The sequence below is a fragment of the Varanus komodoensis genome, unplaced genomic scaffold, assembly GCF_004798865.1.
Source record: "Varanus komodoensis strain SLA01 unplaced genomic scaffold, ASM479886v1 scaffold71, whole genome shotgun sequence".
Classification (NCBI taxonomy): domain Eukaryota; kingdom Metazoa; phylum Chordata; class Lepidosauria; order Squamata; family Varanidae; genus Varanus; species Varanus komodoensis.
In genome coordinates, this window is record NW_025336360.1 from 647,112 (window position 1) to 718,279 (window position 71,168).

Genomic DNA, 71,168 nt, shown 5'->3' on the forward strand with positions numbered 1-71,168 from the left:
GTTCAGCCATTGAGCAATATGTGATGAGGAACTTTATCAGAATTCGATCCAAGTATGATAAGAACCCAGCATAAGTATCATCTTATCAGAAATGGAGGCATTGGTCCAGTCTTTTCCAGTGATTCCAGGCTACTCTTAAGATATGAAGAGCAAAATGTATTAACATCTGTGCAAATGTAATAAATGAACCAAGAAGAATAATGGGGAAAGTACATTCCCCTTCTTCACGGCGTGGACCTCATCCTAGAACCAACGGCCTACTCCACCTGCTCTGTGGATGAGTGGCTCCCAGGTCTGGGAGATGAGAAGGCTGCAAGACGCTCTGGATGGGTGATGTTACTCTGAAGGATTTGGTGCATGGTCTGGGGGTATTTCTGTATCTGTCTTCATCACCAGAAGCCCAAGAAAGTGACCTGGAGTACCTTTTATCAGCGTTGGTTGGTGGCGGTCCATGGGTCAGGATAGCTTGGCTCCAGTGCCTGTGGGACAGCTTTGGTGGAATGGCAGATCTTACAGCTGTAGCTTTTGTTAGATATTCAACTGCTATTATCTCTTCAGCATCTCCCACACTTCACTTCTTGGAATCACTTCTTGTGACCAGTCATTCTGATTGCTCTGTAATCAATACCAATCAATGATTGATCAATATTATCAGTGAATACACATGATGTGCAAGGTCCTTCATAAGTCGGAATGGAAAAGGTTACAGAACTGTGCAATTTTGCCTACTCAGTGGGTCCAACTTTAGCATCTCCGCCTGGAGCGTACTTGGATCTCAAGGTATCTCAAGGTGGTGTTGTTGCTAGTTGCAAAGTCGTGTCCAACCCTTCACGACCCCATGGACAACACTCCTCCAGACCTTCCTGTCCTCCCCCATCCCAAGGTATCTTTAGTCAGCAAGAATGCTTTGCTTTGTTGTGTTTATTGGATATTCAAGGATTCTGTTTTATCAGCTCATTTATGTTGTTGGGGGAGCAACAGGGATAATTCTTTTGGTAATCCTATATTTTGGCCTTGCTTGGTTGTTGCCTCCTTTTCAGAGGCAGTTATTATACAGGTAAATACTGATTAAGGTTAATCAAATGCATTCATCCTCCATCCATATTTAGAAATGCTTATTAGCAGTAAATAAACATGGTACACAGGGTCTCTGACAAGACTGGAGCAGTGGGCTGTATTTTCCTTTTTTTGCCATATTGATGGCCCAGTGTCTATTTACTGAAGCAGTCATGTATTTTAGGTTATGCCTCATTCAGAAAAAACAAAACAAAACAAAACTCATGTTCTGTTCATTCATAGCCCCAGCTATGGAATGCACTCCCTAGAGAGGCCTGCCTGGCACCATCATTATATGCTTTTTGGTGCCAGGTCAAGGCCTTTTTATTCAACCAATATTTTAATGTTAATAGATTTGAAGTATTATACTTATTTTAATCTGTTTAATTTATTTTAATAATTAATTTTATTTATGTCAGTCATGGGATATCTAATCTATTATTGTTTGGGATATGTACACTGTATTTATAGATTTTATTGTAAGCCATCCAGAGACAAAAGTGATGGACGGCCTAGAAATTTTCAAAATAAGCAAATAAAATAAAATGTTCCAAGGTTTTGGGCCCCCACGCACATTTTATCTAATGTTGTACTATGTTGGCTAGTTTTTGGAGATGTTATGCAGCTGAAGCTGCCCAGAGGCATCCTGGCTAATGAACTGGTTAGAAAACAAACAAACAAACAAATAAACAAACAAATCTTGTTTGGTTATACATTTTGGCCATAGCCCAATGCTTGTGCCCTTTTCTTGGGAGGGGATGTTATAGATTTGAATATATAATGGATATATTTTATAGGTAAAGGTGAAGGTTTCCCCTTGACGTGAAGTCCAGTCACACCTGACCCTTGGGGGCGGTGCTCATCCCCGTTTCCTGGCCGAGGGAGCCAGCGTTTGTCTGCAGACAGTCTCCGTGGCCATGTGGCCGGCATGACTGAACACCGAGGTGCACAGAAGGCTGTTACCTGCCCACCAAAGTGGTACCTTTTCATCTACTTGCATTGGCATGCTTTCGAACTGCAAGGTTGGCAGGAGCTGGGACGGAGCAACAGGAGCTCACCCAGTTGTGCAGGTTCGAACCGGCGACCTTTCACTCAACCAGCCCAGCAGCTCAGCAGCTTAAACCACTATGCCACCTAAATCCCTGCATATTTTATAGCAGACCACAATTTAATATTAATTGAAGCACCTAGCCTCTTAAAAGATCTACCTGCTTCCTAGAAGTTAAGACATGGTGAATACAAATGGATAGTTTGTGCCTTTTGACAGATGATGTCACAGCCTTGGAAAGATCAATGGCTCCCTGTGATACTCGAGTGGATTGTGGACCTAACAGTGCTTTCAACATTGAACAGGTGGTTTTCAGATGCTACTCATGAATGGATACCTATATGGATATTTTGGTCTGCTTATAAATTTGTGCATAATTCTCAGAGACCAGTGTGGTGTAGTGGTTAAGAGTGTGGGACTGGGACTCAGATGACCTGGGTTCTAGTCCCGACACAGCCATGGAGGCAACTGGGTGACTTTGGGCCAGTCACAGACTCTCAGCCCAGCCTGCCTCACAGGGTTGTTGTTGTGGGGCTAAGATTGAGAGCAGGAGAAGAAAAATCTCGTAAGCCACTCTGAATCCTTTAAAAGAAAAAAGAGGTATATAAATCTAATAATTAATAAATAATTAAATTACTGCTCTGTCTTGCACATACACACATATTAAGATGTAAGCATGAGAATCAATGCAATTAATTTTTTAGAGCTACATTTTTAAACAGTTCCACTTTTTTGTTTTGCTTTGGTTGAAATTTTACAAGACGAGTAATCATAAAACACAGTGGTTCAGGTACTGGTGACCCTGAAGTTGGATTCTTGCAATATGGTATCTGTGAGGCTTCCTTTAAGTTTGGTCCAAATGCTGCAGTTGATGCAAAATGCTTCAGCTCGGTTGCTAAGTGGGGCAAACTATAAAAAACCATCAAACTATTACACCTGTACTGAAGGAAATAAACTAATTCTTATTTGGATTACTTACCTTATGCATTCATTCATTCATTCAATTTTAATTTTAGTTATTCACTTAATTAATTAATTTCTATACTGCCCAGTTAGTCAAAATGACCCTCTGGGTGGTTCACAAAATCAAAATAAACAACAAATACAATATCCATAAACAAAAGAAGAACCATCAAAATCAAAGATAAATACTACACAAATAGCAGCGATACATGCATGAATAAGCCCAGAACAGCTGTGCTCAAATTGGTTCAAGGTCACAGCAGCGATAAAATATAGTAAAATGTAATATGGTCTAAAAGATTAAAATAATTAACAGTTAAGATATTGGCTACAGCTGAGTGTCATCTGCATAGCAATGCCATCTCAGCCCACACCCCTTGATAAGCACCTCAGCAGTTTTGGGTGGCTGTTACATTACCAGAGCTTCAGCTTCTACATCTTTTGCAAAACCAGCAAAGGTTCTTGTGACGTTTTAAGTTTATTTTTGAATGTGAATTGCACCAAAATGGAACTGAAACAAAGGAACAAAAACAGTTGAGAAAATAATAATAATAAATATCCAACTAATAAATCTGATATGCTCTCATTTACGATATTGTTTGGATATTTCTCTATCACTCTTAATTTTGAATCATAAATCAGAGTGTATCGGATATACATAAACTTCAACAGAAGTGCAACCCATTCCATTCAAGACTGGCACCTGTTTGTCATTTGCTTAAATATTGAACATGTCATTAACCCTTCAACGTGTAGCATTATGAGCTTTCATGTTTCTGATGTTGTTGTATTAAGCTGTCAAAAATGAGCAGAAGATCCATTTACACTGACCAAGGGTTGACATCCCCGCGAACATACAAAATCATCAGAGACTGTTGTCCTACAAAGTTTATTTGAAGTATAACCTCCGCCCAAATGTCTATCCAAACTGAGGCAACCACAGGACATCGGTAAACCATATGATCTGTGGTATTATGTCCCCAGCAGCTGACTGACCTTGATAAACCCTTATTAATGAGAAGCTGTGGTATCCAGCAAAGTGGAAAACAAGTTTTTGCTGACGCATAATATGAGATCCGTTGAAGCTTTGGATTAGGGAAGCAGGAGGCCTCTCCAGAATCTGGTCCACATTTGACAGTCGGACGTCTTCTGGTGTTGTTCCCTCACTGAGGACGTGAGCTGAGCACAAAAGAAGCCATGAGTATTTGTCTACACTGCTGGAACTCCTCTTTGCATCAAAATGATGGCACGCAACAGATGTGTGATGTGGGCAGGTGTGCATGTGGAGAGATGCATGCACTTGGTCCCTTCTAACTTCAGCACACCTGGATCTATTGGCTTCTCCGGGCTGAGGTCCCCAAAATCCATCCACTTTGTCATGGCCTTGAGTTGGACTTCCTGGTGAGCACTCCCCGCATTTGCCAGGAATCGAGCTGCACCAGCCGTGCCCCAATCCTGCGCCACATACATGGGTGGTTTGTGCCCACTGAGAACAGCAGGTGATCCTCTGTGTCCACAGGATTCCACTAGGGCCGAGAGGAAGGATGTGAAATGCTACAGGGTTGGCCTCCAGGAAGAGAATCAAGGAGAATCTTTCTTTGATGGACCTTGCACTCCCGTTAAGCAACAGGAATCGTTTTTGCTTCTTTGTTCTCATGAAGTTGCTTAGGGCCGTGTACTTTTATATGGTGTGTTGTTTATGTCTAATCTGGTCTTTTGATCTCTCTCTCGTCCTGTCCCTCCTCTTTCCTTTCCTCTCTCTTTGGTGTGGGGCAGGCGCTCTGGTGGGAGACCATGAAAGTCACAAGGAGAGGTAATTCCTCGAGCGATCCGGTGCCTCCCCTGCTTCCTAAGCAGTCCAAAATTGACAATGCTTTGTCTTCTAAAAGAGTTCAAGTAGGACTGTGCAAGGAACCTGTTTTGTGTGGGAAACCCACCAGAATCCCTGGTTTGGCTTCCCAGACGCTGGTCCACTTTGCAGCAGCCCAGAGTCCAAATTCCTGGCAAGTTTGCGAGGCACTTGCCAGGAGCGGAGCTGTCCAGAAGTGGCATCCAGCTGCACCCGCTACTACCACTGGCAGGGGTGAGTGGGGAGCACAGCTGCCCATTGGGAACAGCAGTGGATGCACCCACTGACCGGCGCCTTTCCCACCGGCTCCATTGCCTCGACCGGCAGCAACCAGGAGGGAAGAAGGTTGGTCTCCAGGAAGGCAGCCAGGGCGCCTGCTTCCCTTTCACATCCTGCAGCAGCTCCTGGCCCAGAGGGATGCTGCTGGCACAGAAGGGGTTCCCCCAGTGTTTATGGACTGCCTTTGGCCAAGGCTTGTTTTTCAGGACCAGGCCAAGAATAAGAGGAAGTCTGCCGATTCTGGAGGGAGGGATTCCCATAGGATTCGTCCCCACTCAAAGTTCAAGTGAGACAGAGGGGCTTCTCTCCCCCAGGTAAGAATATATGCTCAATGTCCACTATGGATGAGGAGTCTTCTCCTAGAACAGAAGATGCTTCTACCACCCCTTCTAAGGATGAGACTGTTACACTGAAGCCCGTTTCCCCTGATTTACCCTTTACAGAACTTTTGGCAAAACAGTGTTTCTTATAGGCAAATGCAACACAAAAAGTTTATGCTCAGTGAGGAGAAATACTGAGGAGTTTAAATAATTTGGATTCCATTCCCAGGAGCGTTACTGTTTCTAGTTCACCTCCAGCACCAGCTGAGAAAGCGGCCTCCCCAACTCATGCCAAAATAGGATGCAATCCTTAACTTCTGCAGCCAGATCAGGTTGCCCTAAATATCACATCCTTTAAGGGAGGTGAGACACACCAGGATTCAGTTCCAATGGCCAAACAATTTATGGCAACTCCTGAGACCATGCACATGGACAGATTTGTCAGGCTGAGAGCAGCTGAACTGTTGGTTTCTTCATCAACTTACGAAGAGTTCCCACTTTTAGTAAATCAGATGTTCCTAAGTTCTTACTGAAAAAATGAGTTCTGCTTAAGAGATAAGGTATCTTCCCTGTGACTTTTTAAAGATCTCTGTCTTAAGTCTCTCCTAACTATCAGTACAGGCACTGGGGTAAGCATGGCAACTGGCAAAAAAATCCCAGTAATACAAAAATTAGAAGCAGTCTTCCCGTCAGGCCTTGAAGATCCGGTAAGTACGCAGTATACTCAACAATCCACCATGAATTTATGGTCTGCTCAACAGGTACATGGCCCCCTACACTGCAATTTATAGGGGTGCAGAGATGGCTTCTGCTGTCATATGATGTATCCTCCTTGTGGTTGGTTCTTTTCATGTGGCCTGCATGGTGGACGATGTCTGCTCACTATCACAGAGTTCTGGTAAGAAGATGGAACCACAGAACCTTCCTCCTTGGGGCTAGATGGCAACAATGTCATGGGAAGTGGCTAATAAGACTGTTTGTAGTGTATTTGGGGTGGGGGTGGAGCCAGTGTTGTAACCCCCCTCATAATCGAACACGCAGCCAGGGCATGGCTCGTCACGGGTAACAAGCATGGTCAGGGTGTCCTGTTCGCGAGAGAACAAGGACAAGGGCAAGAACAAGGATGTGCACGCTACGCCAGGCTGACAACAAAGCAGGCTACGCTCCAGCTTTACCGCAGACGTTACGCCCTTGTACTCTCACTTGCTTGCTTTAGCATGATAAATGTGCAAATGGGGCTTGGTGGCTTTCCCCTATTGTTCGCTGTTATTCAAGCATAGTTGTAAAAGGTATAAAAACTGCTGCCCTCCTTCTGCTCGAGACCGCACTCCAACGAGTGTCTGGTCCCTGCAGGTAATAAATCCCTTCTCTCGAAAATTCCAACTGGTCTCTGGTCTCATCAGTAAAACCGCGGGACACAACAGCCAGGCGGTAGAAGGACTAAAAATTTAGGTGTGGAGTTGGTGTATTTCCTTACCTGGATGCTTGGAAGCTCACGACCAATTCTGAACATAATTGGGAGGGAAAGCAGTGTGCTGGATTGGGAGATATGGGTGCAAGTCCCCACTTGACCACTGGGTGGCTTTTGGCCAGATCTCAACCCTACTTCGTAGGGTTACTGTGAGGATAAAATGGAGCTATGTAAACCATCTTGAGTTCCTCCCAAAAGGAAATAAGACAGGAAGTTAATGCATCATCATCATCATCACAGCAAATTCATAATACTCGAATCCATGCTCATTGCAAAGGAGTTCCAAGATATGAGCTGAGGGATCACACATTTTGATGGTACCTTGATAATTTGTTTTTCCTTGGCTAACTTCACTTATTTCCCTGACATCCTAATTACATTTTTGCCTAAACAGTCAGAAAATATAAACAAGAAGGAACTCAGGGCAAGTGATCTGTGAGCAGACTATTTACTGATGGAACTTCTTCCCACAGAAAGCCTGTTGTGGAGTCCCACCTACTGGATTTCTTTCATTCTTTGGCCTTTGCATTTGTGGTAAGACGAACCCATAAAACCTGGATATTAAACTGTTTTCAACCCAAAATGTCTCCAGCAGCCACTGAAATCAAGGAACTGCAGTGCTATCACTGATCTCTGCTGGGAGAGAGCAGCAGTTTCAATTTTCTTCCGGAAACCACTTCAGTTGTTGGTAATAATGTTTAAAGTCCTAAATAGATTGGGCCCTGGATATCAGAAAGCTCAGCTCCTCCAACCTGGCCACTCCCTAGAATCAGGCAGAGTGACTCACGTTCTACCTGCAGAGACATGCTTAATGGCAATCAAAGATAGGAAGGATCCTGTCATTCATTCTTCGCTGTGCCAGCAATGTTCTTTCTGGGTTTCTTTGACTGGCTGGTAAAGTCATTCATCTTCTGTTAGGCTTTTGCCTGCTAAACCTGATGTTTAAAGCTTGTCTTTATCCAAGTGGGTTGCACTTGCAATTTTTTTTTTACTTACTGCATGACAGAGGTACATTTTTTCATTGTACTGTACTTTTGAATTGTCAGAATCCTCTTTGAGAGGTACAGGGGCACCAGAATGGTATTACCCACAATACAAAGCTCCAGTTGGCTGCGCTCATGACATGCCTACCATGTGCATGTCCAGCCTGTCCTTGAGCACCCGCACCGATGGGGCCCCAACCACCTCCCGGGGAAGCCCACTCCACACCCCTGGGGTCCTAACAATCAGGAAGTGCTTCCTGGCATCCGCCCTGAATCTTGGTTCCCTGAGCTTTGCTCCATTGGAACATTTCCTGCCTCCACTGCAGGGGAAAAAAGGTAATGACCCACCTCTGCGTGGCACCCCCTCACATACCCGTATGTCGCCAACAGCTCCCCTCTGAGTCTCCTCCTCTCAAGGCTGAAAAGACCCAACTCTCCCAGTCTCTCCTCATATGGCTTCCCCTGTAATCTGGCCACCAACCTTGTGGCCCTTCGCCGCACTGATTCCAACCTGGCTACATCCTTCCTGTAACGAGGGCCCCAAAACTGAACACAAGACTCCAGTTGCGGGCACAGCAGAGTCATACAGAGTGGCAGTAATACCTCTCTCGATGTAGAAGCAACACTTCTGGCTATGCAACCAAGGGTGGCGTTTGCCCTCTTGGCCACCGCATCACACTGCTGGCTCATGTTCAGCCTATAGTTGACCAGCACCCCAAGGACCCTTTCACAAGTGCAGCTCTTCAGCCACTTGTCCCCTAGCCTGTACTTATGACACCCATTCCTATGCCCCAAGTGCAAGACCTTGCACTTATCCACATTGACCGCCATCCTGTTGTCTCCTGCCCACTTCCATAGTCTGTCCAGATCCTTTTGGATCTGGAGTACCTGCTCCTCAGTTGTGGCCACTGCTCCAGTTTTAGTGTCGTCTGCGAATTTGATCAGCAGACTGTTCACCCCTTCTTCCATGTCGTTAATGAAAAGATTGGATTGGCCCCAGGACAGAGCCCTGGGGGACCCTGCTTGTCACTGGCCGCCATCCCGATGATTCCTCGCTAATGGTTACCCTCTGCTTTCGGTCAGTCAACCATGCCCTAATCCACCAGACGGTGCTTTGGTGTATCCCAAAACTCCTCAGTTTCTCCACCAGGATCTCCATCATGGGGCACTTTGTCAAAGGCCTTGCTGAAATCCAGGTAAACCACATCCACTGCATCCCCTCCATCCAGCCACTTCACTCCACAGATGCTGGCAAGAGTGGCTCATTCAAATGTTACAAGGGTAATAAACTGGCTTAACATTTGGACAAAGTAAGAGAGTGAGTGAAGAAAAAAACAGGAAATGTTCCCAGGTAATTAGGTCTAAGACAAATGCTCCCCTTTGGCCAGCAGGTGGTGCTTTAGGCCAGCAAAGCTTTAGGCCAGACTGGGGTACCATTATAAGGCAGGTTTGGCAGGGAGGAGGCAGGACTTACCTACGGCCTCTGAAAGCTCTCATGGACCAAGCTGCAGAGATCCATCACTCCAAGTATCACCCCTGGCGGGAAGGTGGAGAGGAACTCCAATGAAAATGGAGCACCTTTCACATTAACCACTCATTAATGGGGATGTCACACAGAGATGGGTAGAGACTTGTTCTCCCCTGCAGAGGAAGGCAGGACGCGCTCGAACGGAGCGAAGCTCAGAGAACCAAGATTCAATTTGGATGCCAGGAAGCACTTCCTGACAGTTAGGACCCCGAGGGTCTGGAATGGGCTTCCACGGGAGGTCGTTGAGGCCCCATTGGTGATGGTGTCCAAGGACAGGCTGGACATGCACATGGTAGGCATGTCGTGAGCGGAGCCGGCTGGAGCTGGGGGTCCGACTAGATGGCCCGGGAGGTCCCTCCTGAGTCACTCTCTTTTTATGTTTCTATGTTTCGATTATTGGTTCCTGGTTATTGATTATTTCATGGAGACCTACGGTGCATTTGGGGATAGAAGGGGGTCTTTAGAGTTGCTCTACCCAGCCCATTGATCAATACCAAGCAATTCCTTGTGACCTCTCGGGAGAGCCTCAGCTACCCAGTGGCATACAAATTGACAAATCCAATAAACCCCAATGGTGTAATCCCTCCCACTTCCCAGCTGATCCACTCAGGTGTGTTTTCCCAGAGGGAGTTTTTCTTTGCTCATCTCCATTGTTGAGGCAGTTCCAACTCAGTGCGTTGTGGTTTAATGCCAGGAGTTGTTTGGTCTGGGTTTGAGCTAATAATGCAGAATATAAGTTTAATAGTAAATAATTAAAATAGGCACAGGGTAAGGGGGGGGCATGGCTTTGTTCTAGCTAAGACAACATGTGGAAACTTGTAGACCTCTTGAAACCCTTTTCTGCAAATGCATTTGTAAGCTGCCTTGAGGTAATCCTATACGTCGGTAAACCAGATATTTGGGTTGCAATCCTGGGAGAAAGTCCACTGAATTCCAATGAGACTTACTTTTGACTAGTCCTGTTCTGTCAAACACACACACACACACACACACACACACACACACACAAGCAGCATGGAGAAGCCTATGTATGAGGAGCAATAACGGTGGACTGAGCTTTGAACACTGAAGACCCCATGTTCACTTCTTGCTAATTGGTTAGATGGACAAATATTCTGGTCTGGGAAGAAGAAGCACATATGCTTTGGAGATAACAGTCTATGGATAATATTTCAGAGACCTGGAGTTTCTTGGATCCACCCTCCCAAATAGGAGCAAGAGTGAAAAAGGCTCCCTTTGAGAATCCTCTGGGGATGCGCAATCAAAAGAGCATTAAGAGGAAATATATGGGACTTGTAGGCTAGGCAGCCCCTGAAGGGACTCCCAAGATGGACGCTGTGCAAGAAGCTTTTAGAACCTGTCAATCACATGCACAGTTTGGAGGAGAGCCGTGGGAATCAGGCTAGGGAATTGCATGGGAGTAAGCATGTTGGGAGAAAACAAAGGGGATTAAGACAACGCAAAGCAAAAAGAAGCTTCAGGCGGGTAAACAGTAAGCATATTGAAGGGTGTACCTCCAACGAAAAACTTTTCAGGACAGGGAAACATGCATTTCTAAGGGGAACAAGGTTTGTACCATGGATTCCTGATCAGAGCAGGACCCCTCTCTTAAGTCCAAAGCGGTTTCGACAGTGCCAGGCTTTAAGCAGTCCTCTTACGGCAAAGCCTTTGCATATTCTGCCCTGATGGTAGATACTCCTACAACTTTGGGAGGAGGACTGAGTGACTGCATCCCTCCACTCCCGTTCCCCGCCTCTGCACAGGTGCAGCACGATGAAACACGCTGGCAGCTCCCTGAGTCACGAACACCTCCGGGTGACCTTGCAGAGGCCCCGAGGGGAGTGCTCCGATGGGTGGCTAGCAGAAAAGAGCCAAGTGGCTGTTAGGGAGACACCTCTGTTGCCACCATCTCCACCGCCTGGAGAAAGGCTGAAAAATCCATTTAGAAGCCAAATAGTGCTGATGTCCAGCTGGTGGGACACTGGGGGGACCCAAAAAACCCAGGAATTCATTTATAAAATACCATGTATGTATTTTTACATGTTCAGACTTCGGCTACTTTCAAAGTACTCTCCGTTGGATGCAATGCACCTAATAAGACTTTTTCCCCCACTGCTCAAAACAGGGTTTGAACTTGTCGATTTTGATGCCTTTTAGTGCTTCTGCCATTTTTTGTTCCACCTCTTCCACATCGCGAAATGTTTCCCTTCGAGGACTTTTTTCATCCAGGGAAACAAAATCAAAGTCTGATGGGGCAAGATTGGGTGGATAGAGAGGGTGGGACGCAAGGGTCATGCCATTCCTGGTCAAACACTGCCAAACACTCGGCTGAACAAAATTTCACCGCCGCGAGTTGTTTGTGTAAATCAGCCGTCATGAAATAGGCAAACACATTGAAAGAGTCTCCAAAAAACCTCGGTGCAGCCAGACGCCGTCTCACACAACCACCCAGCTGGGTACGCTGATGCAGATGGGTCTCTAGAGGACTCGCCTAGTGGGGGAGACCTACATATATTACAAGGTGTCTGCCCTCCAGAAGATGGTTCCTGTCTTTTTTGAGGGGCCCTCATAAACGGAAGAAAGCCAGGCAAAGGTCTCCTGCATCCATCCCTGCTGGTGGGACACTGGTACTCAAGCAACTCCTGAAAGGCAGCAGCAGTCCCGCTGGGATGTGTCCTTAGCTTAGCAGGGGAAAGGCAATGGGCTTGCCAGTAAAGGGTAGTTTGGTGCCTCCCCTTCCCCTGTATGGCTAACCAGATGGTTCAGCTTAGCTGGTTGCTGTGGGCAAGGAGCAGTTGCATATTTAGGGCGACGTCAACAATCTCTTATTATGTGATTTAGAATCTGCTCGGTTATCCATGGAGAGATGCTAAGCAAACATCTTGAGGAAGAGGGAAATCTCTTCCCCAGCACAACATGAACAATGAGACAGCCCGTCCTAATTTGCTGTTGATTTCACATTCCAAAGACCGAAAGGCAACCACACACGCATGCTCTCCCAGGGGATGGTTGAGCCTCTGGGCAGCCAGAAACTTGGAAAGAGAGAAACGAAACTGTGCAGCCTCAGAAGGAGCTCGGTGCATAGGTGAGTTGTTAAGCAGGTGCAATATACTCAAGAAAGTCAGAGGGAAATAACCAACGATTTCTGGGCGGCTTGCAACAACACAAACCTAGACTGGAAATGTTCAAGATACATTCCTGTTCCCAAGAAGGGGGATGCAAGGTGCCCCATTAGCCGGACCGGTGCATTGATGTATCTTGCAAGCAAAATGATGCTCAAGATGTCACAGCATAGAATATTACCCTCTCTGGACAGAGAAATGTCTGATGTTCCAGCTGAATTCCAAAGAGAATGCAGCACAGGTGATCATACTGAAAATATACATTAGCTACTGGAGTATGCGAAAGAATGTCAGAAGATCAGTCCATTGTGGGTCATGAGAAGCTATGAATAGTTCTGAAACATAGCAGTGTGCTTCAGTACTTAATTTTCCCAATCCGTAACCTGTATAATTGACAAGAAGCTGCTGTGAGGGCACAATACCTTGTGAATGCCAACGGAAACGAGTAAGCTATGAATCAGCCTAGAGCAGTGGTGGCAAACCTGTGGCACATGTGCTGCAGCCGGACCGCAGAGCCCTCTCTGTCGGCATGCGAGCCCAGTCGCCCCAGCATCGCCCCAGCAGCCGAGCATCGGACAACAGTGAGCACGGGGACATGTGCATTCTTGGAAAGGAGTAGCGGCTCCAGGCCATGACGTCATGAGCCGCGACTCGTCCGAGCTTTCGCATGGCCGGTCAGTGTGCTGCCAAGGATATATATATATATATATTTGCTCGGACTGGCTGTGGGTTGTTTTTTTCTAAACTAAAACCTCAGTACGCAGATTTTATTGCAGTGTTGGCACTTTGCGATAAATAAGTGGGTTTCAGGTTGCAGTTTAGGCAGTCGGTCTCTAAAAGGTTCATCACCATAGAGCATATCCAAAAACCAATTTGGAATTAAATATGCTTTGCCTCCTCTCTCTGTCTCTCTCTCTGCTCCTCTCCTCCTCCACTCCCACCCATTTCCTCTTCTTCCCTTCTTCCCCTCCTTATTTCAGAAAAAAAATGATATCCAAAACTTCATTTTTTTCACAATTACAAAAAAAAAACCAAACCCCCAAAAAATAAAAATAAAACATTGATAGGTTTTCCATTTGTAGCTGAATTCATTAACTGGATTTTCTTTTTATGACTTATTGGAAGATGTATCCTCTTAATCATTCTGTTTTCATCTCAATTATTATGTAAAACATATATAAAAAGTTCCCCATGTCTCATTAAAAACTTGGGCTGGCCTTCGATTTGCATAGCTGGTGAGTTTTGCCATCACTGCATCATTAGCTGGCTTTTCCCATCTTTGCTGATTGGACTTTCTTCTGGAACCTTCGATTTCTGAATGGGGGTCTGTGGGTGTAATTTCCAAATAGAGAAATATATGGGTATTTGGGCTGCCTGGTGCAGCCTTTGCATAACCGACTTCATTAACAGTAGGGCATCTTTCCAGGTACAAGATAGACAGGGAGATACAGAGAATCTACCTTTTCATTGCAACAGATTGACTTAACTCTTGCATAAGAAAACTGTAGTCCTTTATTCTTGCTTTCTCATTTGGATTCTGGGTTTGATTTTGAATTGCACAATAAAAAGGAGAGGGAAAAAGAACAAGTGCTCTTTCTGCCTGGGGAGAGGAAGGCAAGCCCTCTGTAGCTGCTCCTGTGCAGGCCAACAGATGGGACCAGGCTGGTCTTCTGCGGTTCAGAAACCATCCCTGGGCTGGGCTGTTTTCCGAGCTGCTTTCTTTCACTGTGCTTCGTGCACCAAACGTACAGCCAAATGCCCAGAAGCCAGAAGGCCAAGAATCCCAGAGGCAAGAAAGAACTGCCTGAACTGGATGCCTGGTTGTGAATAAAGGACCAAGGGTGGAAGGAGACTGAGTTCCCACAGCGGACAACCAGATGCCTGTGGGGAGCCCACAAACCGGACCAAATGCTGCCCCATGCATGTTCCCCAGCAACTAGCAGGTGGAGGCCACCTATACTGAAGACCACATCCTTCACAGACCCATGGACTCATAGGGTTGGAAGGGGCCATGAAGGCCGTTGAGTCCACCCCCCCTGCTGTTGCAGGATTCTACATTACACCATCCCACTCAGAGGGCTGTCCAGGTTCTTTCTGAATGTGTGGGAGAGCCCCCCACCTCTCCAGGCAGCTGGTTCCACTGGTGTATTGATCTGGCTGTGAGGAAGCTGTTCCTGATCTCCAGCCTGAAACTGGGTTTCACAACTTGAATTGATTATTGTGAGTCCTACACGCAGGCATCAGCAAAAAGAGATCTTGACTTCCTCTTTGTTACAGCCTTTGAGGTCCTTATAGAGGGATAGCATGTCCTCCCTCATTCTCCTCTTCTCAAGGCTGAACATGCCCAGTTCTCCCAGTCTCTCCTCGCAGGGCAGTGTTTCCAAACCCTGGATCATCTTTGTTGCCCTCCACTGGACCCTTTCTAATTTTTCTGCATCTTTCTTAGATCTTGGTGCCCAGAACTGGACACAGTGCTTCAGATAAGTTATGACTAATGAGGATTATCGCCTTTCTCATTTTGCAATTTAATTCATGCATGTCCATGTGATGGCTGAAGAGCCCACAGTGAAACTCTGTCAAGAAGTCAACTAGAGATCTTGACCTTCCCCTTTGTGACAGCCTTTGAGGTACTTACAGAGGGATCTCATGTTCCCTCCTCAGTCTTCTCTTCTCAAGGCTGAACATGCCCAGTTCCCTCAGTCTCTCCTCATGGGTCCATCTACTGTTACTTTAAAGCTGACCAAGGTGCTTTAGATCTGTGGAAGAAAATGTGGGTCCAGTATAGCACCCCTATTCAAAGGATTGCACCTGCAGGAGGCAATCTTCTGCCCACAGATATAGTCTGGAGCCAAGCCAAGCCAAGCCAAGCCAAGCCAAGCCAAGCCAGTTGAGTGCATGGCAGCCTCTTGCTGGGAAGACCACATGGACAACCTGACAATTGCAGCTGCTATAAGCTGAAATGGGTATGTCAGACTCATCAATAGTGGGGCAATTCTGTGATACGCTGAAGCATCTCTTCGTGAAGGAAATGCACATACAGGTGACAGAAGGTCTCTGGGTGCCTCCATATCGACCCTTAGTCATCCCTCCAATGCAAGTTATTAAAGCTCATCCCATAATGCATCATGATTTAACTATCTTTACGTATTCTCAAGGATACCGCAGGACTATATCGATATTAACTATTCATGGTACATCCACATCTAATGGCCGGAGATCCTATGCATTCCAGTCTCTGAAGTTCCAGCTAAAGTCCCTCCTCAAGTTATCAGCTTATCCGTTTCTTGCTTTTGTTGTTGTCGGTGGTGTTTTGTTGCTATTGTTTTCTTTGGATCCTGCTAACCTCCCAGAGAGCCTTTTGGGCAGCATGAACATGTATTAAGTGAATAAATAATGATACCCCAGAACAAGAAGTGGGGTTCCTAATTGTCAGAGGACTCTCCCTTCCCACAGATGTTAATCAAGGACCCACTCTTCCTGCAAGGGGGAAAGGCATCAAAGCAGCAGCATGAAAGGTGTGCATTGGAGGAGTGTGACTTTTCAGCCGGGGAAGCAGCCGCAAAAGAGCCGAATGCTCTGGGCTGGTTCCTGCAAGCAGCTGCTTCTAATCGCCTCCGCCTACACAGTGGGAAGCACTCATACCTCATATACTTATCCATGGTAGAAACATTCCTCAGTGTGCGGGAGCGAAGTGGCACCTCACCCAGCCCGGATGGTGCTCTTCCTGGCCCTGCTGTCCCAGGCTGTAGGACTCCTGGTCACCAGTCTTTGCCTGCTGCTAGCATGGGCCGTTTATTACCACTTCGCCTCAACAGAAATGCCTTCGGGGATTTGCCAGCCTCTAAAGATCAGAGCCCTGCACATTTTCATGACCATGTCTTTCGGTGTGGTGAGTAATCCTTAAGAGCTGGCTGTACACGAGTTCTGAAGGGAGGTTTGGGGAAATGAATGACTAGGAAAGGGCGTGTGTTTGTGTGCTGTGCACTGAAAATGAGTCCAGAGCCCAGAAGCAACATGCGTGCAGGCACCAGAATCCGCCACCGTCTGCTCGGCGCCCCAGGCAATGGCTCAGCCATCTGCATTCGCTGCACTCGGAGGGGTAAAGCGACGGCGAACGAAGCCCAGTTCTCTGATAGCCGGGCTGGATGGATCGATGGAGTAATGGCATTAACCTGCATTGCTTTGCCTAAAACACCCAAGGAACCTACGAACCGGAGGGGCAGGGAAGGAGCTTTTCTGTCCTTGCAAAAAAGCAAGATAGTTGCTTCTGAAGAAAAACCCCTCTTCATACTGATGAGAACAAGCCGAACCCCTTGTCCCGGAGGTAGCAGCTCTGGAGGCGTGACGTAGGTCAGGAGTGCAGAAGGACAAGAAAGAGTGCTGCTCTCCCTCCCTACGGCCGATGCTTCACAGGCTGCAGTGACCTCTTTTGCAGCTGCTGAATGCAACAAAACGAGTCGGTATGCTCAGGGATCATACGCAAAAGGGGAGTCAGGCTGCGACCCCTCCTCACTTGCTCCAGGGGACTCACCTCTGAGTCTACCTTCATGGGGCTGCAGCACGAGCCCTCCTGCCAGTGCAGCCCACCAGCAGGGAACCGGCTAACAGGGAACCGGCTTGTGCTTTTGCTTGCTTGCCTTCTCCTCCCACCGGATCTGGTCGGGCAGGTTTGCACAGTGCGTAAGTATGCTGTGGGTTGAGGCCCTGGGGTGGATATAAGATAGCAGGATAAGGAGAGCTCTGCAGACTAAATATTCGCGTCTTCCTCCGCAGTTTACAGTGACAGCCCAGGGATTGATCTGGTAATTCATTTCCTATTGCGTATTATTCGTTTCATAATTCATTTTTCCTATCACTTCATTTTCCAAGGTTCTCAGGCTCTTCCCTCCAAGCAAATCCTAGCCCATGTTAGGAAAGACTCCAGGGGCACACTGTGGTCTGAGCAAAGCCCACACTGATGTCACCAAGTCCCCTCTGTCCTGAGAAAATGTGGCCAAAGGTCAGGAAGGTTGCATGGTGTAGCTCAGCGATGCTTGGGGACTGGAGTTTGGGGACCATGTTAGAACATCAAGTTAGAATATCATCTCTACACCGCAACTTTTGTATAAACTGCACAACTGACTTTTGACCTTGTTTCCTTCCACCAACTCAAACAGGATTATATTTTATGGAAAATGGGTCTTTGTAGTCAATTTGTGTTTCTGAGGATTGTCGTGGATGGTCTACCTCCAGAGAAAGAGTCAAGGCTCTCCATCAAGAACACATTCTTTGAAAATGTACCTGTGAGGCTCTATCAACCCCGAGTACCCTGTCCCGGGAAAAGGAAAGGAATCCTGTTCATTCATGGAGGATCTGGCATATTTGGAAGTATCGGTAAGGACGCACAGTCATTCTAAAGTGAAATGAAGATCGTGGTACATAGAAAGGACAAAGAAACCTTTATGTCTCTCGAGGCTGATGTTTGGAGTGACACGTGCCAGTAGTAAGTGAACACACAACCCCAAAGTGGGCAAAATCAGGGCCGGAAGTGACGTAGGGGATCAGCACAAGAATGGGCAGGCTTTGCTGCTCTTCACCTGGCCCTCCGGATGCTGGTTCCCAGTCATTACATATCCAGTTAGACCTTAGATATTTCAGCAAAATCCTGCTATGTTGCCATCCTAAGCAAACAGTCTAGCATGCTGCTAAACCCAGTGCCTACGGCAGGATGGGTTCTTTGTGTCTACAAAGCCAGTTGAACAACCCATGGCTTGCTGTGGGTCTTTATAGCCAACCTGAGACTTGGCGTGTTATTCTAATGTAGGCAGAACAACAAGCCCAGGAGAAGCCCTGAGCTGCTTGGCCAGAGGGGCAGAAAGTCTTGCTGCACTGGCTAAGCAGCTCCTATGACCACCACTTTGGGTCCTTGCCATTGGCTTCCTTGCCAGTGTGTGCTGCCTCCCCCAGCCCCTCGGGGCTGGAGGAGGTCGTGTGGTGTGATGGTACAGACGGCCCCCCATTGCTTGCGGCAACGTATGAGGAGTACCTGCCGCAGTCAGCAACAGAAGGCGCAGCAAGACGGGACGTCTCCTGCTCATTGTGGCAGAACGCACCCCATCCCTTGCTGCGGTGGCCACTCGGCGGCTGCCGTGGTGAGTGAAGCAAGTGGGGGAGAAGTGAGCTTGGTCCTGCTTGGTCTTCTCAAAAGAGACTAAGCAGAATGCACCTCGTCCTTGAAACGGCTAGTTCAAGCAGAGAAGCTGCTTCTCGGTGCCGGTATCAACCCCAGCTGTCCTCTCTGCTGCATATCCCACAATGCCCTGCAACGTCCCCTGGTCTATAGACCAGGAACACTTGTGTCAGAACAAACCCATCCGTCCTGAAGAGGACCCCAGATTCTTCATTGTTTCTGCAGCAGTAGACCTAACACGACTAGCTCGGCTGGGAAGGTGGGCCCGTGACTAAGCGCACGTGGAACCTCACCCTGGATTAGCGCTAGTTCCCAGAGTTAAGATTCATTCCCTTGCTCAACCAGGGAAACATATTACCAAACACAAACATAAGGAACACTGCATTCAGGGAGAGAAAATGGAGCAACAGGCTGTCTTGAATACAAGTCTTATTTTATTTATTTTTATTTATTTAAAGTTTTTATAGCTCACCTTTCTCTACATCACAGGGTGGTAAAATGATTTGATTTGGTGGAAGACCCTATGTCCAAATTGGGTATTACAAATCACCAGAAACACAAGCACCCACAATTAGAATATCATGAATAGTTCACCGGAGAAGGAGTTGCTAAGACGTAGGGCCATGACAGAGAACCAATTCCCCAGTACCCATTCAGAGGTATGCCTCTGATGCTTTTAATACTTAGACAGACTCAAAGAGGCAAAGTCTGACTTATGTAGACTGGTTTTAATATGATCAGAGCGTCCATTTGTGTTCATGTTCAATATTTTTATAATGATTCTACTTTGGAACATACCCTGCAGAGGTTTACAAAATAATGCAAGCACCAATGTAGTGGAATACACAGTGACAAGCGAAGTCCCCCAGGGCTCTGTCCTGGGGCCGATCCTGCTTAATCTTTTCATTAACGACATGGAAGGAGGGGTGAACAGTCTGCTGATCAAATTTGCAGACGACACTAAAACTGGAGCAGTGGCCACAACTGAGGAGCAGGTACTCCAGATCCAGAAGGATCTGGACAGACTATGGAAGTGGGCAGGAGACAATAGGATGGCATTCAATGTGGATAAGTGCAAGGTCTTGCACTTGGGGCATAGGAATGAGTGTCATAAGTACAGGTCAGGGGACAAGTGGCTGGAGAGCAGCACTTGTGAAAGGGACCTCGGGGTGCGGGCTGACTGCAAGCTAAACATGAGTCAGCAGTGTGATGCGGTGGCCAAGAGGGCGAATGCCACCCTTGGTTGCATAGCCAGAAGTGTGGCTTCTAGATCGAGAGAGGTGTTGCTACTACTCTACATGACTCTGGTGCGCCCGCAACTGGAGTATTGTGCTCAGTTTTGGGCCCCTCATTACAGGAAGGATATAGCCAGGTTGGAGTCAGTGCAGCGTAGGGCCACAAGGTTGGTGGCCGGTTTGCAAGGGATGGGGTATGAGGCGAGACTGAGGGAACTGGGTCTCTTCAGCCAGGAGAAGAGGAAACTCAGAGGGGATCTGTTGGCAACATACAGGTATGTGAGGGCGTGTCACACGGAGGTGGGTAGAGACCTGTTCTCCCCTGCAGAAGAAGGCAAGACGCACTCCAATGGAGCAAAGCTCAGGTAACCAGGTTCCATTTGGATGCCAGGAAGCACTTCCTGACAGTCAGGACCCTGAGGGTGTGGAATGGGCTTCCACGAGAGGCCGTTGAGTCCCCATCGGTGCGGGTGTTCAAGGATAGGTTGGACATGCACATGGTGGGCATGTCGTGAGCGGAGCCAGCTGGAGCCGGGGGTCAGACTAGATGGCCCGGGAGACCCCTTCTGACTCGCTCTTTTCCTATGTTTCTATGTTTCTATCCAACCCAGGTGTTTATATTAAGCACTCCAAGTCCTGGATTTGGATGGAGAAACTTTTCAGTGTCACTAAACATCACATTCACACCTTCGTCGCTCCCTACTTCTTCCTGTCCCCAATGGGAGGAGCCTGGCAAATTGTTATCAACAAGGAACTCAAACACAATTCTTGCCTCTCTCTAAGCAAATCCCCCCATGCCAAAATTACATGGATTTTCACCATTCCACCTCCAAAAGTAGCTAGGAGAGCTGTTTCTCTTTGGCGGCCCATTGAGTCGGCAGAAGTTAAGAAACACTTTCAGACCAGTGCAAGTAGTGACAGAGGGTAGGATTAGATGTAAAGTTTACCATTTATCATGCTGAATTCCTAAGTCCACTAGAGAGAGGGACACCTGTGTTAACCAGCCATTAGAGAAAGAGAAATTTGTGGGTTTGCCTTCTCTGTACTGCCCACATTGATAGGTTTTCCCAGCATGGCGAGAATATACAGTACCTGTCCTGACTCCTGCTGAAGATGAGCTTCCTTTTTAGTGGCTGCGCTATACGAATGGTTCTCATGCCCTGTGGAAATCCCTTGGACCATAGAAGCCTGTCCATCATGAGTCTCTCTCTCACCAACCCTTAGCATGTGAATAGTAATACAAAGGGCACCATTTATCTTACAGATGCATATGAAAACGTGTGCCGTTACTTAGCTTGGAAATGTGATGCCGTGGTCGCTTCCGTTGGGTAAGTATTCCCAAAATTGCTCTGACTGGGACTCCTTCTTTACTGCTCTGTTGAAGGCAAGGCTGAAATTCTGCACACAGACTTTTTGGCTGGCACCCTTTGTTGCTCTACAAGGTGGTGAGGAATATTGGTGAATATCTGGATTGGGTAAAAAATGAACTGAAATTACTTTCCCATCCACCTTTACAACACCCACTAGATATTGTGTGAATGCTTTTTTATACCAATTCCAGTTTGGATTCGTGGCTGGGACAAATATAGACATATGCCGAGTCTATATTTTGGGCACCAGGTTAAAACCTTTTTATTTAATTGCTATTTTAAAAATTAATATTTTTATCGTTAACAGTTGCTTTTTTGTTTTTTTTATTTTTTGTTTTTGTTTTTATATAATTTTATGGATTTTTTATTGTTTTTAATTGTACATTTATGAGCCATCCCGAGATGCTGAGGCATGTGGTGACGGCATATGAAAGTTTTAAACAAACAAACAAACAAACAAACAGTAGGATTGACTTCTGCAGGGAGTCTTGCCTTTTTATGTGACCAAAAATACGACAGCCTCAGTTTCTTTAGAATTTGCTTCCAGGGCAAGTTCCGGCTTAATTTGCTCAGAGATCCACTTCTTCCTCTCCCCATTACTGCAGGGTATTCATTAAAGCTGTCCTCCAGCGTCCCTTTTCCCATGCATAATTTTGCCTTCTATCAGCTTTCACACCCATGCATCGTGATCAGGAGGACAACCATGCTCTTGCACTGAGGATCTTCCTCGTGTCCTTCACCTCTGCCCTTCCAAATCTCTGCCTCCTACTTTAAGCTGAGAACTGAGCTGAGGTGTGCTTTGGCTTGTGAAGTATGGGTTTCATTCTCTTGTTTTGCACTGGGCTCTACAGCCCAGCAAAAGGATGGGAGTTTAACCTCAGATGACCCAGGATTCCTTCAAATGCTGCTTGGTTTCACCAGTCTGGGATTTAAACAAGCTGCATGCTTTTTCTCTCCACAGATACCACCTGGCTCCTGAATACCGATATCCTACCCAGTTCAGGGACTGCCTTGTTGCTACAGAAGTCTTTATGAAGAGTACAGAGGAATATGGGGTTAATCCTGATCAAATTGTTATTTGTGGGGATAGCATAGGAGGAACACTTTGTGCCTTTGTTACCCAAGACCTCGTGAAGAGGACAGACTTCCCCAAACTTCGTGCACAGGTCCTTGTTGGTCCTTTCCTCCAGGGTCTGGATTTCAATTTGCTATCTTACCAGCAAAACCGATTGGTTCCTATTGTGTCCCAGACCCTTTTCCTATATTTTATATTACTGTACATCACCAAGAACAAGTCCGTGCTGGAATTTGTCGTCGAGGAAACCCACATCCCCGAAGACAGGAAAGAGATGTTCAAGAAATGGCTAAATCCTGAACATATTCCCCAGAGAGTAAAAATGAGAGGCAGCTACACAGAATTTCAGCCGCCATCTTACGCTTTTGACAATATCTACAGTTTGATGAAAGTTATAACGGAACCAGCCTTGTCCCCACTTTTAGTGGAAGATGCCATCATTCAGCAGTTGCCGGACACTTTCATTTTGACCTGTGAATTTGATGTACTAAGAGATGATGGCCTTTTGTACAAAAAACGTTTGGAGGACAACGGTGTCCAGGTCTCCTGGTGCCACCTCCAGGATGGATTCCATGGGGTGCTTCTCCTTTTCAAACGCTGGTTTCTCAATTTTCCATTTGCCCAAAGGGGAATGGACAGTATAGTCAATTACATCAACAGTTTATAAACCCATAATTGGTCTATGTAGGGATGCATTCCATAGAAGAGGAAGGAATTCTTCTTGTATTCCTTAGGAATGTAGTTGTTTCCTTCTCCTTCTTTTTGCAATACTGATTAGCAATATGGTAAGCAGGGAGAGATATTATTTATTTAATTTATTTAAAGTATTTCTTAGCCAACTTTTAGGTCGTGGCATACACATAAAATCAAACAGACAATTGGCATGATATTGAGACTGGTGGAAGCACAGTGAAAACCGGTAAAACCAAGAACAAAGCCTGAAATAAGAAAACAGTAACAAAAGCAACCGCATTAAGAAAAAGCCGGAGCAAAGCAAGACATTTTCAAGGCCTTCTTGAAAGCCTGCAGTAATGAAGCGCATTGGGTTGCACCCAGTAGTACTCTTACTTCAGTCTGATTGCTTTCAGTCAAGACTAGCAGTGGCTGCAGCCCATTGTGATGGATGAAGTGCAAGTCAATGTTGGGGGAATTCTTGGTGCGACAGCAATTCAGGCTTATTCAGTAGATCAAGCAAACAGGCAGTGTGTGCACCGAAGGGTCTAAAATCAGATGTAGGCCATGATGCTGAGCTTGAGGATCTGAGGCTGCTGCGGAGCAACAGCCTCCTTCTCAAGAATTGGACCTCCAGTGGTACCCCCTGAGAGATCCCACCAGGAGATTCCCCTTAAATCAAGAGTCCCCTGCTTCCCAGGGCTTACTAATCAGCACAGACATTACACAAGGTGGGAGTCAATTGACAGGTGAGCAAGCAGGAAGCTTCAGGCTATAGGACTGATTCTTCTGCTTGCTACTATTCAGGAAGGGTGGACCCTCAGAGGGATAGGACAAAACAGGTTTGGGCTGTGTCGAAGCAAGTGCTCCACTTGGAGCTCTTCAGAATCCTGCAACTCCAGCCTGATCCTACTTGTTACTGGCTTCCTGACTGACCAACCGGGACCACAACCCACAGGTTGGAAGTTCACCACATAGAGTAGAATTCAGGGATGATGGTTTCCAGTCCTAGTCTGGGTGGTCATGCCCATTGGACATGAGAGTCCTCAGGAAGAGAGATGGCCCTGATCTCCAGTATCCAGCAGGACCAGGCTGAGAAAGCAGGTCATACTCCAGTTGGGGGGGCGGTCTTAAGATTTTATCCGTTTCCCTTTCTTTGTACTTGATCACAGAAAGCAATGATAGATTAATAAACTATTATCCAGATTTCACTGTCTTGTCCATATTGAAGAATGAAAGAAGGGGGAATTGATATTCCTTTCCTGGGAATCAGGGATACTGTGTCCATGCAAGGTGGTTGAGCAGGTGTGGAAACTCCAGGGATTCCTGCATGATGCTTCTTAGTTTGATTTTTTTTCCCCTCTCTGGTTAAAGCACACAACCATTTTCTCATATTTTCCCTAGATACCACGGGAAATTCATAGGTTACAATAGAGGTTTTTTTTCTGGTTACTAACATTTCCCCAGACTTGATATGTATTCAGACAGCAGGGCAAGCCATGGTGGTTCTTACCATTGTTGCTCTGTCGTGGTGTCTGAACCCCGTTGTGAAACTTCACCATGGCGAATTTGGTCTTTCGGAGCCATGATAAGAAGCAATGGTTTGTTCAATGGTTTCGCCATGCCACCATGGCTTGCTGCACTGTCTGAACCAAGATCATGTTTCCATGGTCCTGACATACAGCTAGCAAAGTGTCCCCTGGAAAAAGTGGCAAACACAGCCATCCAACCTCTATGTGTGGCCCAATGAAGAAGAAGCAGGGAACATAAGCTGAGAGCAATGCACCTTGGGACTGAATTTCAGGCCGATGGAATACATACCAACAGTGGAAGGACTGAGTGGGGAGGATAGAAACTATGATAGTGTAGAAAAATGGAATTTCCAAGCTGGAGGCACTTTAAGCTATTTTGCCTCCCATATTGCCAACCACAATCTACATTTCTCGGAACTGTTTTAGCCTCCTGATAGATGAGTCTCGTTTCATAGAAAATATCCATTGTACGGCAGAGTGGGCCATCTAACCAGTCTTCTCCTTACACCAGTCCTCTCCACCCTGGTGTCTCCCAGATATTTTGGGTGACAACTTCCATCAGCCATGGCCAGCATGGCCAAAGCCAGGGTCAAATGGAAATTAGAGTCTGCACCACCTGGTGGGCACCCTGCTTTACGTTTTGCATCCTCGAGAACCTTAGGAAAAGCTTTTCCAGATTAATTTGCTACGAAAAGATGCAAATCAAGTTGGTATTAAAGGTAGAAGCGGTATTTCTGGTAATTTGCATTCCTACTGATAGTTATCATGTTTACTGAAACTGAGTTGTTATCAGAACCCAAATGACTGCGTAGGAGAGCAATGGTCCACCTTTTTCGCGATTCTTGCATCTTTCCTCTATTCTCCAATACAATGCAGGAAAGGAGTCTTCCTGTTCCCATGGGCCTTGTACTCCGCCTTATGTTTCCCCCTTCCTTTTCCATGACTTGAGGAGTAAAGGTGTCATGACTATCAGTACAATCTCCATGGGCACGATAATCTTCATTTCACCCTTGATGCTCACAATCTCCCCAATGTGGAGGCTTCTATGCACCAAGCACAGAAAAGGAGAGCTGGCGGAAGTGACCCCCACCTCCCTGTTTTTTCTTGGCTGCAATCTAACTGCACAGCACCTTGAGAAGTGCTTTGGAGGGGGAGGGAAGGTGGATGGGGCACAGGCAGGATGCTTTCTGTCTCTGCAGAGCTGGTCTCCTTCCCTCATTGAACCCCCAGTGTCCCCTCCCCTCCCCTCCCCTCCCCTCTCTGCTCAGTTTCCTGTCCATGCAGAGGTAGCTCCCCACAGGATGAGGGGTGGGTAGAAGAGTCAGCACAAGCATCCTCACTTCAGAGGTCAGGAGACCTGCCTCTGTCATTGGATCCGGAAATCCAAATTATCCTGTGCCCCCCGCAGTGTTACCTAGGGGCCATAGGATTGCTCCCTAAAGGGCAGGAGTGGGGAGGTGGATAAAGAAATAGCTACATAGAAAGGATATAGGCAGTTCCCTAGTTCTGAATGTCCATGTTGCAAACAACCTGTTCTTGCAAATGAATTGCCATAAAGCCCATTAATTGTAAAAAATTACTGCAGAAAATGGCCAGCACCACAGAGAGAGGAAGTGAATGGGGAGAGAGGGAGGGCCTCCAAAGCATCACCACAGAGAGATGAAGCAAAAGGGGAGAGAGGGAGGCCTCCACAGCATGTCCTTTTGCTCCACCCATCCAGAGAGGTAAATCCCTCCAGCATTTCCTTGCTGCAAAGAGAAGGAGTTGGTGAATTTGGGCAGGAGTGGGCAGAACAGAGGTATTTGTGCCTTTTCCACTTTTATGGGGGTCCTGCACACCTAATCCCTGCAAGTGTGAAGAGCCAACTACATGTGATCCAATACAAATTTTACTTAAAGACGAATTTCTGTTTTCTCAGGAACAGAACTCTTGTGTAACCCGGGGTCTGACCATACTACGTTCAAAGCTTTGTGTCCTCTGTGGGTTTTTGCTACACAGGTTTTTGCAGTAGATCATACACTGATACTTCAAGAAATTCCCCTTTATAAACTGAAATTTGGTTTTTTGTTAGCAACTTGGTGGAACGTGCTTATATAAGTGGATATTTTTATCCATTTGTTTGCTTGCTTATCCTGCTTTTCAAATCCTTATCATCTACAGATTACCCACATTATTTTTATTTATTAATTAAAAGCTTTTCTATCCCGTCCCCTTCAGAACGTCTCAGGATATTAACATAAACAGAGCATGCAACCCTTCATGGTTTCCATTTTTAAACCAGGATCTACCTGAAAGAAGATCAGGTGACTTTATTTATTTATATATGCATTTATAGGCTTACATAACACTTTATGTGTTATCATGGTTTCCATCCTCCCTGATCAGTCCTATTAGCTTGAAATTCAATCCCAAGGTGCATTGCTTCTTGCCTATGCCCCCTACCTTTTTCTCCTTGGTTCCCGCATAGAGGCTGGATAGCTAGAGTGGCGTCTGCATTTTCCTCTCTTTCCAAGAAACTCACATACTAGGACCACAGAAACCATAGTCCTGAGGTCAGACAATATGACAAACCATAGTGGCATGGAGGAACCATTCAACAAACCATGGTTTCTTATCATGGCCTCTAAAGACCAAATTTACCTTGCTGAAATACCATGACTGGGCTTGGACAACAGAGACGTACGATGGTAAAACCGCCATGGCTTACTTTGTGGTCTGAGCCTAGCCTTAAAGAAGTTGCAGTAGATACAGTGGTCAAGGTCCTTTGAAGCCCCTCACCCGAAATCTAAGGGTCTCCCTTCTGCTGCCTGTATTGCTGGCATTTTGTTAATTCAAGGAAACTCCAAAATCCCCCAACTTCTCCTTATGCAAGCTCTCTATACCTGCAGTTGTCAACATATCTAAAAAAAGGTGCATTGGTCACAAAGTTTTCCCCACAAACATGGTTGTCCTTCACAAGCAACCCTGTCGGTTAATTTCCTCTTCCTCCACTTCCCACAGGGATCAAACAGCCCCTCCGCCCTATTCTCTGCCCTATTTATGGGTCAGAGGCACTGTGGGAGTGAGGACATGGGTGTTCTCCAGGGCGTGGAAGGAAGGCACCCATATTTTCGCAAGGGTTGTGCAGGTAGCCTGCCCACCAATTTGTACACCCTTCAATTTGCCTCCCACTAACTCCAGGGTGGATGTCATAAGCCGGTCCCTTCCCTCTTTTCTTCTCTTTATCAAACTCTGAATGTAACCTTCAGAGAACAGGTCTTTTAGCAAAACTTGACAGGCAGCAGAACAATATAAACTGAAAAGGCTTCTCCCAGAATGGGGGGAGAAATGTCTGGCCACTGAATGCAAACTAAAATTTTCCCTCTGCCCCTCTCTTTTGGACTCATCACTGCTCTTGCTGCTATAGAACTCACAGGCAAGAACACAGAGACCTTTTAATGGGGCAGCTCTTTCTCCAGCCAAAGAAAATGAAATCTTTGGAATTACCAAACAAGAGGGGTCAGGCATTTAGTGTTCTATCAGAGACTCAAAAGGGTTGAAAATATAGAATAAACCTTTGTCAAGATGGTCAGAATTTGTTTAGATAAGTCTGAAGGGAAATGTTTCAACATCCAAGATCCTCAAAAGAATTGTAATTCATGATAACCATGGTACAAAATAACTGAGTGCTTTCTGCTCTGATTTTCCTGTTGCCAATCATTGCAAAAAGCTAAGTGTACGAAGTGGCCGAGCACAGTGATGGCAGCTGGCCTTGGCTGGAGGCAGGTGCATTCTCCATTGTAAGAAGAGTCCTTTTAAAGTTATATAAAGAGTCCTTTTTATATAAAATTACTTGCTGATGTTGCCTGTCGCTTCCACAGTCAGACAACAAACAAGAGGGACTTATTTTGTCCCTAACAAATTTGGCCACCCAGATGGGACCCCTCTAACAACTTAGAAACATAGAAACATAGAAAACAGAGCGAGTCAGAAGGGGTCTCCCGGGCCATCTAGTCTGACCCCCGTCTCCAGCCGGCTCCGCTCATGACATGCCCACCATGTGCATGTCCAGCCTCTCCTTGAACACCCGCACCGATGGGGCCTCAACGACCTCTCGTGGAAGCTTACATGGGTCTTGTTTCATCTTGTTTCATCTTGTCCGCATAGAAGAAGGAGGGACAGATGGCTGACACCTGTCCCTCCTTCTGGTTTTGCCCCCAGCCAGAGGGTTCCAGGTAGTCTTGTCAACCACCCCTCGGGCCTGACGGTGCTGCTGCTCAATGCCAGGTCAGTCCACAATAAATCTTCCCTCATCCATGACTTGATTGTGGATGAGGGGGCCGACCTGGCTTGCATAACGGAGACCTGGGCGGGAGAGGGGGGCGATGTCGCCCTCTCTCAAATGTGCCCGCCCGGGTATCTGGTTCAGCACTGTTCATGCCCAGAGGGGAGGGGGTCACTTTGGTTTACCGAGCCTCCATCTCCCTCAAGGGACTTCCAGTCCCTTCAAGGCCAGGGCTAGAGTGCCTCTACTTGGTGTTGGGCGACCGAGACAGATTGGGGATTCTGTTGGTGTACCGTGCACCCTTCTGCCCAACAGTCTCCCTGCCTGAGCTGACGGAGATCGTCTCGGACCTGGTGTTGAGGACCCCCAGGATGTTGGTCCTGGGGGACTTCAATCTCCATGCCGAGACTGGTCTGACTGGGGTGGCTCAGGACTTCATGGCCTCCATGATGGCCATGGGGCTGTCTCAACATGTCACCGGCCCGACCCATGACCGTGGACACACTCTGGACCTGGTTTTCTCGACAGGGCAGGAAGAGGGTGGTCTGAGGGTGAGGAATTTATGTCTGACAGCCCTGTCATGGTCAGATCACTTCCTGGTGAGGTTTGTGCTCGAGAGCGGCCTCTCCCTCTATAAGAGTGTGGACCCGATTGTATGGGCCCGCTCCCGGAGCCAGAAGGATCCGGATGGATTCCTGAAGGCCCTGGGGGAGTTTCCGGCTGACAAGAATGGTGCTCCTGTCAAGGCTCTGGTCAAACTGTGGAATGGGGAGATGACCAGAGCTGTTGACACGATCACTCCTAAGCGTCCTCTCCTGCCAGGCAGAGCCCACTCTTCCCCTTGGTATACACCTGAATTGCAGGCGATGAAGCAGGCTGGGAGACGGCTAGAGCGTAGGTGGAGGAAATCACGGCATGAATCTGACCGAATACACTTGAGAGCCCATTATCGGGCCTATGCTGAGGGCGGCAAAAAAGAATTTCTTTTCCGTTCCCATTGCCTCCTCAAAATACCATCCGGTGGAGCTTTTTTGAATGGTGCAAGGCCTGGTTCATCCTGGCCCTAAGAAAGATCTGGTTCCACCCTCGAAGGCCTGCTGTGACGACTTTGCCAAGCATTTCAGGGAGAAAATCGCTCAGATTCGTCACAAGCTAGACTCTACTAGTGACTCAGAGGCTTCTGGGGAGATACCAATGTCACCGTCTGGTCCAAAATTAATGGATGAATTTCAGTTATTGCGGCCTGATGATGTGGACAAGGTGCTTGGACAAGTATGTCCCACCACTTGCCTATTGGACCCTTGCCCGTCTTGGTTAATAAATAATTCCAAGCACGGGATTGGCATCTGGATCTTGGAAGTGGTTAATGCCTCTCTGAGGGAGGGTCGGGTACCTGCCCCTTTAAAGGAGGCGGTAGTCCGACCGGTCCTGAAGAAGGCGTCACTGGATCCAGAGATGGCCACTAATTATAGACCAGCGGCCAACATCCCGTTTCTGGGCAAGGTGTTGGAGCAGGTGGTGGTGGGACAACTCCAAGCTCTCTTGGATGAAACTGATGATGCTGATGCTGATGCTGATGCTGTTGCTGATGATGATTAAACATTTCTATGCCGCCCCTTGCCGAAGCCTCGGGGCGGCTTACAACACAATAAAATACATTGAAATACAATAGAACATAATAAATTACCACTAAATACAAAAATACAAAAAAAATACACTGAGATACAAACATAATAATATAAAATTTAAATTAACAGTATAAAATAAGTAAATAAAGAATATAGGAGGAGAAAAGAGAAGGAAGAAGTTGCCCTGGCCAGATCATATATTTTAACAATTATCTGGACCCATTTCAGTCCGGCTTCAGACCCGGGTACGGCACTGAATCTGCCTTGGTTGCCCTGCACGATGACCTGTTCAGGGAGAAGGACAGGGGGAGTGCGTCCCTCTTGGTTCTTCTGGACCTCTCAGTGGCTTTCGATACCATCAACCATGGTATCCTTCTGGATAGGCTAGCAGGATTGGGGGTTGGAGGCACTGCTTTGCAGTGGTTCCACTCCTATCTCAATGGCCGATTCCAGAAGGTGGTGCTGGGGGACTATGGCTCTGCGCCATGGCAGCTATGCCATGGAGTACCGCAGGGGTCCATTTTGTCCCCTTTGCTGTTCAACACCTACATGAAACCACTGGGAGAGGTCATCAGGAGGTGTGGGCTGCGGAATCATCAGTACGCTGATGATACCCAGCTCTACCTCTCGTTTCCCCCAATCCAGGTGAGGCAGTGGCTGTGCTGAACCGGTGCCTGGCTGAGGTAATGGGCTGGATGAGGGCCAATGAACTGAAGCTCAATCCAGACAAGACGGAGGTCCTGTTGGTTGGCGGATCGGGCTTTGGTGAGGGTGAATTGAACCTAGTCCTGAATGGGGTTGCAATCCCTCTTAGGGACAAGGTCTGCAGCTTGGGAGTGCTCCTCGACCCAGAGCTTTCATTGGAAGCTCAGGTGACAGCAGTGGCGAGGAGCGCTTTCCTTCAGCTTCGGCTGATTCATCAGCTGCGCCCCTACCTGGAGTACGACTGCCTGGTGACGGTGACACACGTGCTGGTGACTTCCCGCCTTGACTTCTGTAATGCACTCTACGTGGGGCTACCCTTGAAGACGGTCCGGATACTTCAGTTGGTTCAAAATAGAGCTGCCAGGCTGCTGACGGGGACTGGGCATTATGTTCACATGACTCCAGTCCTCCGTCAGCTTCACTGGCTTCCCATTGAAGTCCGGGCCTAATTCAAGGTGTTGGTGATTACCTATAAAGCCCTAAACGGCTTGGGTCTTGGTTACCTGAAGGAGCACTTATGTCCATATATGCCTGCCCGCCCCCTGAGATCTGCGGGAGAGGCCCTTCTCCGGGAACCCTCCGTGAAGGAAATTAGGAGGGTAGGTACTCGGAGGAGGGCTTTCTCTGCGGTGGCGCCCAATCTATGGAATGCGCTCCCCAGAGAGGTCCGCCTGGCACCATCGTTATTTGTTTTTCCACGCCAGGCAAAGACCTTTTTATTCAAACGTCATTTTAACTGTTAATATTTATTTATTTATTTATTAATTAAAACATTTCTATGCCGCCCCTTGCCGAAGCCTCGGGGCAGCTTACAACACAATAAAATACAATAAAATACAAAAATAACAATATAAAATTAACAATATAAAATAAATAACAATGTAAAAGATTATTTATTTTACTCTTTGGCCAGGGTGACTTATTTTATATTATTAACTTGTTTTATATTTTTATTGTATAATATTTTAATTGATATATTTGTGAGCCGCCCCGAGGCTTCGGCGAATGGGGCGGCATAGACATTTTCTAAATAAATAAATAATAAATCTGCTCCCTTGCCTGCCCTGGAAAAGCTTTCTCCCATTCCAAGGCAGACAGAATCTCACACTGCCTAAAAAGCTTCACTGGATAAGCACTGGGCAACTTTAATTCTTTCTCACCCCTGTGCTGCCTCCTTTTCCAGATGAGATGAATCAGTCCGAGCAGATTCTACTGAGTGAGGGATGCTCCCATCCCTCAGCAGCTGGAAGTGGAATTTTGGCGGTTTTACCATGACCTACCTGGAAGATGATCAAGTGAGTCATGAAGGTTATTCAGGGAAAAATGTTCCAAGTGTCCATAACCTTCTTTTTCGAGGGCTGTAACAAACAAATAATCCCAGGGTAGAGAAAAAATTATCCTAAGAAATTGTGTGTCTTCCTTTAACACCTTTAGATGACAGAAGAAAATTTCAAAATGGTCTTGCTGGGTTGGAAGGCTGGGCAGAAAATAACAGAATAGCATTTAACAGAGACAAGTGCAAACTTTTCATTCAGGAAAAAAGCATAAAATGAACAGATGTAAGATGGTGAACACCAGCCTGGCCATCGAATGTGTGAAAGGAACTTGATGTTGTAGTCAGAGGTTAAAAATATGGCCACAAAAAAAGCAAATGCAATTACAGGTTGCAGCAACGGAAGCGTCATTTCCAAATTGTCCTAAATTATAGTTCAAATGTACTCTGTGATGGACAGACCTCCTCTCAGATTGTATGTCCAGTGTAGGATGAGAAGAACTGCCAAGTGGCCTCCTGGTTAGAACACTGGACGGGAACTTGGAAGGCCCGGGACCTAGTCTCCATTCAGCCATGAGGTTTGCTGGGTGCCTTTGGGCCAGCTGCTGACGCTCTGCCCAGCCTGCCTCACAAGGTTGTTGTGAGAATAAATGGAGAGCAGGAAGATTATGCCTCGAGTTTCTTGCTTGATGGAGGAGGAGGAATAAGTAAGTAAACATTCAGACCAACTGGAACAGGTTGGGTGAACTGCATTCAAGGTGATCGGAAGACTAGGAAAATAAGTCCTATGAGGAAAGACTGAAGAAATTGGACCTGTTTAGCTTTAAAAAGAAAAGAGTGAGGGGTGGATGCATCACCATTATCAATTTTATTATTTACAAGATTCATATACTGCTGAACATATTTAAAATATTTTTATCATTTATTTAAACTTTTTAGACCATCCTATACTGTAATCTCAGGGTGGTTTAACAATAAGACAAAAATAAAAATAATATAACATAAAGCACAGCATCTTAATCAAATTCTTAACCAGTAAACAAAAAACTCATATTGAAATGGCAATCAAACCTTAAAATTAGGAAAATAAAAAGGTTTTAGCCTGGCACCGAAAAGAGTAAAGAAATGGCTCCTGGAATACCTCTCTGGGGAGTGAATTCCACAATCGGGGTGCCACTGCAGAGAAGGCCCTTCTCTGGGTAGTCACCCTCATAACCTCCTTCAGGGACGGCTCCCGGAGAGGGGACTCTGCCCTAGATCTTAAGGGACGGACAGGCACATACAGAAGGAGATACTCCTTCAGGTAACCAGGCCCTAAGCCATTTATAATAATAATGTTTTTATTAGATTGCAGCTGAACTTCAGGAAAAACTTCTTAAGCGTGAAAGCGGTTATACATTGAAACTTAGGGTTGGCTCTCAAGAGGAAACTAGATAGCCTTTTGGCACAGATAACACTATTCCTTTTCTAGCATATTCTTCATTTTCTGCTAATTCTTTATTTGTAGTCTCTTTTTATGTTAAGTGGGGGCAAGAACTGTAACCATGGCTCAAGATGCTTAACAAAAGTGCTGGAATGTATTTACATTAAAGTAAGGCTGCAAAAATAAGGGTTAAGTACATCTGTTTATAATTCTGTCTTAAAAACTGTCGTTTCCCCTGCCCCATGTTTTGGCTTCTCCCCTTGCATTTAGAAACATAGAAACATAGAAACAGGGCGAGTCAGAAGGGGTCTCCTGGGCCATCTAGTCTGATCCCTGGCTCCAGCCGGCTCCGCTCACGACATGCCCACCATGTGCACGTCCAGCCTATCCTTGAATTTTTATGCTTTCTGTTTGACAGAACAGAAGCAAATGTTTCATAATTGTCTGTTTCTGGAAGCAATGCTGTGAAAGGGAAGTGCTTCTTGATAGGTTAAGCAGATTTAATGAGCCGGCGGCCACTCCCAGCACTTTCCCAGCACTCTGGCTTTGCAGTTCCGCTCTGTGAGTGGAATGGATGTTCTGTGGACGCTCGCGGTGATCGCAGCCGAACTTCTCTCCTTGTCCACCCTCGTCTACGTGGCATGTGCTGCACACTACTACTTTTCCACCGCGGAGTTCCCTCATGGCATCTGTGAACCCCGCAAGCTGAGATGCTTATATTTTGGACTGATTTTGCTGTTTGAATTGGTGAGTCCCCTTCACTTTGCAGTGTGGTTTTGTGGTAGGAAGTCAGAGCAGAGGGCTGCTCCGGGGAGAAAGACAACGCGTCTGGGTGGATTTTCCTGGCCTGGCCATGCCTCAAAGTCCAAGGAGTTGCACCGCAATGGTATGACTCTCCCATTACTCAAGGTCTGCTCTCCAAGCAACAATTATGCCACTGGGGCAGAGGCATCATGGAGAAAGGGACTACCCCTCTGGCCCTTCTCTGATTGACGGTTGCCTTTGCTAACTTCGGACCACCGTCTCCTCCCCTTCTGGTTTTGCTGTCCGCAGACTTTCGTGACCGTTTCTCCCGTCTGGAGGATTTGAGGCATCCGTTGCACGAAATGCTCTCTTCTGCTCTCTTTGTTCCCCTCTGGGTCTCCATTCCAGTCAGACAGCGTCTTCAGACATGTTTGTGCTTGTGGAAGCAGTGAAGATACTTCTCAGCTAAGGAGATTCATTCAGTGCTCTCGAAAGCTTGCTGGGCTAAGAACGGATCTGAAACTTTCTCATGTTGGTTCAGACTTCCAAGGGCCAGAAAACCTGCCCAGGTTTTGTCCTCAAACTGGTGAAGGCCATGGCTCCTTGACAAGGCCTGATTCAAGTCCACCAGCAGTTTCTACCAACATTTGAAAGTGATTTATGATGTGCCTTCTGACCAATTCAAGGATGATCACGTTCCAGTTTCCAGCGCTTTTCAGCTTGCTCTTGATGGGGCTCATGAGCCTTTTCGTAGGATTGTCACCAGTTTTTCTATGAATGACTTGCAAGTTATTTATTCAACAGGTGTGGTTTTAAGAAGCAATCGTATTTTGCAGTCTGTAAGGATGGACTCTCCCCTTCCCTCCCCATCTCCTTTTGTGACTCTTGTTAACTAATTCATTTACTAGATTCCAGCTCATCAGATGCCTCTTCAGTTGGTTAATACACACCACTTTTCCCTAACTGGGAATTAACAGCTGGATTGGACCGACACCTTACAGAAAGGTTATGGTAGTACTCTAAGAAGTCCATGCATAATTAAGGCCACACAGAACTCTAAGGCAGAATCAGCTGTTGATCTTTTCCTCCTGGTGTAGGTCTGCAATTTAGCCAACTTTTACTTTTGAACAAAATTGAGGATTACCTTCAGTTTCCTGAAGGTACATGGAGTGGCTCCTCCAACCACAATGCACTCAGACAGTTTGCTCAGCCTCTGAACTCTAGCTGAAAGGGAACCTTGCTTGGTGGCAACAAGGGGAAGGGCCTATTTGGTGGTAGCCCCTAAATTATGGAATGCTTTCCCCACCAGGCCTGCGTAGTGTCTAATTTGCTATCTTTTCAGCAGCAGGTTAGGACTTTCCTCTTTGCTGCAGCATTTGCCAACTCCGAACAGCACTTGGAGGGTTGTGGTGGTAGACTCTTCACTTGTAGAAATGTGGGGTTTTAAAATCTGATTTTATGGTGTGTTATTGTTATTTTACTCTATGCAGTATGTTAACGTATTGATACCTGTTGTTCATCATCCAGAGAGCTTCAGCTACTGGATGGCATTGAAATCCATCCTTCAAATAAATAATAACCTGTCGGGACAAAGGAGCTTCAGACTACACATTCTCAATAGCTGTTCTTTCTCCCATCTCAAACAGGACTATTGTCTTTCAAAACTAGGACTCTGCAATCAGTGCAGCTTTTTGAAATTAATAGAGAACGCGAACTTCCCTTCCAAAGATGCCAGACTCTCCATCCGGTCTCTCCACATTGCAGGCATTCCAGTGCGGTTTTACCAGCCCAAAGCATCGCAGGACACCCAACGGGGGGTCCTTTTCATCCATGGAGGAGCCGGCACCTTGGGGAGCCTCGGTAAGGAGCACAGGGGAGAGCCTTTCAAAGACGGTTCTTCCAAACATGGTCCTTTCGTTGCACAGGAAGTAAAACTGAGAAAACAGTCTGGACATAGTGGGATTCATTTATTCTACACAATAGCATTTATGTTTAACTCTTTTTTGGCAGGGATGAGGGTTCAAATGAATCGAGTTTCATGATTAAATTCTTGTATAATCCCTGTTGGTAGTTTCTGTTGCTCACTCCCGTCTAGCCTTTGAGGGCATCTCTTTCCTTGTGTCAGGACTCAAGGACCTTGATCAGCCAGAGGTGTGCTAAAATTCCCTGAAACAAACAGAGGCCAGCTAGCAGAGCTGAGCTTTAGGATGCAATATGCAGGTTGAGGGACAGAGATCAGAAAACAGGAGGAGGAGGAGGAGGAGGAGGAGGAGGAAATTACACCTCACTTATTTCCCTCTTGCAAGCAACCTAAAGCAGCTTGCTTAGTCCTCCTCCACTCCATTTTGTCCTCACAACAACAGCAACACAGAACAGTAGGTTTGGCTGAGAGGCATTACCTGGCCCAACACCAAACTGGAAAAACACTGTCGTCACCAAATTCCTTGTTGGCGTCACACCCACAATTTATTTATTTAGGAGACTTCTATGCCGCCCCATTTGTCGAAGCGTCGGGGCGGCTCACATCCATAAATACACTTCCATAAAATAATATAAATTAACAGTATAAATTAAGTCGCCCTGGACAACAATGGAGTTGTTAACTCCAGCTCATGCAGAAAATTACCTGCAAGACTGCTCTTGCCTCACCTCCTTATCAGGCACGGGATAATTTCTTTATATAAGCTACGAAGCAAGAAACTTAGCAATGGGTTAAGAATGCTGCCTTACATTTAAGATCCAGTTACGAAGCAACTGAAATTGCTTCTGTGAAACTGTGAAAGAAATTAGGAGAGTGGCTACTCGGAGGAGGGCTTTCTCAGCGGTGGCGCCTAAGTTATGGAACGCGCTCCCCAGAGAGGTCCGCCTGGCGCTGTCGTTATTTGTTTTTCAGCGCCAGGCGAAGACCTTTTTATTCAAGCGGCATTTTAACTGTTAATATTATTGGATTTTATCTGGCCAGGGCGGCTTATTTTATACTGTATTTTTGTATTTTTAATTTAATGTTTATATTTTTAATTTATATTATAATTATTTTAACTTAGTGTTATAAGCCGCCCCGAGGCTTTGGCGAATGGGGCGGCATAAAAATGTTTTACTAAATAAATAAATAAATAAATAAATAAAATTTTCTGAAGGGCTTGATTTTGGACTTCTCTTCTAGGATCCTCATTCTTGTGTCCATACATTAGTATGGAGGCATCCATCATGCTTCCATGACAATATTCTCCAGGCTCACTGACCCACCTGGATTTTGTAGTCTCATTTCTCAGGCTATGTTAATTGATCATACCGCTTGACCTACAAACCGAAGCCCTGCCCTTCCAGAACCATCATTAATTTGGGTTCAAAATAACAACTTTTTATTTTGGAGTTCACACAGCTCCTTGGCCTTGTTCATGGCTTCTGGAGGAAGTTACTTTTCTTTTAGTTTGCTTTCTGAGAAATGAGTGTTTTGTGATCGGGCATGCCCATCATGGCAGCCATTTTGTGACACCACCCGTGCCATTCTTTCCAAATTCCAAATGTTTCCTCTGATCCAAAAACCAATTAATGCCCAAATCAATAGAAGCAGAACACAGCAAATGTGGTGAAAGCACATCCATTTCTACGCAGAAGTCACCCCCACCAAATTAGTATAGTCATGACTCCTTCGTTCATTCATCACTCCACTTCTCGTTTGAAAGGAATCTCATATGAATTCCAGGGAACTCACTCCTGCATATTTGCAAGAGCTGGTCAGGGCTGTCATGGACGGGACATCCTGGAGAGCTTTCATGCAGAAGGTCACCCTACGTCATGGGGTCACCAGTCCTAAAGGCTGATATAATACTGATATAATAATACCTGATGCAAAGCCTCAGCGACGTCACCTGCAATAGGGCCTCGCCATTGCCTTCCAAAGCCATCAGTCAGGTGACTCGTGAAGGACTTTGAAAGCACAGCATCGCTGATCAGTAATATTTATTTATTTATTTATTTATTAAAAGCTTTTATATGCTGTCCTACTATATAAATATCTCAGAACCGCTTACAATTTAAAACAACTTCCATGAGATGAATTAGAACAATAATAATTGATATAAAAATAAACAGTAAATCACAAAACAAGAGCGACTGAACATTAAAAGTTGCTAATTTTTAAATACTGTTTAAATAAAAAGGTTTTGACCTAGCACCGAAAAGAGTATAAGCTCGGTGCCAGGCGTACCTCTCTGGGAAGTACATTCCAGAGTCTGGGGGCCACAGCAGAGAAGGCCCTGCTCCTAGTTGATGACCTTTTTACCTCTTAGAGAGTGTTCCTGGAGCAGGGCTTCTCCCACAGATCCTACGAGGTGTGAGGACATATAAGGAAGGAGATGTTCCTTCAGGTATCCTATTCAGTAACATTGTTCTTTCATGGGACTTCTTTTCTTTCCAGTATCCTATGAGCGATTATGCCGCCATATTTCCAGAGAGACTGATTCAGTGGTTTGGTCCATTGGGTAAGTGAACCCTAAAACATAGCTCGTCCCAATCTTTATTTTCCCCAGTGTCCTGTTTCCCACAGTGGCCAGCTGGATAAGAGGAGTGATAGGTTAGTTCTGCTGAAATTTTAATGTGAATTTACTGTTTTTATCCCTTCAGAGCCAATAAGAGAGCTTCAAAATATATGCCTGTCAGTGGAAAGTGATCACAAAATGTGTTTATTAGAGAAAACCACACATTAGTCTAAGATACCTGGGGAAAATGTGCATTAGAAAAATACACAGAAATATGTGCATTTGCTAAAGACACACATACAGACCCATAAGTGGGAATTTCTGTGGAAACTGTCTTTCAAACTCACACACATATGCAAAGCAGACAGAATGAGCTTAAGCCGGAAAATCCAACAGTCTCCAGGAGAACTTTGCTTCCACAAAATAGTGTGATGGCCATTTGTCCAAATGGCTTGAAAAGGGGATAAGATAAATTCATGGAGCTTAAAGACACTAGTTACCAGTTACTACTAATTATCTCCGCTGTTAGAGGGTACATGTCTGTGTGTACCAGTTACTGGGAGTTCTTGAAATGGGGGATTTTTTTTTTAAATGGAAAGCACTGTATAACTTGTTGTTAGTTGTGAAGTCACGTCTGACCCATCGTGACCCCATGGACACATTCCTCCAGGCCTTCCTGTCCTCCACCATCCCCCAGAGTCCACCCAACCCCACACCCACCACCCCAGTGACCCCATCCAGCCACCTCATCCTCTGCCGTCCCCTTCTTCTTTTGCCATCTATGGTTCCCAGCATTAGGCTCTTCTCCAGGGAGTCCTTCCTTCTCATTAGGTGGCCAAAGTATTTGAGTTTCATCTTCCGCATCTGGCCTTCTAAAGAGCAGTCAGGGTTGATCTCCTCTAGCACTGACCGGTTTGATCTCCTTGTGGTCCAAGGGACCGTATAACTAGCCAGAATTAAATTAATCTGGGAGCACAAATATGTGTTCCTGCCACATCTGTGAGCTTCTCGTTGGGATTGGTCAGTCTCTGCAAAACAAAATGCAGGTTAAGCGATGCTACTGATTCAACCCAGCATCCATGTTCCTTCTAATTCTCCCCCTAAAAGCAAAGGGGTGGGGAGAGGAACAGCCTTGCATTCCCTCATATGCCGCACTGGCCTGTGAGTCAAAGAGAGGCTGATTACTCAGTAGAAATGCCCAAGATTTCCCTGCATCCTGCACAGCAGAGGCATCCTTGCTTACTTTCCCAAAGAATTAGAATTTCTTATGGAGATAAAATCAGCTAGTCTTCATATACATGGCTGAACCAAGACTGTTTCTCAGCACTATTTTTTAAAATCAGCACTTATGTACTGGTGAACCTCTGCCCAAAATGCATCCAACCCTCTGGACACACTTGGCTTCTCCAAATTCCCCACGCTATCTTTGGGGAGCCAGGGAATAATTTCACTGAATTTCTCTAGGAGCATCAAAATGACCGAACATCGTCTTGAGGGCAGAGAGCAAGATCAGCCACAAGAACTGCCCAGTCTATTTCTCTTTTCCTAACAGTCCTTCCTTTCCACGGCAGCTGCAGCAGCGAAAGCAACTCTGCGGGCACTCTGTCTCATTCCCTTTTAAAAAAAATTAATTACAATTACATAGAAGAAAAAATACAGAAGAAGAGAAAAACTAGCATTAACAGAACAAAATAAAGTGAACAAAATAAACCGAGGGAATTACTAGCAAGCACAACCCGTATACCGCAGCCCCCAGAACCAACTCCCTTCCTATTTTCCCATGCTCTGTAGGAGTGCAAAAAAGACCATTATAAGCAAGGCATTTTTTGTCATAGAACGCACCGGAACAGCGTTCCGGCAGCTTTTTTTGACGGATTTTTCCATGTGATTGTGAATTGCCCTGTTGGGTGTAGCTGGTCGGCAGCAAAAAGCATTAACATAGTGCCTGTGGACTGCGTGTGTGTCCGCGCTGATTGTGAGGGCGCTGCTCGGCTCGGGACGCTGCTCGGCTTGGGATCGGTCGTGTGGTCGCGCGCTGAGTGCTTACTGCCGGCGGCGACCATTGTGTTTATCTGTGTGTAGAGTGACTGGCTATGTGCAAAAGGTAAATAAGTTCTTTATTTCAAAAAAAGTTGGTGAATTGAAAGTCTCTTTTAGTGTAAAAGTGTGACCCCAAGAGGTGAGTTCTGGCACCGTTTCTTTGTTTTGTTTTTACAAAAAAAGCAGTGATTATAAGGATCATTATTCTATACAGATTTTCTAACCAATCTCTCATTCTCTATGATGACCCCTTGTTGTTCTTCATCTGGAGGGTAGGGGTTGTATATATGCACAAAGACTGGGATTGTGGGAACCACACTAAAAATGGAAAGGGGGGATCTGGAGAAAATTCTGTAAAGAGCCCTTTTTTTCCTATGACCGTTTGGACGATAAAAATCTTGGCCACTTTCTCATACCGATATCTTCCCAGAAATGGACACAAGGGAACTGAAAGTCCAGAGGAAAGGAGGATGTTTAATGCAGCATTCTTAATTCAGAAACCAGACCCACAAACCCCAAACTTAAAACAACCTGGGGACAAATTCAAAGGAGGAGAGATTTAGATGCATCACTTGCTTTTTGCAAGCCAAGACTGCAGTCTCATATCTTAGACTTAAGCCTATTTTGCACTGGGATATTGTCTTGTTTTACCAACAAATGAAGCAGGACAAGTTTGCCAAAAAAAGTTTCTTGATTCCACAGGTATAGCCTAGCTCCTGAACAATCGTATCCGGTGCAATTCCAACAATGTTTTGATGTTGCCGTACATTTTTTGAAACACGCGGAAGATTATGGCGTGGATCCTAACCGCATCATAATTTCTGGAGACAGCTTTGGGGGCTTGCTTGCCGCTTCCGTTTGCCAAATGATTTCACAGAGAAACGACATCCCCAGATTGCGTGCTCAGGTGCTGATTTACCCTTTTCTTCAGTCCGTGAATTATAGTTTGCCTTCATACAGGCAAAATGCTCACGTGCCCCCCTTGACTCAAAGGCACACGGTGAAATTTGCGTTGCAATATCTCCAGAAAAATGTCTCCTTAGAGCAGGCTATCTTGGATGGGGCCCACGTCCCCCGTGAAATAAAAATGAAGTACAGGAACTTGATAAACCCTGATAATATACCCAAGGAATTCAAGGTAAGGAAAGTCAAGGCTCCGAAACCCAGGCCTTCTTTTGGTGAGATCCGGGATATCATAGAACAACTGTGTGGCCCTCTGCTCTCCCCACTTTTAGTTGAAGACGAGAGCATCCAGCAGCTCCCAGAGACTTTCCTCTTAACTTGTCAGTACGATGTTTTGAGAGACGACGCAATCTTGTACAAGAAACGATTAGAAGACAACGGTGTCGCTGTGTCCTGGTGCCACCTGGAGGACGGTTTCCATGGATTTTTCTTTTTAATTAATCATTGGTTGCTAACATTTTCATGTTGCAGAACAGGGATGGACACTGTGCTTAACTACCTCAGAAGGTTATAGATCTCTTTCGACTGATGCAATAGATCTGTTGTTTATTTAGGCCAATGGTGATAAAGTAGTGAACAGGTTTGCTTTTTGATTAGCATAAAAGGACCATCCAGTTAATTGGAGAGTATTTTACAAAACTTAATCACAGAGAGAGAGAGAGAGAGAGAGAGAGAGAGAGAGAGAGAGAGATGCTAATCCACCTTTCCCCAATCTAGTGCCCTCCAGATTTTGTAGCACAGCTCCCAGCATCCACAGTCATGGAGATGATTTGGACGGCACCCAGATGAGGAAAGTTTGTCCCCATACGAAATACAGTTTTCTTTGTTTGGGGTGGCAGGTTTTTCCTTCCCACTGTCGCTTCAGAAGGGGAGAGATTTCAGATTCCCTCTCTTCCTGGGTGTGTTGGGAATGAAAGAGGTGGTTGATCTTGGTGTGTGCTTTGGGGCTAGGGAGACACAGACTCTTCAGGTGGTGAGGATGGGCCCTGGGAAATGAGGCCTCTGGATATGGAGATGGAAGCGGTGGAAGGGCTTATCTCAAGGCCATCCTCTCCAGGTATCCAGGCGGACCTGGAGAACAGCCAGAGCCTGCAACTGCCACGAGAGGGCATGGGGAAGGGGTTTCAGGAGCCAGGCCAGCTTGGAAAGTTCCTTGGCCCCAAGATGCACAACAGGAGAGAAGGGCTAGCCAGCTAGATGGGCAGTGTACAGCCAAGAGGGTTGACCACGTCTAGGAGCCCCTCCCAGAGTGGTGGGGCCCAGGGTTACTCAACTAGGAGAGTTCTCAGAAGTAGTTTCTAGTTTGGATCCAACACACTGCTCTGCGCATGCTCAGAAACTCTTCCTTTACTGGTTTTAGTTTGCTGGATGTACACTGGAGAATAAAGAGCTTTTGCCAAAGAGCCATCTGTTGTTTTGAAAGTGAGAAGGGGGAAGTACTGGGTTGGAGTCTTCCACTGTGGTCTCTGTGAAATTATCTCTGAGATAATTTCTTGAGGGAGTTTTGAGTTATTTAAGCCTATTTTCTTCTACCTGCAGCTTCTTCAGAGAAGAGTAGACCTTCCATCCCTTTGGATGAGAGGAGCGATTGATGTAGAGCGGTTGGCTCCACGGCTGAGCAGGGACTAGAACCCGTATCTCCTGGGTTCCACTCGCCTGCTTTTAACCGCTACACCACACTGGCTCTCCCAGTTTATATGCATAGGAAGGCACCGGCAGTCATAGGCAGCCAATAAATACATGTATACATAAGAAATCACACACACACACACACAGAGAGAGAGAGAGAGATGCAATAAACATATTGCCCAAATGATGCCACAGTTAAAGGTGTGACCCTTAACAACCACAATTCTCCATCAGTTTTAAGGCTGAGTGAAATTGGAAAATCCTTCACACGACGTGCTGAGCTGAATGGCTTCTTCTGCTCACTGCATGTGTCTGTGGTCATGGGTATCTTCAATACCTGGCTGGAATGACTGCGGCCTCAGCGCTAGATTGGAGATGTTTATGCTGCTTGTAAAACATGATACTGCACAGTACAGCATCCATACCACCAAGAATGAAGACAGAATTCAGAAATGGGATTAAGCAGTCACATCTATCTTTATTGCAGGGATTGTTTACAGAGCCAGAATTTGCAGAATTTCATACACTTGAACCAACCGGTGTTTGTCCTTGACAGCCAGAAAACTCTCCCCCCCCCCCCCCGCATTTTCATAGACCCACTTGACTGAAAAGTCCAAATCAGTCCCCAGAGAGATCCATGCTTTTCATCGCCCCTGCCCAGCAGTAAGATATACCCAAGAAAGAAAGCGAGGAATTTGTCAGTTTCTCATTTTTCCAGAACTCAGTCCACTAAACCCGCTTCTGCTCTTGCTTGTGATTTTCTTCTTTAAATGTATTTAACTTTTTTTTTTCTCTCTCTCTGCTTGCACACACACAGAAATGTATGTGCATTTTTTTCACACATTTCTCCCTCTATGCACCATTCTGTGCACAACATTGCCTAATTCCAGTGTTCCCACTACATGAGGTTTGTAATGTTTCTGTCCATTTTTGGGTGCATTTTTCTGTGCCTTTTATTCCAATAGTCACATTGTGGAGTACTAGTTCCCTCTACTCAGCACTGGTTTTTTATTTCATGCATATCCCACCCTCTAGCCAGAAAGTCTTTCTGGGCAGTTGCAAGGGTAACACATTTATTGTTGTTATTGTTTAGTTGCAAAGTTGTGCCAGACCCATCGTGACCCCACAGACTACATTCCTCCAGGCCCTCCTGTCCTCCACCATTCCCTAGAGTCCACTCAAGCTCACACCAACTGCCCCAGTGACCCCATCCAGCCACCTCATCCTCTGCTGGTCCCTTCTCCTTCTGCCGTCAATCGTTCCCAGCATCAGGCTCTTCTCCAGGGAGTCCTTCCTTCTCAAAAGGTGGCCAAAGTATTTGAGTTTCATCTTCAGTATCTGGCCTTCTCAAGAGCAGTCAGGCGTGTAAGGATACCTGATGCCATACCTGATGGAGGACAGGTTTCTAGCACTGCATAGTTCTTTCTCGCTCTGTGCCACATGATGAAAGGGAATATAAGGTTAGGCCCACAGCACCTGGTTCCCCAACCCAGATTTAAATGCAAAATTCAACCCTTCTTCACGTGCATTAATTCACTCCATCCCTCGGAGTCCCCCCAACCCACACCCACCGCCCCAGAGGCTCCATCCAGCCACCCCATCCCCTGCCGTCCCTTCCCCTTTTGTCGCCAATCCTTCCCAGCATCAGGCTCTTCTCCAGCAAGTCCTTCCTGCTCATTAGGTGGCCAAAGTATTTGAGTTTTGTTAACACACATAAGCAAAGATAAACATAAGAATATCACAATAAAACCAGTAACAACTGCCAATAAGCAGCAATAATAAAAACAACCCCAGGACAACTAATCAAATTGGTATGCAAGTCTAGCAGCAGCAGCAGCAGCAGCTAATAAAAACCTATTGAAAATTAAGTTTTTCACTTGGCACTGCAAGGAAGTAAGAGTAGGTACCAGGCAAACGTCTATAGGGAACTTAGCCCAAGGATGGGCTGCAACAATCAAAAGGGCCCTTCTCCTAGTTGTTTACCCCCTTACCTCCATAGGGGGCACTCCTTGAGAAGTACTCCAAAGGATGATCTTAAGGCCCAGGCAGATACATACAGGAAAAGACGTACCTTCAGCTAACCTGTCCCCAAGTTGCGTAGGGCTCTAAAAATCAGTAAATGCTCTTTGAATCAGGCCTGGACTTCAACCGGCAGCCAGTGCAGCTGGAAGAGGACTGGAGAAGTATGTTCTTGTGAGTCAGTCCCCATCAACAGTCAAGCTGCCCTGTTTGGACCAGTGGAAGCTTCCAGACCATTTCCAAAGGCAGCCCCATGTAGAGCGCATTACAGTAATCCAAAGCATGGATCTCTGCTCCCAGGTAGGGGCCCCGTTGGTAGACCAGCCTAAGCTCTGTGCCAGATCCAGGATCAGGATGCAGGAGCACCCCCAAACTAGGAACCTTGTCCTTTAGGGGGAGTGTAACCCCTCCAGGACAGGTTGAACATCTCCCAGCAGGACAGATGGACCCCCCACCAACTGCACCTCCATCTTGTCTCGACTGAGGCTCTTATCCAGTCCATTACTTGAGCCTAGCTGTGGATTCAGGATGGCCACTGCCTCATCTGGGCTTGAGGAGAGGAGAGGGAGAGCTGAGGTTCATCCACATATTGGTGACACTTCAGCCCACCCTTCTGGATGACCTCCCCCAGTGGTTTCATGTAGATGTTAAATAGCATGGGGGATCGAATAGAGCCCCGTGAAACGACATGGCAAAGCAGTAACTGCCCAGCACCACCTTCTGGAATCAGTCAGTCAGGTAGAAGAGGGACCACTGCAACACAGGACCTCCTACTCCTAACCCAAACCAACCGATCCAGAAGGACACCCACGGTCAATGGTATCAAAAGCCTCTGAGAGGTCCAGGAGAATCAACAGGGTCACATTCCCCCCGTCTCTTTCCAGGGAAAGGTCATCTCACAGGGCGACCAAGGCGGTTTCCATTCCAGAACCAGATCTATAGCCTGAGTGAAATGGATCTAGACCAAGGGTCTCAAACTCGTGGCCTGTGGGCCAATTGCCCGGCTGGGCAGGGCATGGGGAAGGGGTCCTGCAGCCTTCAAAGCGCCGGCGGCACCCAGGCCGGCCTCCAGGAGCGACACGGGATGAGCGGCCCACCACCACCGTGGTGGTGGAATACTTGATGCGGCCCAGCCTCACCCAGACTCTACTTCCAGCGGCCCCTAGGTAAGTGGAGTTTGAGACCCCTGATGGTCTGTCTAGACCATTTCATCCAAGAGTGCTTGGAGCTGTCCAGCCACCACCCGCTCAAACACCTTGTCCAGGAAGGAACTATTGCCCATTGGTCTATAATTATTTGCATCCAGTGGGTCCAGGTTCGGCTTGTTATTTAGGAGCAGCTTAATCATAATCTCCTTTAAGGAGGCTGGCACCCCTCCTGGACCCAGGCTCAAATCCCTTCCTTATACTTCCTATTAACCACGATGGGCAAGGGATGAGCATGTAGGTGGTAGGCCAAACTTGACCAAGCATCTCGTCCACATCCTCAGGCCGCAATAACTGAAACTCATCCAGAAAAGCTGGACCAGACGTGCTCTGGATAGAACTGCATCAAACGTGGTGTCCAATGTGTGGTGAATCCAAGTGACTCCATCTTCAAAGCGCTCTGTGAATTCATCACAGAGAGCTACTGTGGGTTCAACAGGTTTCTTTTCCTGGCCCGGATTATAAAAGGCTACAAACCCCTTGAAAAGTTCTGTGGGACGGTGCCGAACTCAACACGAGGTCTCCTCCTCCTCCCAAAGTCCAGCGCTCTCCCCTCTTCCTTGATTGCTCTCAGCTTAGGAGCTGAACAGGCTCTGCTGGAGGGAAGAGGGCCCTTGGACAAGGCATCTCCATATTCCACAATGCAGCTGGGGCTTCGACAGGAGTCTAAACGAGGACTCATCTGCTTAGGCCTCACCTGGAGTCCTGCATCCAGTTCTGGGCACCACAGTTCAACAGAGATAGAGACATGCTGGACAAGGATTCAGAGGAGGATGACCAAGAGGCTGGAAGCAGAACCCTGTGAGGAGAGATCGAAAGACCCGGACGTGTCTGGCCTTGAGAAGAGAAGGCCGAGGGAAGTGCTCTACAAGTATCAGAAAGGCTGCCACAAAACGTAAGGACAGGATCTCTTCTTCATCATCCCAGAGTGCAGCACACAGAACAGTGAGCTTAAACTAGAGGGAGCCAGGTTCAATCTGGACATCAGGAAGAAATTCCAGATTCTTGGAGCAGTATGGCAGTTACTGAGGTGTTTGTGGGGTCTCCCACACTAGCGGCCTTTGAGGTGTGCTTGGACAGCCCTCTGGGAGGGATGCTTGAACCCGGAGCCCTGCACTGAGCAGGGGGCTGGACCTGATGGCCTTCTTGGCCCCTTCTAGCCCTACTATTTTATGATTCTAGTATTCTATGGAATGTGCTGCAAGGTTGGAGCTGGGATTCTGATTCAGAGAGTCCTTTCTGTGTCCCAAAGCTGATGCAGAAGGAACCATGACAGATGTGGCTCCAAAGTCATAAGACCGTACTTGGAGATGGACTGCTGGGGACCAGGAAAGGATTCAATATCAGTTTCATTTTCTCATACTTTAGCTTTGCTTTTCTTGAATGTGAAGAAGTTCTCCAGCCTTAAGTTCATCCCAAACTCCGAGATTTTTTTTTTTTAAATTTACATTTAAATTCACAGACATTATTATGACCTACATCAACACATGTTCCTTCTGGTAAAGGATATTTCAAATGCAACCTTGCAGGAGGTGTCTTCAAGGGGGAGTTGGAACGAAAGGCAGAAGGACCTGGACTACCTTTTTGTTCGATTGCATGACTGATGAAATACACAGGTTTTACTTTCCCTCTTCCCAATTTTGAGAATGTTGCCCTTTCTCTACTTGGAATACTTTGGAAAAGCCGGTTTCCTTTTGCTCACATGGAAGACATATTCCTTGTACGAGTGTACATCTTGCACTACAGAGAAAATGAGGGTATTTATAACTTTTGCAGAAAAAGAGTGAACTTCTCTAGATTCCTTCTTGCCCCTGGAAATTCAAGTCTTCCATAATCAATTCCAAATAATATTCCATGGAAGCCCTCGTGGTCGTGATTCCATGTCACAGGCACACCGTTGTCCTCAAGCCGTTTCTTGTACAACAATCCATCGTCCCTTACAATGTCGTACTCGCAGGTTAAAATGAACGTCTCGGGGAGCTGGCGGATAACACAGTCTTCTGCTAGGAGTGGGGAAAATATAGGATCAAATACTTCCTTGTACATTTCATAAAGTTTTTCTGAAAATGGAGCAGGTACCTGTGGCACATAGCCCCTAGCTTTAAATTCTTCTGGGATGTTATCAGCACTGATCCATTTCTTGCATTTCACCCATATGTACTCAGGAACGTGGGCATTCCTCATAATGCCATCCATATCTTTAATCTTCTTGTTGTAGTAATCCAAACCAAGCCTGATAGCTCGCTTCTTCAGCAAGGTTGGAACAGATTGGTTCTGCTGGTAGGAAGGCAAATTGAAGTCCACAGCCTGGAGGAACGGGTAGAAGAGAGCCTGGGCTCGCACGCGTGGGAGAGCCCTCCTGAACACCAGATGTTGTGCAACCACCGTGGCAAGCGTGCCCCCGCTGCTGTCCCCACCAATGACGATGCGCTTGGGGTCCACGCCGTAGTCCTCCGCATTCTTCAAGAAGTATATTGTAGCAGTTATGCAATCATTTAGCTGGGCAGGGCAGGGATGCTCGGGGGCTAATCGGAATCTAAAGCAACAGGAAAGAATGCCAAAATGCTTCACTCTGTCTCCCATGGCAAGTGAACGTTTGGTTGAACAATGAAACTCTTCCCATACTTAATACTCTTTCCATAACATTTTTGGAAGGTTAGCAGCTTTAACAATTGCGTTTTTGATCCAAACAACCCATGTCCTGATCAGTGCAGCTTCATCCTGCCTGCACAGTTATGCCTTGAACCAGCAGGCCCAGGCATCCTCGCTAAGCATGAAAAGTGCAGGTCTGCAGCTGGATGGGTGACCCCACGAGAAAATGGAGCAGGAAGTTGGGCTCAGAGGCCTTACAGGTCCCTTCCAACTCCACTTCTGTTCCATTCATATTATTATCTCAGTTGGTGCCTCCCTTGCTGTCCTTTCAGTACCAGGCAAATATTTTTTATTCAATAAATGCCTTTAATGAATAACAGTTTTAACTGTGCTATTAAGACCTCCTCACTGCTAGAGTTATTTTATATTGTTGTCACCAAACCCATCGTTGTATTGATTTTTTATGACGTTTCATTCTTTAAAAGTTTGAAATCTATTTTATTTTTTTAATGTATTGTAACTGTAAACTACTCAGAGAGCCCTCTCGGCTAATGTGCTGGTATAGCAATGTATTAAATAAATAAAATTTATTTTTCCTTTTATGTCAGGATAAGCTAACATACGAATAAGCTAAAAGTAAAATATACTGCACAGACAAGGAGAGCAAATTTAATATTTACTTCGCTCAATCCATTAACGCATGACATCATTTTCTTGCTTTTTATTGGGTTTGGGTGGGATGCTGCATTGGTATTTCTGCTATTTTTTAACTTGAAGGTGTAATAGGCATGCTCGCAAACGGCGGAGCAGCACACCGATAAAATTAGACGTGCCCACCATGGGATGAAATCCTCCACATTTCTCTTCTGCTGCTTTTACTGTGCGACCCTTTAAGAACGGCCCAAGCGTGTGTGGAAGGATAAGGGTGCTTCCCACGTGTGTCCTGCAGGGGTCACTCTCTCACACACGCTCTTAATTCCTGCCGCTCTCCGTCTCCAATGCATTTCATGCCATTCCTCTTTCTTTTCCTTATTCTTTCCAAGCCCTGCCTCAGAGTATTTGGTCTTCAGCTACCACTCTCCTAGTTCATCAAGATACACCCGTGACACTTTTTCCTTGCATCTCCTACCTTCTCAGGAATGCCCTTCCATCAGATTGTTGTTGTTCAGTCACAAAGTCATGGCCAACTCTTTGTGACCCCATGGACAACATTCCTCCAGGCCTTCCTGTCCTCCACCATCCCCCGGAGCCCACCCAACCCAGGCCCCCCATCCCAGAGACCCCATCCAGCCACCTCAACCTCTGCCATCCCCTTCTCCTTTTGCCGTCAATCATTCCCAGCATCAAGGTTTCCATCAGATAGGAAAATCTATTTAAATACAAGAGCATTGTTAAAGAATGCCACTTTTTTATTTAGTATTTGTTTTTAGATTGGATTTGTTTTGCTGCTGGCTTATTGTTTTATTGCCTGCTGTTAATGGGTTATTGTGTTTATTTTCTTCTGTTCTATGTATTTGTTGTATTTATATTGTATTTGTTTATGAGTTTTGGTTTGCTATTCTTATTTATTTTTAGTTGTATTTTATCTCTATTGTACTGTGAGCCAACCAGAAAGCCTTTGGCTATGGAGCAGCATGCAAATGCAATAAATAAACAAAACATATAAATAAAACCACTTCACAATGTCTTTTGACTTTTGTCCAATAGTTAAATGTGCTCTGTACACTGTGCTTCATATCTAATAATTTTAGCACTACATTGCTTAGAAGGTTATGGTCTTAAACAGAGAATAATTTCATTGGAATTAGAATTCCACAGGGACAGTATGTACACACGAATATGCTACAGGGAAATCCATGATGATTCCCCTCTAGCCTAGTTTAGGTCATAAAATATAGAATATTAGGAAATTTTTTCCATCTTTCCACGCACCCTCCTCCAATTCCAGATGTGTTGGCAGGGGTGAAGGATCTTAACCTTCACCCTACATGAACATCAACTAGTGTTAGTCTCTTCTTGGGTCATTTTCTTGCCTCCGGCAGGAAAAATGCTGGCTATGAAAACGCCATTGTTCATTTGATGAAAGAGTGGCTATTGCCTCTCAATTTAAGGTTTAATCATTTCCAAGGCTATGCAAAATAATAAAATGCGCATAGCTGCACTTAGCTTATTAATTTTTTCTATGTACAATAATAGTTTGGCCTTCTTGCTTTAAAAATGGAAAAGTTGCCCTTCAATGGATTTGCTGGAATTCTGTTGCTGGAAGTTATAGTGAAAAATCTTTCAAGAAAGATCCAGACAATCTTTACTGAACTTTCTTTCCTTCCTTTATTTTGGGGCCCTACCATTTGGGGTACAAACCGCAGAACTATTCTCATGGAGACTAGACTGGCACTTCAGGCCCTGGGCATGTTTTGGGTCATGCGGGGATGGTGCGAGTAAGAAGCACTGATGTTAGAGTACTTTTTGGACTAGAAGGACGAGTCTGTGGGACTCCCTGTGTGTAACTTCAAGTACAGATGTGAACTAAGGGGATTCCAGTGCCCCCAGAATGTGGGATGCTTTTAATCTGAGCTGGAGACCAATTCCAAGAGTTCTGAAAGTCACACCCCGTTTTGTGGTTTTCATCGCACTCCCCCCGCCCCCACAAAAATGTTCCACAGCATGTTCTAAATGTTCCTAGCATCTCTATTTGGGAATACTGGCTTTTCAGTGTTGAACTCTCAGTACTTTCAGGTGCTAATATGTGAAATATATAGTATTCTCTCTCTCTCCCTCACTCGCTCTCTCTCCCATCAACCTTCGAAAAAATCTTTCAGAATTTCTCACTTTCTTCAGCGATCTCTCTCGGTCTCAAATCCATCCGTTTCTAAGAACAGGCAATTCTTTCCCTTTCTCCCCCATTCAAATATTTCTTAGACATTTTAAATTCTTTTCCTTCTGCTTGGGAGGCATGGGATGGATTTGGGGAAACCCCTATTAAAAATGGAAAGAATCTCTCTTTTCATCTACCTGCCTGGTGTGCACAAAGACCTTCTCAGCATACAGAGAGCACTGCTGTTAGAGAGGAGAAGGTTCTGAGGACATTGATCAGGTGCCCTTTTCCAAAATACTTTTGCAAATGCAAATTGACAGGTACGCTTGCCTTGCTCCTAGCTGCCGGCCCCACTGTTTTCCTTCATGATGCAACCTGCATGGAAGCACTTACCCAACACAAATGACCACAGTATCGCTTTTCCGGGCAATGTAGCGGCACACTCTTTGATAAGCGTCTGAAAAACACAAGAGACTTTGGTTTTGGTTTGTTTTCTTCTCCTTTCCAATGGAGACAACGTTCTGGCTTGCAGAACCATTTCCTAAGCAAAACTGAATGAGATCTTCAACCCCCAAACTGATTTGCATTGGACGGACTTAGAAGTGGATTATTGAGTTCAAAGAGGATAAAGCAATGCATGGTGGCAACGCGTGATTATGAATTTCTTGCACCAGTGGGGCTACATGTCTTATGCTGGCGTCGGGGGCACCCTACAAGGACAGGGCTGTTGCATCCATGTGACGTTTGTTGGCTGCCCATTGGAGCATCCAGCTGGCCACTCCAGGAGCAGAATGCTGGACCAGAGAAGCATTGAAGGGTCTTCTACTCTTGGTAGTTCATCAACAAAACCCCACATCGTTTTGTTTCAGCACTACCACGGCTCCAGCTGGCCATGTGGAGAACCACCTGCACAGCTCACAGACTGGCCAATGATGACAAAGGAGCAGAAAGGGTTCTTGTTCCTTGCCTGATTCTCAGCCTATGTCCCACCTGCATCACAGAGGCATCTTTAGTGATCCTGAGATGACAGTGGGGTGTCTTCTTCTAGCAGGACTGCTCTTACCAAGTGCCAGTCAGTGAGAGAACATTGGCTGAATGAGAGTTGGAGATCCACTAATTTGCACGCTTTTGTTCCAGATCAGGGCAATATCTACAGTGGTGGCACGGAAGTCTGTGACCACCCAGATTCAGACGGTCAATGTGGTGGCACCCAAGATTGCCCAAGTGATATGCTTGGGCATCGGTGCAACAGCAGCTCCCAGGCACTGGCTGAACTATCTTACGTTCCGAGTTAACTGTTGTACCTTTTCTTATGGCTAAGGAAACCGGGGTGATGTGATAGCATGAATTTTGCTATCTCTTAATTAGTTCTGGAGCAGACCTTTCAGAACTGTCCCTCTGGCATCCATGGACTTGCTCAGCCTGGCCCTCAAAGCAAGCCTGGCGAAGAGGATGCCTGCAGGTGCTTGTCTCTCCAAGTTGCACGAGGGGCAACCTTCCCCATCACCTGCAGCCACCCAAAGAGTGGACGTGGAGGGGGGGGGGTTCTGCAAGCAGCCAGGAGAGGTGCCATTCCTGGCAGCTCACCTTCCTCCACGCCAGGTGCAACTGATGATGGCAACATGGGGCACATAAAATGGGTGCCGCTTGCACAGTGCAGGATTCCTGGCGAGCACCCCACAAGGGCTGGGTACTCTCCCCAGGACCCAAGACTCAGGGCCACCAAGAGCAGACTGCAACCTGGGATGGGTCTCCAACCTTAAACAGATTCCACACACATCCCTACTCCTAATCACTAACAGAGGTCAGGGAGTCTTACTTGGTTAGTTGGTTAAATCAAAATCAAGCCAACCTGAGTCCTCCTCTTCAATGTTGCCCACAATTCCTGAAGGTTCATAGAAACATAGAAACAGAGTGAGCCGGAAGGGGCGTCCTGGGCCATCTAGTCTGACCCCTGGCTCCAGCTGGCTCTGCTCACAACATGCCCACCATGTGCATGTCCAGACTTGGTTCATTTGCCAAGTCTTTGTGGCATGAGGGCTGATGCCCTTTCCTTGACTGTGAGGCTAGAAAGTGTAGTGGAACTCTTTTGTAGTGTGATTGTAGTGAAATTAAAATGGTAAAGGCATTGCAGCAGAAGACCCTGCTGCCCTCCACCTTTGGAATGGACTTCCTACAGGGGGCCACCAGGTGCTGACACTGCTTTCATTTCAGGGCCAGGTGAAGACTGTCCAGGCATTCTGAGACCAGACTTTAACAACCGGTTGTCTCTAAGATCTTGTGCAGTTGGGTTTATTCCTTTGCTTCTTTTGTAACCAGGAATTGTAATGTTGGTCTTGTATTTTATTGTTGTACACTGCTTAAAAATGGAAAAATATATTTTAATATTCCTTATTCTTGCTGCTCTCCTGGGAGATTAACTTTAATAATAGTTAAACATATTCACAGCTTAATATTTGTGGTGCTTGTTTTTATTGTATTACGGTTTTACTTTGGGTATTTCATGGTTTGTATATGTGTTTTAGTGCTTGTAAACTGCCCAGCATACCCTGTGCACTGTGGGGAGGTATAAAAATATGATCAATAGTGTATGATGGCTCAAGTGAATTTCCTGTGGGGAACATTAAGGTGTCCATGTGGGACCACGGCAAGAGTTCATCTAGTGCAGAATTCTCTTTGCACAACCAACTGGCTGCCTCTAGGAAACCAGATTCCATCCTGCAATGTGAATTCATGGAACTCACAAACATTTCTGGGTTCTTAATGTTAAAATATCACACAAACTGAGGAGACCTTTGGCAATATCACCCAAAGCTCTAGACACTTTTGAAATAACTTACAAATGCTTCCGATCAGGCCGACTCCTCCATGGAGATAGACCATTCCCCTTCTGGTCCCAGTGGTTGTCGCATTGGGCCAGTACACCCTCACTGGCACACCATCAAAAAGCAGGTCCTTGATGATCAGTCTGGAGGTCTTCTTTGGTCCTACCCCATTAAGTGCAAGCCTTAAGACATGGTATTTATGGCAAATGCCGGCCATTTCCAGAAACACTCCCTGTTGAGTGCAGTTCACAAGGAGAGAAGAAATCAAAATAAGTTCCAGTCAGTGTTGACATCTGGTCCATTCCAGCATTGCATATTGCGGCGCTTGAAAGAGAAAGCCGAAAGGAGCACGCCATGGCAGACAGGTGGGGCACCATGGCGACAAACACCTGCATGCAGCAACTGCTCCTCATCAAAGCACCAGCATCCAGCTTGCACTCCGAAAGATGAGCTCATTCCTGATTGCCATCTCTATGTTTGCCTCATGTATTTTCACCTGACTTCAGCAGTCACTTTCAATTGCTGCATTCACACAACCATGACACATGGTCAGAGTGGTTGGTGTTTTCTCCCCATGCTCTACTCAATGGACAAGCAAGTGCACTCTCTCTTTTCATGGTTCTGGGTTCCAATAACACAACAAGCCATGGTGGTACATCAAAAACATGGAACAAACCAAGGTTCTTATTGTGGTTTCCAAACATACCATAGTGAAACACTATGACTGGGTGCTGACAACACAAACGACCAACAATGGTAAGAAACCACCATGGCCTGTTGTGTTGTCTGAATTCAGCCAGTGTTTGTGTGGTGGAAACACTTTCCATGTCAGTCTTCTCTGGCTAGGTCCATGGAGCCATAGACTTCTGCAAACTGTAAAGGACCACCAATGAAATAAGATGTATAAGAACTGTGGAAAAGCTCGGTGCAGTGCTTACATGAATATAATCCATGGATTCTACTGCAAATCAGCATTTCCTGAGTTGCATCAATTTTTAAACTTCCTTTACTTTTACACAAATTCAGTCATAGAAAAATTCGGAGAATAGGGCTGGGATGAACCCTTTTGGAACCCATCCCTCCACAATAACAGAAGTCCTCTTGGGCCCAGCTGGTCCTGCCAAGCAAGCCAAGCCAAGCCAAGCCAAGCGAAGAGGAGGCCCCCAGTCTTACAGACCTCCGGCTGCACAACTGGCAAACTTCCCCAGCAGCCATTCCTTGTGACCAAACTTATTTCCTGCTCACTGTGCACCAGCTTCCCTTTCCGGTAGCAAATCTTCTTCCCTACTCACTTCTGCCAGCACCCTGGACTGCTGCAAAGTGGACCAGAATCTGGGAAGCTGCAACAGGGAATCTAGCGTATTTTCCATCCAATATGGATTCTTTGCAAATGCCTAACAAATAATATTAACAACCCGCAATGACTGAAAATGTGCATTCGTTCTACCCCAGATCAAAGAACGAAAGTGTGCATTTTAGAAAGATCTGCACATTTTCAGAAGTGGATGTTTATGGAAATGCATACAAAAACACTTGCACGAAATTCAAATGGGGCAGTGACAAGTGCTGGAAAGTACAGTGCCTGATGAAATGCAAAGCGTAGATGGACTGGAACTCATGAGGTGTGTTCATGCTTAATGAGTCTGGGAATTCGCTCTCCCGCAGAAGCCCCATAGAGTTCCTAGCTATTATTACATAGGAGGTGCGGCCGAGCCCTTTGTCATTATTTGCAGTTGAGCAACAAACAGCGATTTGATGTGAGTCAGCCATGGCTAAGGAAAAACCCTCCCCACATTAGAATGAAGACGCTACTTAGGAGCATCACTAATTAGTGCATTAGTAATACTAAGAAGAATACAGCAATGGAACCAATTACCCTGGGAGGTAGTGGACTCTCCCACACTGTAGGCAATTAAGATGCAGCTGGATAACCATCTGAACTGGATGCCTTAACTTTGAGTCCTGCACTGAGCAGGGGTTGGATCCAAGGGTCTTCTTGGTTCTATGATTTTATGGATCGATTTATTTATTTTGTGTGGTGCCCAAGAGCCAAAACTCTCTGGGTGGTTCACAGCGGCACATTGAAAGCACAATACATAATATACCATTGTTGCTGTTGTTAGTCACGAAGTCATGTCCGACCCATCGCGACCCCATGGACAACCTTCCTCCAGGCCTTCCTGTCCTCCACCGTCCCCCGGAGTCCACCCAAGCCCACACCCTCCATCCCAGTGACTCCATCCAGCCACCTCATCCTCTGCCGTCCCCTTCTCCTTTTGCCTTCCATTGTTCCCAGCATCAGGCTCTTCTCCAGGGAGTCCTTCCTTCTCATTAGGTGGCCAAAGTATTTGAGCTTCATCTTCAGGATCTGGCCTTCTAAAAAGCAGTCAGGGTTGATCTCCTCTAGGCCTGACCGGTTTGATCGCCTTGCGGTCCAAGGGACTTGCAGTAGTCTCCTCCAGCATCACAATTCAAAGGCCTCAGTCCTTCGGTGCTCAGTCTTCCTTCTGGTCCAGCTTTCACAGCCATACATTGCAACTGGGAAAACCGTAGCCTTGACTATACACACTTTTGTTAGCAGGGTGATGTCTCTGCTTTTTAGTATGCTGTCTAGATTAGCCAAATTAGCATATTAGCATATTAAAGCATCATATAAAGTTTACAATACAAAATTTAAAACCAGATTCAAAAAAGATTAAAACATCATAATAGCTTGAAAAAAAACTTAAGACCTGTTTACTAGCAGGCCCCAATACACTATTGTTTGGGAGCCGTTCGGGGCTGAGTGGGGGGCTGGGCTGGCTAGGGGCCATGTTTTAATTGGTCCACCTACCGCGCTGCGCTGTCGCCATCGCTGCTGCTGCCGCCAGACTGGGGCGCACCACCGAGGGAATGGGGAGTTTTTTATTGTTTTTATAATTTTATTGTATTTTAATCTGTTTTAATTGGTTTTTATGGAGTCGTCCCTGGCCATGTCGACGTTTGTGTTTCCTGGGGAGCGCGGGGGGTGCCACCATAGGGGTGGTCATGGGCAATGGACATAACAGCAGTAGGGGCTTAACGTGTCTGCGTAGAAGAAGGAGGGACAGATGGTTGACACCTGTCCCTCCTTCTGGTTTTGCCCCCAGCCAGAGGGTTCCAGGTAGTCTTGTCAACCACCCCTCGGGCCTGACGGTGCTGCTGCTCAATGCCAGGTTGGTCAACAATAAATCTTCCCTCATCCATGACTTGATTTTGGATGAGGGGGCCGACCTGGCTTGCATAAAGGAGACCTGGGCAGGAGACGGGGGGGACGTCACCCTCTCTCAAATGTGCCCGCCCGGGTATCTGGTTCAGCACCGTTCATGCCCGGAGGGGAGAGGAGGGGGTTGCTTTGGTTTACCGAGCCTCCATCTCCCTCACGGGACTTCCGGTCCCTTCAAGACCAGGGCTAGAGTGCCTCTACTTGGTGTTGGGCGACCGAGACAGATTGGGGATTCTGTTGGTGTACCGTGCACCCTTCTGCCCAACAGTCTCCCTGCCTGAGCTGACGGAGATCGTCTCGGACCTGGTGTTGAGGACTCCCAGGATGTTGGTCCTGGGGGACTTCAATCTCCATGCCGAGACTGGTCTGACCGGGGCGGCTCAGGACTTCATGGCCTCCATGGCGGCCATGGGGCTGTCTCAACATGTCACCGGCCCGACCCATGAATGTGGACACACTCTGGACCTGGTTTCCTCGATGGGGCAGGAAGAGGGTGGTCTGAGGGTGAGGAATTTATGTCTGACAGCCCTGTCATGGTCAGATCACTTCCTGGTGAGGTTTGTGCTCGAGAGCAGCCTCTTCCTCTGTAAGGGTGTGGACCCGATTGTGTGGGTCTGCCCATGGAGCCGAATGGATCCGGACGGATTCCTGAAGGCCCTGAGGGAGTTTCTGGCTGACAAGAATGGTGCTCCTGTCGAGGCTCTGGTCGAACTATGGAACGGGGAGATGACTAGGGCTGTTGACACAATCGCTCCTAAGCGTCCTCTCCCGCCAGGCAGAGCCCACTCTTCCCCTTGGTATACACCTGAATTGTGGGCGATGAAGCAGGCTGGGAGACGGCTAGAACATAGGTGGAGGAAATCACGGGATGAATCTGACCGAACACACTTGAGAGCCCATTATCGGGCCTATGCTGTGGCGGTGAGGGCAGTGAAAAAGAAATTCTTTTCCGTTTCCATTTCCTCCTCAAAATGCTGTCCAGCGTAGCTTTTTCGAGTGGTACAAGGCCTGGTTCGTCCAGGTCCTAAGAAAGATCTGGTTCCACCCTCAAAGGCCCGCTGTGACGACTTTGCCATGCATTTCAGGGAGAAAATCGCTCAGATTTGTCACGAGCTAGACTCTACTAGTGACTCAGAGGTTTCTGAGGAGACACCAATGCTGCCGTCTGGTCCAAAATTAATGGATGAATTTCAGTTATTGCGGCCTGATGATGTGGACAAGGTGCTTGGACGAGTACGTCCCACCACTTGCCTATTGGACTCTTGCCCGTCTTGGTTAATAAATAATTCCAAGCACGGGATTGGCATCTGGATCTTGGAAGTGGTTAACGCCTCTCTGAGGGAGGGTCGGGTACCTGCCCCTTTAAAGGAGGCAGTAGTCCAACTTGTCCTGAGGAAAGCGTCACTGGATCCAGAGATGGCCACTAATTATAGATCAGTGGCCAACATCCCATTTCTGGGCAAGGTGTTGGAGCGGGTGGTGGCGGGACAACTCCAAGCTCTCTTGTATGAAACTGATTATCTGGACCCATTTCAGTCCGGCTTCAGACCTGGGTACGGAACTGCATCTGCCTTGGTCGCGCTGTACGATGACCTGTTCAGGGAGAAGGACAGGGGAGTGCGTCCCTCTTGGTTCTTCTGGACCTCTCAGCGGCTTTTGATACCATCGACCATGGTATCCTTCTGGATAGGCTTGCGGGATTGGGGGTTGGAGGCACTGCTTTGCAGTGGTTCCTCTGCTATCTCAATGACCGATTCCAGAAGGTGGTGCTGGGGGACTATGGCTCTGCGCCATGGCAGCTATGCCATGGAGTACCGCAGGGGTCCATTTTGTCCCCTTTGCTGTTTAACATCTACATGAAACCGCTGGGAGAGATCATCAGGATGTGTGGGCTGCGGAATCATCAGTACGCTGATGATACCCAGCTCTACCTCTCGTTTTCCACCAACCCTGGTGAGGCAGTGGCTGTGCTGAACCGGTGCCTGGCCGAGGCAATGGGCTGGATGAGGGCCGATAAACTGAAGCTCAATCCAGACAAGATGGAGGTCCTGTTGGTTGGCGGATCAGACTTCGGAGAGGGTGAATTGAACCTAGTCCTGAATGGGGTTGCAATCCCTCTTAGGGACAAGGTCCGCAGCTTGGGAGTGCTCCTCGACCCAGAGCTTTCATTGGAAGCTCAGGTGACAGCAGTGGCAAGGAGCGCTTTCCTTCAGCTTCGGCTGATCCATCAGCTGCGCCCCTACCTGGAGTACGACTGCCTGGCGACAGTGACACACATGTTGGTGACTTCCCGCCTTGACTTCTGTAATGCGCTTTACGTGGGGATACTTCAGTTGGTTCAAAGTAGAGCTGCCAGGCTGCTGACGGGGACTGGGCGTTATGTTCACATGACTCCAGTCCTCCGTCAGCTTCACTGGCTTCCCATTGAAGTCCGGGCCCAATTCAAGGTGTTGGTGATGACCTATAAAGCCCTAAACAGCTTGGGTCCTGGCTACCTGAAGGAGCGCTTACGTCCATATATGCCCGCCTGCCCCCTGAGATCTTCAGGGGAGGCCCTTCTCCAGGAACCCTCCGTGAAGGAAATTAGGAGGGTAGGTACTCGGAGGTGGGCCTTCTCTGCGGTGGCGCCCAATCTATGCAATGCGCTCCCCAGAGAGGTCTGCCTGGCGCCGTCGTTATTTGTTTTTCCACGCCAGGCAAAGACCTTTTTATTCAAACGTCATTTTAATTGCTAATATTATTTGCTTATTTTATTCTTTGGCCAGGGTGACTTATTTTATATTGTTAATTCGTTTTATATTTTTAATGTATTATATTTTAATTGATGTTTTGTGAGCCACCCTGAGGCTTCGGCGAATGGGGCGGCATAGAAATTTTCTAAATAAATAAATTCCCTGCAGTAGAGGAAGATTTTTACTGGTGTTGAAAAGATAGTAAAGTTGGTGGCAGGTGAGCCTCGGTGAAGAGCTTATTCCATAACTGGGGATGGGGGCACTGCTGAAAAGACCCTTCTCCTTTAATTCTAGGATTCTATTTTAATGCATCATGTGGAATAATGCATTATCAGAGGCTTGGTTCAATGTTTCCTTTGGAATTTGGGAGTGGATGCTGAAATCTTAAATGAAATTCACAACAGTGTCATATTGTTGTAATTCTGAAGAGTTGAGGAAGAGGTGAAGCAGGAGGCTTGAATGAAATTTGCCATCAAATTTGCCGTCAGCAATACATGGGGAGACAAGTCTGTGAGTTATTCTCAAACATTCATTCAAACTTCATGGAAACAGAGACCAAACATGAGAATAAGTGTACTTAGACATCCAGAAGGAGCTGAAATGTTTGAGTCTGAATTAATAATTTCAGCAAAACAACAATTTTTATTGTATGTGTGATAAAATAAAAGCCAGCCAGTTGATTGAGATATGGAATATAGAACCACATTTCATTTTAAAAGGACTCAGAATAGAAACATTATACATTCTAAGGAACACACAAGAAATAGATGGAATTAACTTGCACGAATTCCTAATTCAATGAATTATGAAGCTCTGACTTTCCTGTCACATAAATAGAGAACTTCGCAATGCATGCAAGGTATAGATTGAAAAAAAAAGTTTAGGAAGAGAAACTTACCAATCCATATACGAGATGAGTGCACAAACTGTAGGCACGGATTTTTGCTGGGTGCTTCATTCCTGGGGGAATGTTTGCCTTTGTAAAATCATAATAAAGCAGCCATGCGAACAGTGCAAATGGAATACTGATGATGAAGTAGGATGCCTGCAAGTAGAGACTTTGATAAAATTCCATTCTTGCTGCAAAGAAATAGAGGTATGACCTCTCCAGGTACCAGCAACTTCTGAAGTCCTTCCTCCGTGGGCCATCCCTACTTATTGCAGTGATAGTCCTAAGACACCTTCTGCAATGCCCTAATTATTACCTGAGAAGATGAGGCCATCCTCAACTATAAAATGTTGTTTTGCACAACGCAATGATGCAGTCCAAATTAACAGAAAATTTGCATGAATGGACTTGCAGTCCTAAATGTAGGAGCTGCAATATGTACATCATTTGTTGACTTTTATGAGCCAACAGGTGGTGGAGATAACATGAAATTCATAGGAGGAGTTGCACTTTCCCAGTGACTTCCATGGAAAACATGTTATTATCCTCTTAATTGGGAAATAGGTATCCACATTTTCCCTCCACCCATTCCTTTCAATCAAGGGACTACTTACAATCCATATGCTAATATGCAGAATGGAACAGAAACAAGCCAAACGAAGCTGAACCGAGCCAAACCTGTCAGTCTACCTATTTTTCGAGAAGTCTGGTTTCACCCAAAAGATAGTAAGTATGCAGAATAAATGAAACATGGATGAAACATGTGAATCATAGAATCACTGTCAAAAATCATACAGTGGCACAGTCAAAACTTTCCTGCTACTGCAAAGAGCAGAGGAAAAAACAGAAACTTTTAAAATAGCTGAACTTAAAAATATTAGTAGTATTTTTAGTAGTAAATAGACATCATTTTGTAGTCTAATAACATAGTCAATTCTCTCTCAAATGATCTCAAATTTTAACCAAGTGTGTAAAAACTAACTAAAGTTAGTTATGCAATGTTACGCAAGAGATGCTACAGAGTGTTTGGTGGGAGGTGGACTACCGACTTCATGTGTGTCTTGTCACAGGCGGTGCACATATTGAACATTTGTGAAGCTTTGTGAAAATCGGTTATAAAATCTACATCCCTGTGAATCTCTTGTTCGAATTTTGATAAATCAATCTTCTATTGTTCAACATGAAGCTTATTTAATTTCATTTGCCTGGGACATGTAGTTACTCAGATATTCACATTTCAAATAATGTTGAATTTTCGGGACATCTTGTATTTCTATACTGCCCAATAGCCGAAGCAGTCTGGGCAGTTTGTAATGGCATATAACAGACAATAAAAATACAATATGAAACAAAGATAACAATAAAATTATTAGACAAGCATAATGCAAAATTTAAAGCCGGATTTAAAGCCAAATCTAAAAAAGTTTTAGAGCTTCTACAAATTAAATCACAAGACTTTGAGGGTTCCAATACAGGATTTACTGGGGAAGAAACAATGAATCCCAACCAGCCAGATGTTCTACTCTAACTGGGCCTGCCGCTTTGCAACGCAATAAAGACACACATGGCACAGAAAAATCTGTTTAGCAGGTAAATGGTAAAGAGTGGCATTATCCAAAAAAAAAAGGGGGGGGGATTTTCCAGAGGGAGGGCTAAGGCATAGCCAAGGTTAAAATTTGGGAGAGATGTCAAGGGGTAACACAGTCCAAGAGAAGAGTCAAGCCAAAATCCAGAAGCCAGTTGGATGGAAGTTAAAAGACAAGCTATTTTCGAGGTAATGAAAAACAGGAGCAGAAAATAGGATAGTTTCCTGAAGGCAAATACAACTTGATAGGTCCACTGAAATCACAGTTGCAAAAGCAACTCTGGGCCAACCTCTATTGTCTGATTGTATTGGTAGTGGTAAACACAGCAGAAGCCCAGGCAGCAAGGGAAGACTTGCTGAGGCAAACCAATTTCTTAAATGAAAACCATTGCAACGTTTTGCAACATGTTGCCATTCTCACCAACTAGGTTAGAAAGCCACTACATGCCAGGACAAGATCTTAACTGGGAGGGGATTTGTAGAATGGTAGTCAATCCTGACCTGCTTCCCTTGATAGATCACCAACGGGTTTAAAGACAATTTGTCCATCACATTTTATCAAGTGCCATCTGATGAGATTCACATACTAAATGCAATCCTACCAGATGTTCATCCACAACTATACAATTTTGAGCTGCATGTGATCCAAGTGGTGAGATGGTCACCTTCTTTCTAATTGCTGGCACAGAAGGAGAAGGTGCTTCTGGTACTCCTTCTTGGATCACTGCCTTGCCGTGGCGAAGGGGCTTGCGTAGCTCAATGAAGCCATGAGCTGTGCCGTGCAGGCCACCCAAGACGGACAGGCCATAGCAGGGAGCTCTGACAAAACGTGATCCACTGGAGAAGGAAATGGCAACCCACTCCAGTACCCTTGCCATGAAAACCCCATGGACAGGACCAAAAGGCAAAAAGATATGACGCTGGAAGATGAGCCCCTCAGGTCAGAAGGTGTCCAATGTGCTACTGGGGAAGAGCAGAGGGCTAGTACTAGTAGCACCAGAAAGAATGAAGCGACTGGGCCAAAGCCGAAAGGACACTCAGTTGCGGATGTATCTGGTGGTGAAAGGAGAGTCGAATGCTGCAAAGATCTATACTCCATAGGAACCTGGAATGTAAGATCCTTGAATCAAGGCAAGCTGGATGTGGTCAAACAAGACTGAACTTCAACATCTTAGGAATCAGTGAACTAAAATGGACAGAAATGGGTGAATTTAATTCAGATGACCATCAGGTATATGACTGCAGGCAAGAATCCCTCAGAAGAAATGGTAAAGCCTTCATAGTCAATAAAAGAGTAGGAAAAGCAGTACTGGGATACAATCGCCAAAATGACAGAATGATCTCAGTTCAAATCCAAGGCAAACCATTCAACATCACAGTAATCCAAGTCTATGCCCCAACCACTGGTGCTGAAGAGGCTGAAGTTGACCAGTTCTATGAAGTCCTACAACACCTTCTAGAATTAACACCCAAAAATGATGTCCTTATCATCATGGGGGATTGGAATGCTAACATAGGAAGCCAAAAGATAACCGGAATACCCGCATCTTTCCAGCTTAGCAAAGGTGACTTGACAGGTTAGCTCAATGTATAGGGGAGTCTGAACCTTTCGCTTATGTAATGCACAAGTCAGTGGGGGTGTCGTAAATCATCGTGATCATCAACGTACTGTCTCCGAATTTATTCAGTTTAAGAATTTATCAAGAGCGCCTTCAGCTGAAAAATGGATTTCAAGGCAATGTACATCGCAAGCTCGAAATCATACAATATTCAAAACAAGATAAAACATTCAACAGCGGCACAATTGAATTAAACGCAACATGGACTTCTCCACTTGAAGAAATGCTTGACGGCCCGACCTCTTGGTTCGCGTGACCTGCTTGTTCGCTGCCTCTCGCTCCGGCCCAGGCAGCGGAGGAGGAGCTGGGAAAACCTGTGGTTCGCATGCTGTTCCTCGCCTCTGCTTCATCTTCCCAACAACCCTGATAGCTAGAGCAGTCTGAGAATCATCAACGGGTCCCAGGTCACCGAGGGAGAGCTGCATGCTGAGTGGCGAGTAGTCCCTGATTCGTCAAGTCCCAGTCCACCACCACTCCAACCCATGGCCCTCACAACAACCCAGCGAGGTAGGAAAGGCTGAGAGCCAGTTTACGGGCCCAACGTCACCCAGGAAGCTCCCTGCTGAACCTGGGTCTGGTTGGCCCCAGTCCAGAACAGCACACGGCTCCCCAGAATGACAGAACTAATAGACAATGAACAATAAATATCCCAAGAAATAAATACAGTTCCACCACTGCCAAAAGAAGGTGCCTCACGCTGGGTCGGAGCATGGGGGGAGGCATCCTATTCTGCCTCTTCTCTCCATCTGTCCAGGATCAAAACCCCACAGCAAGCCCCACTGGCTCTTTCCCGAGAGGCAGCCTCCCCCCCCCTCCCCATCCCCAGTCTCTGGGGATGATTTGAATGCAATTCTTGGCCCTGTTGCAGGACTAGCCACCCCACCCTGGGGCACATGGCTTGGTCTGCCAACTGGCGCGTCGTAAACTTTGCCTAATCCTTGGGGCCCTGTGCTATTTTCCGCTCGCTCCATTTGCTAGAGTGGGGGGGGGCATAGATAATTTCAGCCCCGTCGGCCAGCGCTGTTGACTTCCTCGCTCTGGCTGATAAATGTTTCATAACACAGGAGAAGGCTGCCAACTGGAGCCGTGGAAGCTGCTCAGGGTAGTTGTGAAATATTTAATGGGGCTGCTTGGAAATCCAGAACTGCATAGGGGGAATTTGTGCCGGGTCTGTATGTTGCCCCTGTTAAATGTGGCCACGGCGTCGAGAATCCCCAGACGAATCGGTTCACCGCACTGGTCCCTGTTTATGAGCGACAGACATATTTCTCTGCCCGAGGTACTCACTGTACATTCATTTGCTGCAGCCATTTCTGGACAGCAATCATCTAGCCCCGTAATCAAATACCCTGGTAACCTCCCGGCTGGATTACTGCAATATGTCATGCAGGGGGCTGCCCTGGATGACTTGACTTTAGGGCAGGATTTGGTTTCCAGAATTTTAGCAGATGCTCTCAGGTCCGTTCCTATATTACCGATCTTGCCCAGTTGTTTCTCAGCTAGCTGAGGATGTGAAGGTCTGAGCACGAACCTACATCTGTGTTACTACAAATCAGGATTCTAGCAGGCTAATTTTGGGTGGGAAAGAGCTATTTTGGTTGCTGCCATTTGGCACCTGGGAGTTGGAAAGTTTCACCCGTCTTCTGGAAATTGTCCAACATTTCCCAGTGGCTTATTCCACCATCTGGCACCCTCCCCTTTCTCAGAAGGGTGGCATTAAACTCAGCCAATCAGGAACCTGTTTCAAAAATTTGCTAGGACCTTTGCTGATTTACCATCACTGGGTGCCAAAGACACTGTGCTGGAGTCTAAATATATACAGCATCTTTTCTGTCGGGGATGCAGAAGAAATTAGCCTCCTACAGTGACGAGCCTCGTTAAAAACACTGAGATTTGATTTTTCATTTTGTTTCCTGATGAGCGGTTTTAACATCAGTGAAGAAAATGAAATTGGGGGACACCATTAACCTTCCATGACAGGCCAGATTCTTTCGGGGGTGAAATCAAACGGGATTTAATTCATTTCTCTTATCAGGTACGAGATGACGAAGGACTTTGAAGAGCATTGTCCCAGGGCTGTTTGCAGGCACAGCCAAAACTGTGCCCGTAACGTGAGGAGTCCTTTCGTTTCAGTCACCCAAACCAAAATGGCTTCAATGCATTTTGGGGGCATTGCCGTCCTGCTGGTGTTGACTCGGGTCTTATTGGGAGCCGAGGGTCAGACTAGATGGTCTGGGAGACCCCTTCTGACTCACTCTGTTTCTATGTTTCTATTCTATTTCAGGTAGTTCTAGTCTGTCTAATGTTTGGTTGTATTTTATGGTTTTAGGGGCTGGGTTCTGAATGGCCTGGAGAGTTTTGGATATTGGGTGGGAAGGGGTTTGGCCATAGGTGAGTTTGGAGGCCCAGCTCTGACCTCAGAAGATCAATCCAAAGGGGATTCATGCAGTGCTCCAAGACTAGGTATTCTTGGGCACCTGCTAAGGTCCCCTGAGGACCCCCCCCAGAGTTGCTCTTTGTTGTTGTTGTTAGTCTTGAAGTCATGTCCGACCCTTCGCGACTTCATGAACAACACTCCTCCAGGTCTTCCTGTCCTCCACCATCCCCCTTAGTCCCCCTAAGCTCACACCGACCCCATCCAGCCACCTCATTCTGCCGTCCCCTTCTTTTGCCGTCTATTGTTCCCAGCATCAGGCTCTTCTCCAGGGAGTCCTTCCTTCTCATTAGGTGGCCAAACTATTTGAGCTTCATCTTCAGGATCTGGCCTTCCAAAGAGCAGTCAGGGTCGATCTCCTCTAGGACTGACCGGTTTGATCGCCTTGCAGTCCAAGGGACTCGCAGGGGTCTCCTCCAGCACCACAGTTCAAAGGCCCCAGTTCTTCGGCACTGCCTTTCCAGTGCTGGACTCAAGTCTCCCATCTGGATTCTAACCAGGCCTGTCCTTGCTTAGCTTCCAAGATCAGGCAGGATCAGGCACTTCAGGCTATATGGAAGCTGCTCTTCACTACCCCACTGCCAGTAATTTGTCCCCCCCGCACACACACACACCTCTTCTTTGGCCCAAATCAGAAGGAGGAACAGAAGATGCCCTGAGCTCCTCCCTTCCCACCTCTCTGCCTGCCAAGGAGAAAGCGTTCCAGAGGCAGAAGCGGCTGGTGATGGTGACAATGAAAAGGTGGTCTCATTGAGGGTAGGGAGCCATTGGGATGCCCAGGGAACACGGCCGCTGTTTTCTTTTTTTCTTTCCTTTTCTTTCCCATTGCATGGATCTGCTTTGCCAAAAAACAAATGCCACATTAATTCTGCAGTGTGGAATATCCTTGCCAGTCTGTCCAGAGGAGTGCTGGTCCCAATTTCCCAGCCAAGTGGGTGCATCATTCATAAATATTCTGGCTGCATCTGGCTGCAACACAAGCATCCCGCACCCTTCAGAAAGGGCAATGCACAATTTTGCTCCGGTCTATAAATTTATTTATATTTATATTGCTATTTATATCCTGCCTTTTTCCTACAAAGGGCTCAAGGCAGCTTACATCATCTCTCCTCCTCCATCTTATCCCCACAACAACAACCCTGTGAGGTAGGTTGGGCTGAGAGTCTGTGACTGGCCCAAAGTCACCCAGCTGGCTCCATGGCTGAGCGGGGACAAGAACCCAGATCCTCTGAGTTCCAGTCCCATGCTTTTAACCACTACACCACACTGGCTCTCTAAATTTCCCTAACCAGCACTTTGCAAAGGCTGCTGAAGCAGATGCTTGATGCTCTCTGGGAGACTCAGGTTCTACGTTTTATGAGGGAAGAATCTGTGTAGTACATACTTCATGAATAAGCTTCCACAGCATTAACTTTTTGGCTACCGAAGGCTCATGGCAGCACACTCTAAAAAGCTGCATTAGCACGAGCCATTTCAGGGCATTGTTACCTTCCTTCCTTTGCTAAAAATATTTCCCAACAATTGTGGTGCAAATGATTCCAGTGAAGCAATTGCTCAATGTTCAGAAAAGTCTTGGACTGGAAAGCTTAGTCCAACTTCATGTCATGCCACTTCATGCCTTTATCATTATTTTTAAGCATGCTTAAAGGGCACACTTTGAAGAAAGACTCACTTTCTAGCAGCAAATTGGTGTAGGGCCCCAGTTTGGAAAAATAATGGGATCCTGCCAAAGAAAAAAAAGGGGTTGTGGAGTGGTTGTGTTCAGATGCCAGCTGAGCCCGTCCTCTTCAAGAGTGTGCCCTCCCATTTCCCCTGCCCTTGGTTACCTGCCCAACCCAATGAGGGTAGGTAGCTGAGCGTGACCATTCTGGATTCATTTCTCCCCCGTCCCATTTTTTCCTGCCGATTTTTTGCACTTCTGCGAAGTCCGAAGGTTGAGTCAGCTTTGGTACCGTCAGGAGGGGACCAGCAGACCAGGCCTCCTCAGGAGAAAGGGACTCCTCTCGAGTAGGGCTCCGGCCAGATTGCGCTAATTGACCTGCAGGTGAGGCCCGGGCGAGGCTCATCAGGCCCGGGGATAAAAACCCCCAGTGCCGGCCTCGCCGGCTATTAGTGCGGTGCTGTTCGTGCTGCTCCGGTGTTTCCGTCTCGGCTGCCGGATCTGGTGGCGCGATGGACGTTCCTGAGCTCAGGACATTGGCTGGGTGCTGCTTCTACACCAGGTAGGACACTGCTTTGACTTTTACCTTTGCCTGGTCACTTAACTGCTACTGTTTTAGCCTTGTCAAGCATACTTGATCATTGCGGTGTGTTGCGATCTCTGCTGCCTTCTCTGCGCTGGGCTTTGCGGTGCCGTCCTCTGCTGAACGCTTGTGCTTGTGTATTTGCCTGTTTGTGCCCTTGGATTTGAGCGAACAGAAAATCGTTTTTAAGTTGCAGCATGTTTAGTTACCTTTCCGCCTTTGGGCGGGTTGCGGTAGGTCATCTCAGACGTGTTCGTGTTTCTGGTTGGTTGTTGACTTGTTGGCGTATCAGAGGTATGTGTCCATGAGAGGATGAGCTACTCCTCAGTTGATGAACAGGGATGCGTGTGGTGGGCTAGAGAGGGGCCCTGGGACCTCGGGGGGGAAGTGGACTGGGGTGCTTGAACTATCCCTTGTGAAGGTTTAACTGCAGCCGGAAAGGTACTCCAGATTACGGAGAAGGGAACTTGAATAAACTGGGAACAGTGAGTGCATTGGCAACTCAGTTTTAGGGGAGAAAGGACACAAGACAGGTGGGAAATAGTTGTGCTTGGAGTTTTTCCCTTTTCACTATGAACAATTCCAATATGAAAAGTGCTGAAGACAGAAAAGTTACAGGACAATCCGGAAAAAGAACTTTTGTAGAAATGGATAGCAAATGTTTTGCATTGCATTGTTTTGTACCTTAAATCCTTTTATTGGATTGGACTGGATTGCATTGTATCCCAAATGCTTTTGGATTGGATTGTGTCTCGCATGGTTTGCATTGCGTTGTAATGTATTGAATTGCACTGTACTGTCTCTCACATGGTTCGCTTTGTTGTATTGTATACTGTATCTCACACGGGTTGTACTGAGTTATATTGCTTATGGTTTGCTGTACTGTATTGTATTGTCTCTCACATGATGTGCTTTGTCCTGTACTGGATTGTATTGGATTGAATTGCATAGAATTGTCTCACAGGGTTTGTTTGTTGCTATTGTATTGCGCTGCATTGTACATTGTATTGAATTGTGTTGCACTGTTTGCTTTGTAATTGAATTGTATTTTATTTGTTCGAAATGTTTCTATGCCGCCCCCGTTGCAACAAAGCCTTGGGGCGGCTCACAAAATACGTAAAAACATACATAAATAATTTAAAAG

The 71,168-nt window shown here is 46.4% G+C and overlaps 3 protein-coding genes across 3 annotated transcripts; 2 read left to right on the forward strand and 1 right to left on the reverse strand.

Annotated features, from left to right (window-relative positions):
* The first annotated feature begins 16,331 nt into the window (after positions 1–16,331).
* LOC123034711 (arylacetamide deacetylase-like 4) lies at positions 16,332–23,135 on the forward strand. The gene is made up of 4 exons (XM_044452298.1): positions 16,332–16,508; positions 17,776–17,992; positions 21,288–21,351; positions 22,355–23,135. The coding sequence occupies exons 1-4, from the start codon at positions 16,332–16,334 to the stop codon at positions 23,133–23,135; spliced, it is 1,239 nt and encodes a 412-aa protein (XP_044308233.1).
* A 9,405-nt stretch (positions 23,136–32,540) lies between these two features.
* On the forward strand, positions 32,541–42,707 carry LOC123034712 (arylacetamide deacetylase-like 4). Its single transcript, XM_044452299.1, has 5 exons — positions 32,541–32,564; positions 34,518–34,712; positions 36,356–36,569; positions 39,130–39,193; positions 41,933–42,707. Exons 1-5 carry the CDS (start codon positions 32,541–32,543, stop codon positions 42,705–42,707), a joined length of 1,272 nt encoding a protein of 423 aa, XP_044308234.1.
* Positions 42,708–48,807: 6,100 nt separating this feature from the next.
* LOC123034713 (arylacetamide deacetylase-like 4) lies at positions 48,808–62,329 on the reverse strand. Its single transcript, XM_044452300.1, has 4 exons — positions 62,149–62,329; positions 55,294–55,506; positions 52,847–52,910; positions 48,808–49,582 (listed from the first exon to the last, which is right to left on the reverse strand). Exons 1-4 carry the CDS (start codon positions 62,327–62,329, stop codon positions 48,808–48,810), a joined length of 1,233 nt encoding a protein of 410 aa, XP_044308235.1.
* Positions 62,330–71,168: the final 8,839 nt, after the last annotated feature.

Coding starts and splice junctions, on each gene's coding strand:
- LOC123034712 (XM_044452299.1), top strand. CDS start 32,541: ATGACCTACCTGGAAGATGATCAA. Junction 32,565..34,517: donor CCTACCTGGAAGATGATCAA/GTGAGTCATGAA, acceptor CTGGCTTTGCAG/TTCCGCTCTGTGAGTGGAAT. Junction 39,194..41,932: donor TCAGTGGTTTGGTCCATTGG/GTAAGTGAACCC, acceptor TTGATTCCACAG/GTATAGCCTAGCTCCTGAAC.
- LOC123034711 (XM_044452298.1), top strand. CDS start 16,332: ATGGTGCTCTTCCTGGCCCTGCTGTCCCAGGCTGTAGGACTCCTGGTC. Junction 17,993..21,287: donor TGGCATATTTGGAAGTATCG/GTAAGGACGCAC, acceptor TTTATCTTACAG/ATGCATATGAAAACGTGTGC. Junction 21,352..22,354: donor GCCGTGGTCGCTTCCGTTGG/GTAAGTATTCCC, acceptor TTCTCTCCACAG/ATACCACCTGGCTCCTGAAT.
- LOC123034713 (XM_044452300.1), bottom strand. CDS start 62,329: ATGGAATTTTATCAAAGTCTCTACTTGCAGGCATCCTACTTCATCATC. Junction 55,507..62,148: donor TCTCGTATATGGATTGGTAA/GTTTCTCTTCCT, acceptor CTCAACAGGGAG/TGTTTCTGGAAATGGCCGGC. Junction 52,911..55,293: donor CGGCCTGATCGGAAGCATTT/GTAAGTTATTTC, acceptor TGTGTTTTTCAG/ACGCTTATCAAAGAGTGTGC.